The sequence below is a fragment of the Panthera onca genome, chromosome A1, assembly GCF_046562875.1.
Source record: "Panthera onca isolate mPanOnc1 chromosome A1, mPanOnc1 haplotype 2, whole genome shotgun sequence".
Taxonomy (NCBI): Eukaryota; Metazoa; Chordata; class Mammalia; order Carnivora; family Felidae; genus Panthera; species Panthera onca.
This window is the reverse complement of record NC_138339.1, coordinates 24,065,269-24,137,357: the sequence shown is the minus strand read 5'-3', so window position 1 is coordinate 24,137,357 and position 72,089 is coordinate 24,065,269. Positions and strand designations below refer to the sequence as shown.

Here is a 72,089-nt window from a genome sequence, read left to right as displayed (position 1 = left end):
TCATATACTTATTATTTATTTGCTTATTGTGCCTCTCATACATTTTACAAGCTCTATAAGGAGCTTGACACTTTTTGTTACTACTCTAATCCCAGTACCTAGAATGAGAAGTAGCAGCCAAGTATTTCTTGACTAGAAAAGTGGATGTATGATTCCCATAGCTTGTTCCATGATTCCTGTCAATATGCACAAATCCTGATATTCTTGTACAAATATCTCCTCCTGCTTCAAGAACATTCTACGTGCTATGTTCTCCGCCCTATCCCCGGTCCCATTGACCTTTTTCTCCTTCATGAAGTCTCCCCGTGGTGAGATTCTGCATATGTCAGCTTTTTAAGGTGACAATCAGTGAGAGTTCTTTCTCAATAGCCTCCTAACGCAGTAAAACCACTGTATTCTTTCTGTAGCCCTTGCAATCATTTTATTCACTTGTATGATTACTGTTTTTTTTTGTTTGCTTTATTTTTCTATGACATCAAAGGCTGTGGCTTGCTCTGTAAGCACTTATAATTGCATTGATTTTTCTCTATTTTTGCTTGTGTTCAATTTCCTTGATTTTTGGTCTTAATATATATTATATATTTATATGTGTTAATATGTATTATTAATATATATTACATATAATAATACATATATTACAATACATATAAATATATACATAATGCATATATTATAATACATAATACATATATAATACAATATAATATATGTAATATATTGTATTACATATAATCAATACATATATTAATATATACATTATTAACATGTTAAAGTGTATATAATATGTATTATATAGATTAATGCATACATATGTGTGTATATATATATATATATATACATATATATATATATATGCTTGATTTGGATTGAGTTTATTCTTCTTTTATTAGTTTCTTAAGGTGAAATCTTAGACCACTGATTTGAGAACTTTCTTCATTTCTAATATGGGAATTTACTGGTATGCAGTTTTATATTACCACCTTTTTAACCCAAAGTCCCACAAATTTTGGTATACAATTGATCCCTGAGTAACACAGGTTTGAACTGTGTGGTCCACTTATACACTGGTTTTCTTCAATAAATACAGTACAGTAATGTATTTTCTCTTCCCTATGATTTTCTTGCTAACATTTTCTTTTCTCTAGCTCACTTTATTGTAAGAACACAGTATATAATACATATACAGAAAATATGTGTTACTTGCTTGTTAATGTTATTGGTATGGCTTCCAGTCAACAGTAGGCTATTAGTACTAAATTTTTGGAAAGTCAAAAGTGATAAGTGGATTTTGTACTGCACAGGGGCTCAGTACCTCTAATCCCCATGTTCTTCAAGAGCTTCTTGTATCGTATTTTCATGTTATTTTAGTCAAACATATTTTCTAATATTTCTTGAGGATTAATCTTTTATCCATAGATTATTTAGAGGTACACTGATTAATCTCTAAATGTTTTGGTTTTCTAGATATCTTTGAAAACCTAATTTCTAGTTTAATTCTGTTGTTGTCAGGTGTACTTTGTATGCATTCTTTTAATAAAGTTTGTTTTATGGCCAAGGATATTGATCTTTTGAGCAGACTCGAGTGGTGGTTTATATGGCAGTCAACATGTTCAAAGCAGCCGACATGTTACTAGTGACCTGTTAAGTTCACATGCAGCTCAGGGGTAAGCTGGGGACTTGGGTCAGCTCAGGTGCAGATTTAGCATATCCCATTTTCCGGTTCCTTGCTCCTTCCTTTCCAGACTCTCCAGATCACAGAGGCCTCTTTTCCTGGCGCCTTTGGATGAAAAATTGATACAACTCAAGGTTTTAGCCCCTTGCACTATTGTGTACGTTCATGTAACCGATTTCCCTTTCGGAGGGAAAGAGCAAGAGAAAAATAGAAACAACAGGGATTTCCCCCTACGTGCTTCAGACCATAGGACCCTTTTTTTCTAGTTTTTCTTGCCAGACAGGATTAGGAGTCAGCATGGCTGCACTGCCATCATCCCTGAGGCAACAACAGTAAGATTTTTAACACTAGGGATTCTTTTAACACTAGGGATTCTTTTCTTTTAACACTAGGGATTTCTTATCTGTGCTGGGGCAGAGATATGAGGAAGACAAGGAATTCCTTCCTACCTTACCCTCAGTACCTCACAGAAGCCTTTGCCCGCCCCGACCCCTGACTTCTGGTTAGAAAGAGATTGTTTCTCTCAGAGTTTTACTGCCTGAGCCTGGGAATGGGATTCTGGGATTCAGCTACCTTCAAGTCAAAGCTGAGATCTGTATAGGAGAGAAAAACAGAATACTTATTGTGGTACTTATCATTTGTCGAGATTTGCCATCGCACCCCATTTTGCCTGCTATTATTCACTTTTCAGAGTCCTCCGGTAGCTTCACTATATATTTAGTGTAGAGTTTTTAGTTCTAATCAATGAAGGAAGTAGCATATACTGGGCTAACTCTATCTCCACTGAGATGTGAACCCAGTGTAGAAATTTAATTGATGGAATTCTCTTGATTCAAATATTATTCAGATTAGACCCAATAAAATCACTTAATTCTAGGGGAAAATACTATGGATAAGATGCTTCATTCTCATAATTCGGGGAGTCAAGTCTCATAAACGTAGGATTCAACAGATACCTATCAAAATTTAACAAAGAGTAAACCCATCTTAAAGGCACTGTACAAAAATTTCAATAGAGAGTATATATTTGAATTTTCAGTGCTACTAGCTGTATGACACATAATAAAATACTCCCGCCATAAATTTCCAATGTTACCATCCTATTGCTTCCTTTGCACTCATTCTTTATCCTTTCTACTTAGGCCATTTCTGAAAGGTGCCCTCTAGCCTAATAAAACAGCTTAGTCCTATATCAATAATTGGCAAATGCCACCACTTTCATACAAGAAAATAATTGTATGAATGATCATAATTATTTTAAAAATGGCAATCCAAATCATACCAAGCAAGTCTTAGGAAAATGGATACAACAGTGGAATTTAATTAAAGCAAGATCATGAGTTAGAATGAAGATAAATTAACTGGATGTTGTAATTATAATAAATGGTAGAATTATACCTAGGGAGTTTAGAAAAGAGTTTGAAGTGAGAGTCAGAGGTTGTATAATGAGAAAGATCAAATGAAGGAGGGACAGAGTAAGAGAGAGCAGCAATATTATTATGATAATTAATTTGCTTTTACAAAATACAAGACAATAGAAGTAAACAAATACTTTTCTTGGATATGTATGATTGATACCTGAATCCATGGGTGCAAAATTATGAATAAAAAATACAATACATCTCTAAACACTTTGTCGTATGCTCTTGGGTATACATTTAAGAAACTACAAACCACATTAAGGATTACAAGCATAAAGCCATAGCAAACTACGTAGTATAACTGAGATCTAAAATAAATGCTTTACTCTCCCAAGGCATCTAAAAAAACTCACATTGGTATATTCAAACTTCTCTGTTACATATGGTCTTCAATCTCAGGATTGAACACACACATACACGCACATATTTCTAATATGATTTTTATGAATTATTTACTTAGATACATATATATCTTATTATTTTAAAATTCTTTTATATCTTTATAAAAACTTGGCACCCCTATAAGTCAGCAGCAAAAGTATCATTAAAATGAATGTTTTACAAACGAACTTTCTGTTATACTGAGAAACATCACCACTTAAATCTTCAATAAAATATATATCTCAGATTAAAAATGTATGACAGAAATTCACTTTTTTATCTGAATTGAACATACATTTAAGTTCAATTTTTAAAAATGCCTATTTCAAAGTGAGAGTTAAATCTCATACATAATTTAATTACAGTTTTAATTATATTCCTCTCAATATTTGCGCTCTCATTGAAGCTGTTCTCCATCATCATCATTATCATCATCATGAGCTTATTTTGTATGTATACTATTTTCCAGGGTCTTTGATAAACACATCTTTCTCATTTAAGAATGGAAACATGATGAAATAATTTCCCCGTTTCACAAATCAGAAACTGGAGCTTAGAAGGAATGTACTTTTCCCCCATGTTCTGCAGCTTGTGTGTGACTTCCCGGAATACAGCTAAGCCACATCAGACACAGAGCCTAAACTCCTAAATAATAAGCTCTAATCTTTCCAACTAGGAGTCTCCTTTTTTTTTTTTTTTTGTCTTTTCTGGACTGCTTATGTGAAACATCGCTATAAATGTGGAATGGCTTTGTAAATAAGGCATATTTTCCAAGTAAATGTGAAATCATTAGTCTAAATAAAATGACACTTAGGATTTTAGAGCATGTGAACCTATTAGTTTGTCTTAGTTATTTCCATTTCTTTCAATATAACATGTCTGTGCCCATTCATTATTACTGGCAAGATCTACAGAGTGCTTGAGTCACTGCTTTCAGCATACATTTAATAGGGGTTTACAGGAAATACCAAGTAACTATATAGTGAGTAACTGTTTTTCACCTTGAACAAAAGTGAATTGGAACTCTTCCTACCATAGTGTTTTTAAAACATCCCTCTTAGGCTAATAAATAAGTGAAATAATTTGTAAACACTTAGCTATTAAACAAAGGTATCCTATATGTGTTGTCAAACAATAACATCAAATTGATGTCTTCATTAGTGTTAGCTACGAAAAGCTATACCTCTGTAGGCTTGATATACTTGATTACCTGTTGAAAAGAGACAGAATGGACTTATTGTCTATGTACCGATATAGAAATATCTTTAAGGTATTTTTATTAAGTGAAAAAAACCTAGGCATGTAAGAAGATCTACAGTTTCTAGTTGTGCGTAACAAAGGTTAATGTATAAAATATGTAACATAAATTTGCTCTTATCTGCAAAAGACCACTGAAAGTATCAGTAAGAGAACAATAGAAGTGGTTGTCCATAGGGTGTAAAAGGGGTTAAGGTTTGGACATATCTCCTCAATGTGTCCTCCTAATTAAGCAGTTTCACTAAATAAACACTTTTAGATTTAGGTCTTGCTATAAATTACAAATCTCCAGTTATTTCTTCCTTGGATTTACTTACCTAATGAATCATTAAAAGCAGTAACTCTGAGTAATTTTGTTAAATCTATATTAATCTTCTTAAACATAATATCATGCAAAGTCACATTCCCCAAAAATGAGAGGATAGAGTCATAGGTTAAGCAACAGAAAAAGTAAAAACTATTAAGCAGCGCTTGCTTAATCTTTCAAAAGTTATAATTATGACACAGAATATAGAAACAGCTCCTATGAAATAATCAAATTCGATAAATGATGCCTGGAAATGCATGTATATGTTTAAGGCTTCAGTGTACAAAGTATTCAATATCTATAGACTGACTATATGAGAGCCGGGACTGTGCTTCCCAAATTCCTGTCTTAGGAGAAGTGCCAGTCCATGATGAAGTTTCCACCAAAGCCAGAGAAACAAGGGTGATGATACATAGAAAGTGTTTTAAAAAAATTATATCATTATGATTTGAAAAATTGTGACTAATATTGAAATTGCTACTTCTAATTTTCTTTGATATTTATTTTATGACATATTGGTAACAAATCACTTTTGTTTTTGCTTTTAATGTATAAACCCAGAAAAAATGCAACTTCACGTGACTCTCTGGCTCCTCATTTTTCTAAATGTACAAAATCCCCAAAGTCTAGGAATCACTATCCTACAGAAATTGTAAAACACCAAACAATGGCAACCAGGAATTATATTCATAGTGTGAAAAAGTAATAACCATATTTATGTTCATGTGTAGGTTTGGTTTCAGCTAATTTCCTACTCGAAAATTATATTATTCCCCTGAAATGAAAGTAATTTGAAATCTGGCTCCCATTTTTGCATCAAGGCAAAAAGCACAGGCAGCAAGGACCGGCCTCAGAACCACAAGGTTGCAGGGCTGCACACAAAGCAAAAGAGATTTTCATTCCTGAGCGAATTGGAAGAAGTTTCACTCTAGCAACATCAGAGTAATTTCTGCATTTAAAATGAAAGTGTGAATGATTGCACAAAGAATGGAATGCTTTTGTTCAAAGAAATTATTTGATCACAGAATCACAGAAAAGTTAAGCAATTGCTTAAGGAAGGGAAAGAGGGAGGGAGGGAGGGAGGAGGGGAGGGAGGGAGAGAGGAAGGAAGGAAGGAAGGAAGGAAGGAAGGAAGGAAGGAAAGAAGGAAGGAATCTTAAACAGACTAAAGCAGATTATTCTCACCTCTTTTTTCCCTAAGTATTTAAATCAATCCTAAGTAGGAATTGTGATTTACTAACATAAGGGCACTTTATTTAGTTTATTGTTTATTATCGTCTTATCCTGGCTGCTACGAAGTACCCTAGTTGATCTTACCATAATAGTTGGTTCAAAGTACATACATGGGTGGAATTTGAAGAGACGCGTGGTCTTGTTGAGTTTCATGTCAAAGGCACCATGCCCTACCCTGCCAGCTGTCTAGCCCTCCTCTAGAGAAAGGCCAATTCATGTAGTCATCAGCTCATGTGTCAAGCTGTCCAGCTGGGATGTGAGCAGATTGACAGAAGGATACCTTGTAATTCCCCAGCTGGGAAGGAGGGACGACTCTTTAAGCTGCTGCATGTGACCCAAAAGTTTCTGGGCTTTCAGTTGATTTTATTGCCTCATTTTGTATAAGCTTTATGAATTTTATTAACATGGCTACACTGAATTCAAATGTTTGGTTCACAGTTTCACTCTGTGACAAAACCAGCTTTAATGAATGAAAAGACAGTGTGTTACAACATGACTGTGCGAAATACTGCATCACGACTTTTTCACTTATATAAACCTCTATTCCACAACCTTGACAATTACATTACTGTTAGTCACTGAAGATGTACAACACGTTCTGTGTGGGTTCCCAAGGCTGCATATTATGAGGTTAATTTACCAGTGTAATAAATTAATAAATTCTATATATATACCCACACATATATATATAAATAGTATTTTATTTATTGTTCTATTTAGTCAGTTGTTTGTCTCAAAAAGTCCAAATAAAAGACTACAGTCATCTTTATAGCTAATTCAGGGATTATAATGCAGACAAAATGTTTGTGTCTAGAGTTGGCATGCCAGGTTAGTACAAACAAAACAAAAACCTTTACAAAATGTTTCCTTAACCAGAGCTCTTCCTTTCCAGTTATATCTAATATCAAATTGGCATGATTTATTTGGTGAGATCAAGCATGTCAAATCAGTTATTTTAAAATTTTTGGAAGTTTTGTGACTAATTTTATAGAAAGGCTCTCTACTATATCTCATATACTGTGACCCTGAACAATGTTCAAGCATGATCTATGCCATAAAGTGTACTAATTAGTGGGCTCCTGGGTGGCTCAGTCGGTTGAGCGTCTGACTTCGGCTCAGGTCATGATCTCGCGGTTCGTGGGTTCAAGTCTCATGTCAGGCTCTCTGCTGTCAATGCAGAGCCTGATTCAGATCCTCTGTCTCCCTCACTCTACTCTTCCTCCATCCTGTCTCTCAGAAATAAATAAACATAAAAAAAAACTAAAAAAAAAATTATACTAATTAGCAACAACATTGGCATGAAGGGATATTGTGGGAAAGTTTAATGAAATATTTGGTGTGTATTGTTATTCTTTATTCTTTTCACTCTCTTTTCTTAGCAATGCATTTTCTCCTGATTTTTGTACATTCTGGTGTATGTTTTATTTTACTTTATTTTACTATTTTATTTTACTTTATTTTATTTTATTTTATTTTATTTTATTATTTTTTAGCTCTCTCTGGGTTTTGATGTATGCTGAAGATCCAGTGACTATTTCCCTGGGAATTTGAAAGCCACTCAAAGGTTATTATTCACAGTCCACAGGAGAATAACCCATCATTTGCAGTTATTCACACTAGTCTGGAAAGAGATCATGATTCACAAAGTTCCTTTGGGAGAGAACGCTCCCGCCAGCTCCCTTTTTTGAGTAGCCAACAATGTAGAGTCGATTGCTTTACTGTTACTTCTCATCCATTAGAATGTATTAAGTAAGCTTTTCTCAAGAAGGGGCCAAGCCTCATCTGGTCATGAAGAGAGCAGTGCTTTTTTCCATTAGTCTCTGTGAAATTCTTAATAACACATGGAGTCAGTCCCCTTTGCTTCAACAAGCAAAAAGTTTCACAGAATTGATTTGATAAAAAGGTTCACTGGGTTCATGAACTTTCTTCTTCTAAAGTGGTCTCACATGCTTATGTGCACAGCTCCACTATTTTATATTTTATTGTTGTACAAATACTTTTCCTGGACAACTTCAAATCCTTTATGGTGAATTTTTGAATGGATCAACATGTCTTAGACTTCAAAACATTTTAAGAGGACCATTAGAATATTTCACTGTGTTTGAAACCTGTTTTGTAAATGAGAGAAGAAAATTCTCAAACTAAGTTGTAGATGACAGTTGGATATGGCATTATCCTAATCCAAGTAATTTTTTCACACTATGTAATTGTCTGAAATATTTGTGATCTTTTGTAGACCACGGATATCTTTTATTAATTTAATTATTCAGCTGTTTATTCCTTCAACAAATAATTGAGAGTTTATTCCATGTCAATTCCTATGTGCTGCTATGGGAGAAAAGTTTCAAAGGCCATGTGCTCTATTCTCAATGTCCTTTATGCCCTTTGAGGATGAAATAAATAGGGAAACATCTACATATGGCATATTTTTCTTAGGCATCTTGTTCATTAATTTAAACAATAAACCTTGGGCCAAGCACTATACTGGTTACTGTGAACAAATGAATAACCAAGTTTAAATCTAAATAAGAAGAACAAATCTTTAAAAAAAGTGATTTTAAGCTATAAAATACAGTGGTTCCCTGACGAGAACATAACTAATTGTGCTCAGTTGTTCTTTTAACCATTTAAAGAAAATATAAACCAGACAGACCAAAGTAAAGGGTACAGGATCAAATGCGGCAGACTAGAACGTGAACTGACCTGAGGACAAGACACTGAGGTGCTATTTGATACTAGCTGCCAAACTTACTTTCTGGTGGTTTCACTACTTCCGCTATTAAGAACATAATAGCAGAAGAGCACATACGGGAACTCATCCAAATTCGATTAATGTTAGATTTGTGGTTGACCAAGCTCACTAGACATTCACTATATGAATATTACTGAATTTTAGTTTGTAGTATATAAGCCTAATTAAGATGAACATTATTCTGAGCCTGTATGGAAGATGGAGCGAAATGACATTCTTCATGATGCAAGGACTCAGCTACCAGTGACGGTAGCAGGTCAAAGAACAGAATCAAACTGAGTCTGTGGTTCCTTGGTTCCTATGTTCATTTAGTGTATATTAACTTGGGAATTTATGACATATAATGTTACTAGGAGTGTATGTAAAAATGCTATATCCAAAAGAAACAAAAAAGAAACCAAACAACAAAAAAAGGTAATTTCACTTAAATAGGTTCAATTCAAAGTTAGTGAGGACAACTATTCTTTAACCACTGTGCTAAATAATTTTTTAAATAATCGATGAAGAGACAACCCTAGTGACAGAACAGGAAATGAACACCATGGGAAAATGCTCTTTGATGATTTTTAGTCCTTTCCCATAGGAAATGGGCGCAAGACTTAAATTTGTTTGGAAACATTTGATTAAGAAAAAAATAACATACTCTGTTATTTATACATGTATGCAAAATTGCGTGATTATTTTTGCCAGGCAAGTCTTTATTACGCCTTGCTCCATGGGCTTGGATTTTAATGTGTGGAGAATTAACGGTAGCATCCTTATTATGGGAACTAAACTAAAGGGGGTTTAAATATTTGATCAGTTGGCCAACGGGTATCCTAACAACAATCGCTACTCACAATTGGACTTTAGCCTGGTGTCACTGGAGTTCTGGTCAGCCAGATCTAATTGGATTTTCTACATAAATCAATTATCAGAGCTTGTTAAGACTGTCAATAGCAGTTCTCCCGCTTACTCTCTTTATCCTGCTCTGGCATTTATGGCCCGTTAAGCTTGTGCTCAAGCAGAGCTGACTGACAGATTCTGATCTTACAGGAGAGATTCACTTATTCAGTCTGCAAAAAAGCAGGAATGGTCTAGTACCTGCAATCAAAACAGTTTAGTTTATTTTCTTTTTTCCCCAAAGAAAATTTCTGCCATAGTATTCAGCTACTGCACAAAAAATCAAGTGCTTTTGAATGAGTAGGGTTGGGCATGAGTTTTGGAGCTTTTGAGCCCTGATACGAATCCAGCTGGTTCTCTTAGATGCTCACTGCAGTTTCTGTTTGTCATCTGTAAAATAAAAGTTCCACATGCCTACCTTTCAGGATTATATTGTATGATTAAAAATATATATAATGCCCAACATTCTACCTTGTATAGTTCTTGCAAAATATATTGATTTCATTTTTATCCCTCTTCAAAGTCTCCAGTCCTCTCTAAATGTATACTCTCCATATTTTTAAGTGGGGGAAATGATATAGTATCATTAACAGAGAAATGTGGTAGTAATACAGGCCCTGTGATTTAGTCAACAACTTTTCTGACAAAAATCCAGAGCTTCTCCATGTCTTGGAATGGATGTTTTGTTCCCTAATTCCTAAAAGCTTTTCTGCAATGTACTCTTTTTTTGTTTTAAGTTTGTTTATTTATTTTGAGAGAGGGAGAGCAAAACCCGGGGAGGGGCAGAGAGAGGAGAGAGAGAACCCAAAGTAGACTCTACACTGTCAGTGTGGAGCCAGAGGCAGGGCTTGAACTCACAAACCTTGAGATCAGGACCTGAGCCTAACCCAAGAGTCAGACGCTTAACCAACTGAGCCACCCGGTGCCCTTGAATAATGTAGTCTTTATTAAAAATCAATTTTGATAGAAAAGGAAACAACAGGGAAACTATACACACACACACACACACACACACACACACACACACACACACACATATTATTTTCCTGCTTGGACCTTCACTATTTGTTGGATGAGTTAAAATTATTGAATATTTATGAAAACAATTAAATATATTCATTAGTAGTTGGAATATATTGGATCTTTATAATCTAACTTTTTAATTCTCTTTTTTCATCTAAAAAAAAAGACTACTCTAAAACTAACTTTTGAGTTAGATTCAAAAGTTTGAGTTGTTCAATAGAAGGATAATGAAAAAAAGTCAATGAAAAGTTAAGATAACACTGGAACAAAAATGATATTGTTAAGAACATTTTAATATATAAAATACACTCATCCTGCCACTCTAGTTTAACTTCTGGCCATGAAACTAACAAAAAGATGTAACTTAAAGTAAAAAATAGTAAGATTACTATTGTCAAACCTGAAATCATGTCAAGTACTTCACAAAAACTTGTAACACAAAGATTTTTCATTGAAAATGTATGACTTCAAAATTACTACTGACAGCAATAGGAGTTATATAATCATTAGCAAGAGAATAGATGCTGTCGTATTTGTATGATTCATTATGATTCCCAGTTTTGTCAAATACAGCTATCGCAGATATCAAGGTGCTATTAAACCAAAAGTCAGAATTCATTCTGAAATGCATGTTACATTTACATCCGAAACACTTATGTATTTCAGAGACTTGGATTCTCTTCCTTGAAAATGTATTGCTACCTCATACTAAAATGTACTTTAATACAATACAGTATGCTTGCTTGGACCTCTAATATTTATTTGCATGCAGGACCCCAGAATATATACCCGATCCAGCTTAAAATATCAAAATACCTAAATATTTTAAGATTTAGAGAGGCAGGATGATGGCTCATATCTGAATGACTTGAACATAATTATTGGTCTTGCTAAGCCTCTCGATTTTCATCTGTAAAATGGTGATATAATCTTACAATATGTGGTAAAAACATACATAAAATGTCTAGAATCATGACCGGTGCTTAGTAGTTGGTAAATAAATTTGTCATGTATTTCTCATATCACTAATAAATGGGAAAAGAAAATCATAGATGAGATTATTTCCATCAATTTTTGCATTAAAGATTTCTAATTCTCTAATTTTATCCCCAGCCATTTCAATTCTGATCTTCAACTAATGTTTTATTGAATGTAAGTGCTTTGGCAATTACCCTTGCCCTAGAACATTTGTATTTTCTTGGCAACCTATGCTTTCTAAAGGATGAAATTGATGTGCTAAATCTCCAGTATTTCTTTCAATATTGACTATACTAATTTTAATTTTTAAATGTTTCTCTTTTAAAGTTATTGGGGAGAAAGCTTCTGTGTTGATGCCCCCTCTTAAATGCTGCTTTTTTCCCCCAGATGTTTGGTGATGACTGGTTGTTCATATTTTAAAATTAATTTCACATTTTAAAGTTAATTTTGAGCAAAATTAATAAGTATTAATCTTTAGTCCAAATGGAAATATTGTTTCCTCCTGTATTTATTTTAAATTCAGTTCTGGTTCTAGGAAGTAACCCCTGATGGCTGTGTCTTCTAGATGTGATAGTTTACTGCCTCTTCTGTTGCTGTGCTGTTTCTGGAGTCACTACTTTACTGCTCTGGACCCAGGTCTGCTCTGCTCAGATAGTTGTAGGGCAGAAGGGTAGTGGCTCTGACATTTGTGTATTTCTCTTGCCTGCAGTGCTGCTGCTTCGGACTGTGGAATTGTTTGTGGATTCTGATGAACAAGCACTTTCTTATGATCTGTCATCTTTGTATGCCACTGTGGATTCCTTGGCCCTGATGTGCATTACCATCAACTGGTCCCACATGCGTTTACATATTCCAGAAATCATTCTCCGTCTTTACTTCTTGTAGCAGTGGTTTCTTATTTCCCAACTCTGATATCAAGTTCTTTTTATTTTTGTCCTTCTTCAGTGTGTAATTTTTCATGGCCTAATTGATATGGCAAGGTACAGTTTCTTTCCATAAGAGAAAAGCACAACTTAATATGATCAGGTATGTACATGGGGTCCAGAGGATGGGTGCAGAATTTTTGTTTGTCTGTTCGTATGTTTTTCATGTTTTCCCTCAGTGTACCTATTAACCCCTATCAGTCTACATTGAATTATCTATCTGTGACATCAAGAAGTTCCCTCTATCTGTGAGCAACCTTCATTCTTTCTTTAATTCAGAATAGTCTTCTCAAATTGTTTACATTTCTCCTGTCCTTCAGGTACCCCCTTTTCCTCTCAACTCTAACTCAATCTCCTTATCAATAAGGTTTAACTGATTTTTTTGTCTTTGAATAGTCAGAAGAGGAAACAGTTTCAGGTCTTTCAGGTCTGTTACTGGGGGTTTGAGGAGTGAGGGCAGGGAAGACAAACTGTCCAACCAAATTTGTAGCATTCTACACAGATAAATCAAGCATTTGGATTATCCATGTAAACTCTGCTTTCATTGTTAACGCTGATTTTATTTTGTTAATGATGACAGAATTCGTGTTGCATTTTTCATCTTAACAACGACTATCTTCTACTCTCCTTGCTTGGTGTGAACCAATGCCTTCTTAGGAGATGTTTAAAAAAACCTTGGCCTGGGAAGAAGGAGAAAAGCTTAGCAAAATCCATAATGACATATGTCATTTCAGTGACAACATGAGCACAAAACCATTAGCTCTATTAAGTCAGTTTTTTAAAGGATAATATTTTGGGGCACCTGGATGGCTCAGTTGGTTAAGTGACTGACTCTTGATTTCGGCTCGGGTCATGATCTCAGGGTCGTGAGATTGAGTTCTGTGTGGGGCTCCACACTGGGCATTGAGCCTGCTCAAGATTCTCTCTCTCCCTTTCCCTCTGTCCCTCCCCAGCTTGTGCACATGCATGCATGCTTCTCTCTCTTTCACACACACACAATAATAATAATAAATAAAAGATGGTATTTCATCTTGAACTAGAAGTTGTAAAAGAGAAAGATACCATGAAAATCACATGTATTTGAAATAAAACAATGATATTAACTTAATATAATAAACCTATTGTGACAGTCATAAATACTAGAACATGTTGAAAAGAATAAAACAGTTTTATAGTATGTCACATCAAAATTAAATGTCACCCAATTATTTGAAGTATTCTTTTGGCATGTCTCATTATCAATTCTAAATTTATTCAGCCAAATTAGAGATTTTTGAGCAAAAGAAAACTGAAAACACTTTTACACTTTTTTTTAAATAATCCTTGATGTCAACAGAAAGGGATCCACAATTTCTCATATCTTCCAATCCTTCCCTGTCTTAGACTATGTTTTCTTCCTCATCAATGATTCATTTAAATACCCTACTTCAGGGGCGCCTGGGTGGCTCAGTCAGTTAAGCGGCTGACTTTGGCTCAGGTCATGATTTTGCGGTCCTTGAGTTCAAGCCCCACGTCGGGCTCTGTGCTGACAGCTCAGAGCCTGGAGCCTGTTTCAGATTCTGTGTCTCCCTCTCTCTGACCCTCCCCTGTTCATGCTCTGTCTCTCTCTGTCTCAAAAATAAATACACGTTAAAAAAAAATTAAAAAAAAAATAGCCTACTTCACTTGGATTCAGGGACATAGTTGAGAGGCCAAAGGATCAGAGAACATCTTACTGACAGATTTTCCAACTGAAAAAATTTATAGAGACTTTTCCCACTTAGGGGATGTTATTTGTTACTTACTTATCGGTAGTATAATGATTCCTAGTTAGGAACAGCTCATGGAGCACTTCTAATCCCCATATCTTCATCCGGTAAATGGGCATCCCCTCTTACATCAAGATACGATCATCAAGTTTCTCAGTTTGTGTGGTAGTATTGGAGACTTTCACCCCATTATACAGTAACTGAGAGGTTAAGTTTGTGTTTGCTTATAGGAAATTTTTTCTCTATTAAAAAATTGCCGATATGTACTATTTATTTATTTATTTATTACTACTGAGTCATTTTCTATCTGTTTTGTAATCCCTCAAAAGATTGCTGAGATTTACTATATTGTTGACATTTGGAGACAAATATTTGGTGTAGTCTCATTCTATGTACTACTGCTGAGATAAGGAAATCACAATTTGCTCATATTTACCGTCACACAACTATCATCCATTTGAATTTTGTAAGACTGCTACTTATTTTGAAACCCTCATTATTGTTTGAAAGTATGTAAGTGGCATACTAAGCAGTTCAATATTCCATCTTTTAATTTTATAATTAGAATGCATTCAAGCTGTGCTTCTAAGTTTTCTTAATGCCCTAAACACTAAATTGGAGTGTATTCTGAAATCATACATTAAACAGAAAATCTTTGAATTAGCAACTTAAAGTTTAGCTTTATACACCAAGGAGTTTTACTCATTAGCAGGTAATTTAAATTCTTTCTTCTTCCCACCCCTTTTGCCCCAGGGAATGCTAAGCTTGTTTTTCAAACCCTCCTTCTGAAATATGAGGGGCAAAAATAGTACTAAAAGTCAGGATTTGAAGACACACAGCGATCCGTTAGCAGGCTTTAATCCTCTATTTGAACTCTTTATATCAATCTTCTATGTGAGGACAACTGGGTTGTCACTGGCAAGGCAGAAAGAGAGTCTGGAAAACTGAATCTGCAAAGAGCTTACTAGTATGTATATTAGGGGGTGTTTCTCTTTTACCTGGTGTGTTCAAGCTGCCATAATAAAGTATGACAGACATGGTCATAAACAACAGAAACTTATTTTCTCACAATTCTGGAGGCTGGAAGTGTGAGATCAAGGCATGGTGGGTTTGGTTTCTTCTGAGGCCTCACTTCTTGGCTTATCTTTTCTCTGTCTTCACTTAATCTTCCCTCTATTCATGTGTGTCCCAATTTTCTCTTCAGATAAGGACATCCATCAAAAGTCCTGTTGGGTTAGAACCCGCCCTAATGATCTCATTTTAACTTAATTACCCCTTTAAAGACCCTATCCTAAATATGTACTGTCACACTCTGACATCCTGGGAATTAGGATTTCAACATATGAACTACGGAGAGGGGCACGTAGTTCAGGAAATAACCCACTCAATAAACTTTCTCAATACTGTAGAAATGATTCCAACATAACCTTACCCCAGGGCTGACTGCGACAAAGCAGTAGGGCTAAATGTCACCTGGTGCTATGGCTCACACAGCGAATAGCAGGACTAGAGTTTTCCCTTAGAGAACTGTGGGTAATCATGACAATTCTAAACATACAAAGTTTGCCCAGTTGTGTGGATGGGCTCCTGACCTTTAGCGTCTCTTACAGCCTTGAGAATCCTTACTCTTTGCTTTCAAAATATATGATGATTCAGAAATGGTAATGTTTTCTATAAATTCAGTGTGGATGGGGGCTGACATAGATGATATAAAAAAAATGAAGATGAAATTTGCCTTGTGTGGTATTCATAGGCTTTACCATCCAGCATAAAAATGCATGACTAAGTGCTTTTTCAAATTTTTGCTAAGCCAGATATCTGAAGAATGTTCGAAGATGTTTTACTGATCTATAAATGCTATGAGTTTTGCTGATGGAATAGCATATTTTGCTCAACTTAAGTTCTTGCACACAAATATATAATATACAATCACTCTATTCTCATTTTTTTTCCCACCTAGTAGATTTTCCCATCCAATAAATAGCGGCATGGGCTTTTGTGTTCTAATTTATGTATGTTGGCTGTAGATATTAAGTTGCTGAGATGAGCATTATCCCAAATTTAAATTTAGACACTGAAAAATAAACCATGATAAAATTCTAAAAATGTTTTAAATAGAATGGCTAAGAGTTCTATACTAGGATTCTTACACTATGAACCATTCCTCAGAAATTCTTTGAAGTGGAGAAAGTTTTCTTTGGGATCAGCCCAGGAAATCATGCTTGTGTGAGTCCCACAGCTTATACAAGACCCCTGTGGGGTCTGTCCTTTCCCACTGATGTTTTAGCCTTTTTAATTTTTTTAGTGTTTATTTTTGAGAGAGAGACAGAGACAGAGTGCAGGGGAAGGGCAGAGAGAGAGGGAGACACAGAATCTGAAGGAGGCTCTGGTCTCTGAGCTGTCAGCACAGAGCCTGATGCGGGGCTTGAACCCACAAACCGCCAGATCATGACCTGAGCCAAAGTCTGACGCTTAACCAACTTAGCCACCCAGATGCCCCTAGCCTTTGTAGTTTGTCACCTAGCCTTTATCTTAAGACAGCCCCCAAACTGTAGTGATAGTACAAACAACAATGAATATTTCTCTCTAAATTACCAAGGGGCTGGGTAAGGCAGTGGGGATCAAAATGCCAAATCATTAATCATTATTCCTCCACCTTCAAGCAAAAATATTTTCCCTCCAGCCTTGTGACATCTTGCTAGACTATCGTCTACTAGAAAAATGGATTTCAGTACGGTCTTTGGTAACTTGATTTTCATCGGAAGGCATGTTATATTCTTAGAGGATTGTGGCACCAATTCGTGAACATTTCATTATAAAGCCTAAGTCCATTACATCTTTGACACTTAAAAACCTTCTGTAGTTTGCTTTTGAAACTCACTCCCCAGCCACACGCTGAAAACTGCCTCGACCTAAAGCTTCCTTCAACCAGCCGTTTATTAGTAATTCCCAAATCTTAGCAATGAACTCTGATTCTTCTAATATTGTCTATTAGAAATCTGCATTATGAATGCCATACAGACATCCAAAACTTGGTGCAACCAAACGAAAGTCATTTTGTCTCTCTCCCACCCCCCATTCTTTTCCTGTATGCTTGGGTTTGAAAGCAGTATCATTAGGGGTGGAGCAGACAGAATTTAACAATCCCGGTGGCGGGAGAAGACAGCCTGGGTTCCCATCCCGGGACCTGCAGCTGAGCCATGTAGCCTGTCTCAGTCTCCATTTCGTCTTGTGTAAAATGGACACCATGAATGATATCACCAAATTTACTCGCCAATTCAGAGAATTAGGTGGCATAATTCAGGGAATGTGCTTAGCACGCCACCTGGCGTGTAATTTGTTGTCAAGAAAAAGAATGTTTATTTACTATCATAAGAATAAACCAAAGAGTTTACATACAACTAAAAATAAGCAGTCATCTATGTCAAAGAGCTGGGACACACGTCAGACTTCATCCTCTCTTGGAGGCTCTTGTCCCATCGGTCACTTAGGACTTATCTAGTTCTTCCTCCATGAGGCCATCTTTATCTTTTTCTCGTCTGTATTTGCTCTGCTAATATTGTAGGTCAGTCACTCACACCTCGCTTGAGCTGCTGCTGCCAGAGTATCCCAGTTGGTCTTGGCATCTGGAACATATCCTGGCTCTCTACTTTCTACTGCATAATTTGGCAAAGTAATCTTTATAAAAGAAGTGCATTTAAATATATTACTCTCCCACTTAAAAATCCGTTATATTCAAGATAAATTACAAAATTCATAGTATAAGCATATTGACCCGGTATAATTTGTCTTTTCTTTGTCAACCTGTTCTGTTTCTTGCTATGCTCCCAGAGTAATTTATATTTTCAGTGCTGCAGTCTCTTCTTTCTTTCTTTCTTTCTTTCTTTCTTTCTTTCTTTCTTCTTGGTTAGTTATCTTTCTGAGGCTTACACTTTCCTTTTCCTTAATTTTCATTTAGAAAGTTTATTTAACATACAATTGGCTGATACGTGGAACTGCTTCTTTTCTACCTACACTATGTTTACCTAATCTTTTCTTTAAATTGTCTCATTCTTTTTTTAATATAATAAGTTTATTCTTCTAAAAGAAAACTTCTACAATGCTATAAATTTAAGATCATTACATTTGCAGTAAGTAGGAGGTAATCATTAGCGTTAATGCAATGAGAACAAAATAATTTTATTACATTCTAGTTAGATCTCATGACCTAGCAAAGAGGCAGTAGACTGAGATATTATATTCTTTTTCCAAGTGAAGAAAAATGTTGTATAGTAGAAGTAATTTTCATAAGCCCTAAAAGCTGGGAGGTGAGGTTTGATTACAAAGCCTTTCATATGCAGAAGACAATCTATCCTATTTTTGGATTTCAACAAATAAATATTTTTAATGCTGCTGTTTATTTCCTTTTTTAATGCAACATTTTTTTCTTCATATTGCTCATAAGTTCCCTTATCTGTTTTAGTGTATTTATTAGTAGTCTCACCATAAGTCAATTTACATGTGGCTGTCCAATTTTATCCCTACCTGTTGTGCCAGTGTAATGATTAATAGTAATAGTAATATTTAACTCTCCAAAGTGTACCAATACAAATGATAGAGTATATGGTTGCATTTTTTTTTTCTAATCTGTGTGCTTCTGATAGGGGCTATGATCAGTATTATTATTATTACTTTTTCTTTTGAAGTAACTGTGCTTCTTATTTGGGCCCATGAGTTCATAATCCCTTGGCATCACTGGCTATGCATTATTACCCATCAGTCAGTGCATCTGGGAAAAGGCCAGACTGCCATACCTGTTGCCCCTGACTTTCATACTGAAGCTGAATGTGCTCAGCTGAAAAAGCCTCAAGCACCAAAATCACCTTCAGTCATTTCTCACTCTTGCTTCTCAAATCAAGGTTTCACCCTTTGCTTCCAGTAGAGAAGTGGCTTTAGGAAGGACTACGCTTTTGATCTTAATCCAAGTCATAATAGTTTGGAGGATAGCAATAAGCAAATTTGCCTAGAGTTACCTGAGCCCCATCCATTTCTCTCAGCAATTTAAATCACACACATTTGGTGATGTCCTAATTTTACTGATGAGGACACACATGGACCAGAGCATCAGTCATTGCTGTGGACTGCGGTTGGCACTGTTTGTTCAAAGGCAATGGTGAGGTAGGGCTGGGATGGCAGAGACGGCAGAGGGGGGTGGGAGGTGAATGATCATGGCCCAGTGGAGGTGGCCCATGTGAGAGCAGCACTCCATAATTTACTGCCTTATGTTATCCTGCCATAGTGGTGCCTGGATGCCTCCTGCTCCAGTCTGAAGCCACCACTCAAGCCATACCAGTTCAACACTGACTTCTGTCACTTCACGGTCTTCACATCATTTTCTCTGTTTCTCATTTTCCTTCTGTCATTCTTCCAGGCATTGATCCTTGAGAAGAGAACAAAGAGTGATACTAAGTTCTGTATCTTCGTAGGAAGTAGAATCCAGTCAGAATCGAGTCAGGGCCTGTTTTAATTTCTTTTATGTCCTAAAAGGCACCTATTAAAGCTCGGATGGTGACCAGCAAGACTCTCTCAGAGGAAGGATGTTCTGCCTTTGGTGGGAACTTGCTGCTATTGCTGCTAAAATTGTGCACGATTTGCCACATGGCACTCCTCATACCATCCCTTTCTGAATATTTCAAAGTTTCACCAAGACTTAAATAATGGGAGCTTGCACACAAATAAGAGGGCTGTGTTTGTTTTCTATCATAGAGAGACACGTGACTGTTTATTTTGCAGCTCTTATTACCTCACAGTTCTATCAGTTGGAATTCTGAGCACTCTGTGGTGGCAGAGTTCTCTGCTCAGGGTATCACATACTGAAATCAAAGCGTCAGCCCAGTCTTCTATCTCACCTGAGGCTTGGGGATCTCTTCTAAGCTCACTAGTTGTGGCAGAATTTATTTCCTTGCAGTGACAGGGCTGAATAACTGTGGTTACCTTGCTGGCTGTCAAAAGGGGCTGTTATTAGCTGCTAGTGGCTGTCTGCCATTCTCTGCCATGTGATCTCCAAAACATGGCATCTTGCTTCTCCAAGGCTATCGTCACAATCTATCTCACTCCTTTTAAGGATTTTGCCAACCCAGCGTACTATCCTTTTCAATCAACTCAAAGTCAACTCATTAGAGACCATAATTCCTTCTGCCATAAACCATAACATAATCATCAGATTATGATGACAGTCCTATCATATTCACAAATCCCCCTGGCATTAAGGCTAGGAAATTACAGAGGGCATAGGCCAGGGGGCCTTATTAGAATGCTAAGAATCTGCAGTAGCATAAAATAAATTCAAATATATATTACATTAATTATAAGGTCAATACCTTGGTCAATAAAGAATAAATCGCAATTTCTATACCACCCAAAAACAATTTAAGATGTATACCATTACGAGTCAAGTCCTTCCAAAATCTAAACTAAAGTGCACAGAAATTAAAGACCACTGAATAATTTAAGACGGTCTTTTGCCAGGATTTGGTCCTAGGGAAAATACTAGCACCTTAAAAATAGTTCATAAATGAGCAATAATGTATTTTCTTCTTTTGAATTCAGAGTAGGTGGCTTTATGAAACTCTATAATTTAATTATAAAGGATCAATAGACTACAAATAATAAGTCCCTAATATTAACTTAATTATACCTCCACATGGTAGACTCCACTCCTTTTTGTTACATTCTTCTCAGAAATCTCAAGTCTACCTTTCCAACCCTCTTAATAATTGTTTAAATATATGTAAATTTGCTAAATCATCAGGCAATATAGTTTAAATTGATCTTTCATATCTGAACATAAAAGAACAAATCTAAGACTGATAATTTCAGGAGAGTCCTATAAAAATCCCAGCTATTGAACCAAGCATAAAGTAAGGATACTTTAGTTAAAGAAAAGGCTACCAAATCATACAACTTCTTCTTTAATCTCTAACAGTTTATGATAATCTGATGCACAACAATTTTTATTTTATAGGTCCTGTTTCATAACACTGTATGAAAGTTGATAACTTTTAGAGATGGTCAGTTTGAACGAGGCTGAAAAAGAAAAAAATAAGGCATCATTTTCACATGAAAAGCAGCAAGTTGAGTACTGAGGGAGCCATTTTTCTGAAACAAATGTTAAGTGGTTCTGAAAACTTTGTAAAAGTCACAAGGAAATGTACATTGCAGTCTTTCTCCTATATATAGGCTGCAATAGAAATTTTATCTGTTTTGAAGTTCTGTCATAATGCATTACACTGACATTAAACTGGGACATGGAATTTTGACAAAAATTAAGCTTTTAAAAATATTTCAGTTGCATAAGTCATAAAATTCAAATAGTAACAAACTATTGAGCTTAAGGAATAATTAAAATATTGGCAAAAATGAACTGCTGTGATAGTTAATAGTGGTCATATACTACATAGAAAACTGTGTACGTTTGAATGCAATTAATGTAATCTTCCACTTTATATTGTGATCCCTTGTGTCAATAATAAGTTAATCCACCTGAAAATAGAGGCATTGCTAATGGTAAATTGCAGTAGGTTATATGTGCTGAATGGGGGTCTAATGGCAATCACTCCTTCATGAGATTTATCTCTGTGCTTAAAAATGATCACAAATACCAGTGAACATTCTTTCAGGGATTGCATATTCTGTATTGATCTATGATTCAGGTTATACTTTGGGAAGTAACAGAGCACAGTGGGAAAGACAGGAGATATGGGAATCAGGGAGAGAGGGTTCAATTGTATTCCCACTTTGGCTATCTTGGTCAAATTGCTTCACCACTGAGAATTTGATTTCACGTCTACAAACTGAAATAATAAAAAGACATTGCTCATAAAATGATATGATGATTAAAGAATCAAATAAGATATATGAAGTGCTTAACTGAGTGCCTGGCATGTAATATATATTCAATAAATGGTGGTACTTTTAATTCCCTAAAAAATTAGTTACATAATCCAGTGAGTTTGGGAATACAGGTTTTCCCCTCTCTGTGAAAGTTTGCTTTACACCACTTAGCTTTTATGAAAGACCTACATTAGCACCTGTTTTTTTTTTTTTTTTTTTTTTTCCTAACTAAAAGAAATCCAAAGAGGATTTTCACTTTAATGAAGTGGTAATTGCTTCTTCACCTTACATGAGTCCCACTTACAGAAGGTTTCATAAGAATGCTCTACTTTCTGATAGAGGGGGAAGCCTGTGTCCCACCCTTCAACTATTTTTTGACAACTCACAGTGCACAATGGTTAATGAAATGCTCTGGGGGGGAACTTGTGGTCTCTTTATATATTTATTTAAGACTAATATTATGGTAATTATTTGATAGGGAGTGTGTGTGTGTGTGTGTGTGTGTGTGAGAGAGAGAGAGAGAGAGATGTTTCATTTTACTTTCATTCTGAAATAAACTACACCAATGCTGTATTTCTACTTTATCTTTTCATCATCAGAAATAAGGCTCTTTCTGTTATATTAGGCCTATAATATAATTTAAGTTGACAAAGCTAAAATTGCATGTGAAAGCATTTTCTGTTGATTTGAACAGTTCTTGAAATTCTAGACAGAAATTTTTATTTTACTTTTTCCTTCATAGTGGAGGTGTGGTGTCTTTTTAGTTTGGCTAATGAGATATATTGGTTTGGAAAAAAAAATTAGAGTCCTAGAGATTTCTTTACTAACTTATCTGGAAGCAATTCAAGTTCTGTTAGTGTAAACTCACATCGTTTTAGATCTCCCTATTTGATAATTAAATTTCCCATAGACATTTCTGTGCACATACCAAATAGTGAAGTTTTTATACTGGGAATTGTGTCACACTTTCCACCATTATAAATATCCTCCATTCTGTAACATGGGGTCAGTTAATTACTTAATGCTAAAAGAAAGCACTATGAGAATTTATCAAAATGATTTGTTTTGGGATTAAATACTTTTTAATACGTGTGAATTGCAAATCAAACACACTTCAGACAAATTCTAAATTTAGGAAAAATGCTGCTATGTTTAAGGCATTTTTTTTTCTTTTTTTTTAGTTATAAGCTGGGGACTGAGGAAGAGGGAGGGGAAAGCTATAAGGAAAGATGTGCATTTGCACCTAAATGGCAATGATTTAATCAATTGGGGAACTCTCTTTCCAGATGTTACCCTTGGAGCATATTTGTAGCAGCTGTGCACATTTTCTAATATTACAGGAGCAGGAAAATGTCCTTCTTTTAACTTGCCTCTTTTCCCAGAGACAACATTGGCAGGTAGAAATGGCTCTCTGAACACAGTTGAATGCACAGCTTTTAAAAAGAAGTGTGGAGGAGGGGGGGGAAGCAGAGGGTAGTCTTATGGGTTAGTGGCAGCTTTCCGGAAATCAAAATCAGAGAGTTAAGTATATTCACTTTCTTTTAACTATTATTGCCTTTATTCCCTTCTCAGGGTTCAAATATATGAAGGTTTATTGAAAACAACGTTTCGTTTTGTCTTGCTTTCTGTTATTGTTATTTTCCTAAAGATCCTAATGTCATGTCAGGACAAAATTCAGGATGGACTGTCACCCAAGAATAATAGCCATGCGGGACGTTTCTATTCCTCATCTTCCATAGTCCCCTCATCTTTCCTTTGCCCCCGTTCGCTCCCTCCTTTACATGCCATGTGGCACATAATCATAATTCCCTAAACAAATCTGCTCACAAAAAGATTTTATATTTTTTTCATGAATATACACCCAAATGTTATCTCTCTAAAGTTTATTTGCATTTTAAACCTTATCTCAGTCTGTGGAAGCAAAGAATTTAACACCCTGTAAAGGGGATTTTAAGCATCACTTGGCAGGCAGAGGTATGTTTTCTGTGAGCAAATCCTTTCTCTGCTTCTCAGAAATTGTATTCTCTGTAGTCGCTCCTCCAGGTGGGAAGGCAAAATAGCTTAGAAATAAAATCACAGGGTTTAGGGGCAGGCAGACATGAATTTGGATCCTTGCTTCTGTCAGTTACCTCTTGAATGATCTGGAAAAAAGTCACTTGACCTCTCATTTTCCATTTCCAGTTAAGTAAGCTAAGAAGTCAACTCTACCTGTGGCTATGTGAGAATTGAATAGGGTATTGACAAAAATATGTAGTTAATAAATGGTAACTATTATTATTGCATTAACCTGGTTTTCGTTGAACAGAGTAATCGATTGACCTTTCATTATTATTTTTTTAAATAGAATGATGTGAATCTTACCTGCTCTTGTATGAAATGTTAAAAACTCTTAAAATATTTATCAGCTTAGATGGCTGCCTATGTCCAGTCCAGCATCGTTGGAATTCTCCTCGATGTTTCCACTTGAGTGCCTGCCTGCCACCTCATATCTAGAATTTTCTCAGTTCTTCTTTGCGCTAGGATCAATACTTACCTATAGCTGCCTGGCCTCCTTCTGACAAGATATAATGCCTGAGAACAGGAATGCCTCAGGCTCAGCAAGAATAAAACAGATTAGAGAGCAAGGAAAGTCAACTATAAACTCACAGATTAACATAGCATCACCAGCACAGAAATTCAAATTCATACCTTCTTACCACTCAGGGTTGACATTCTATCTCCATAAACTAAGACCTGACTTAACTGGTTTTCTGGACATGAAAAAACTAGTGGTGATATCCAGTGATGTTTTTAAGACTTTCTTTTCTCAATATAATAATGTTCAGTTATCTGATAACACCTCCTTATTCATCCTATCCTATGGCCTACTGCTTTTATTCATTAAGCAATTTACATTCATTCAGCAAGCGTTTACTGGATGCCAGTGATAAGTTTCTGGCGAGTCAAAGCACTAATGTGTTCACCCAGGATCTGGGCCTTTTTAAAATAACCTGTTGTAATGTGGTCAGAGATAAATCCTTTATTATCACTTCAGCCAAATTCTTCTCTTTGTTTTACATTTTAGTCTAACATGACCCCCATTAGGTAATAATGCAATAACAAAATTTACTGGCTATAATGTCTGGCTAATTCTTCCTGAGTAATGGTTCCTGTATCTCCCACACTACTGTTTTAAAATTCTGATTGCCATCAAATTAATTCAGATTCTTACCATTTTATGCTAATACACATTCTTTGATTCCCTCTTTACGTTAGACCCAAAACATTGAGTGAAAGATCTATTTAAGTCACCTTCCACCTTGCCATTCATATACAAATAAGCAAATAAGGAAACAGCCTAAATGTATCTTCCAGTCTCACATCACACACAAATATAAATTCCTAGTGGAGTAAAGATCTGAATGTAAAAGATCTAAATGTAAAAGATTTAAAAACGATGCTGAGGGGCACCTGGGTGGCTCAGTTGTTTGAGCATCGGCTTTGGCTCAGGTCATGATCTCACAGGTCATGAGTTTGAGCCCTGATTTGGGCTCTATGCTGACACCTCAGAACCTGGAGCCTGCTTCAGATTCTGTCTCACTCTCTCTCTGCCCCTCCCCTGCTCGATCGCTCTTTCTCTCTCTCTCTCTCAAAAATAAATAAACATTAATTTTTTTAAATGAAGCTGAAAAATACTGAAGCCTATCTTAATGATATCTGGTTAGGAAAAGATTTCTTAAACATTATATAAAAAGAAAATATCAGGAAGGAAAACTAATTAATTTGAACACTTTGTTATAAAAAGTTCTGTTTACCAAGTAGCATCATAAAACAGTGCAAGTAGATACCTTAGACTCTAAGAAAATATTTGATTTGCAAAGTGCAGACAATGCCTGTGGAATTCAGAATATATTAGAAATCCCACGGGGAAAATGTGGCAAATTTCTATTTTAATCAAGAGAATGCAAATACTGTTTCACACTGTCACATGGGTAAAGTTAGAACCTCTAAAAATAGCCACTGTTAAAGTATAAGGATCCTTCTATACTGCTACTAAGAGTATTTTAAGTAATGGGGCTATTTTAAATAGGATACATGTTCTGTAACATGAGTATAAAATTAGAAAATAATTTTATTTATCTGTCATGAAGAAGTCCAAACTCTGGTACCTCTTTGTAACTTGGAAATCTTCAAAGAATTCAAACTCTATTTAATTGTTTTACATTTTGGTGGATCCAAGATGACCCACTACCATTTGTTAATCAACAGCAATGAAGAATGTACTGAAAAATCAAGATGAAAAAGGGTACAGAGATGTTTATTATCTAGAGAGAAAATCATATTTAAGAGATAGTTTGTTTATTCAATGGTATATTCAGTAAGTACTGAACAACCATTATGTGACAGGCACTGGCCTGGAATCTTTCTTTATATGGCATTCTATACAGAGAAGTTACCACCACTGGAGCTGGACACTTAGATAAAACATTTTCATCATCTATATATATCGATAAATCAAGCTACATGTTATGAAATATAATGCCAATGCTATATATAATATCAATGTGCCAGTTATCCACCTGAAAACTTGGAGCAGGGAAATGTTTTATGTTTTGTTTTTTCATAACATCTAATATGGTTCCCAAACCAAAGCAAATAGTTAAATACATGCTAATGAAATTAATTTATTGGTTTATATATTTATGTATTCCTCATATACATTTGGAACCTTGACATATTTCAGGTACAATGACAGACTCAAAGTATAATAAGAATATTTGACAAATATTTGTTCCCAAAACATTTCTACATTTTTGTGGGAAAAGACATATAAATAAGTAATTGTAAAAGAATAGATTAAATATAATGATAAAGCTACATCTAGAAATTTATTGGATTATGAAGGAAGATTGGCTATATGATGCAGTTAAGAAGCTAAGCAAATCTTTGTAGAGAATATGATGCCTGAACTGAAGATGAAATGGAACTGGTCAAAGACAAAGAAAAAAAAAAAGGTAGGACATTTCTAGCAGACAGAAGAGCATAAACATGATTTGAGATAAAAAAGGATATTGACTGTAATCAAAATTAAGAATATTCAGCATAAATATTTCCATTTCAACACACTGGTATGCATTTTTTTGGAGAAAAGTGTTAGATTATCAAATGCTTTTATTTTTGGCCCATGTTATAATTTATCACAGTGCTGAGATTATGAAAGAAGAAAGAGGTGGGGAAGGAGGATAAAGATGAGAGGGTGGCGGGCAGGAAGAAGATCAGGGCAATGGGTACAAAGATCTTCAGCAACCAGTTGTGGTAATTACGTTATTATAGGAGACTCATTAATGTATCAATTTACTAATTATTCTTTCCTTATATTCTTAATATTTTCTCACCTATATTTGATTATAATTTTCAAAAATAAAAAGAAGCAGATACTAATCATTAGTTCAGACATCTGCTAGTACAAAGATATTATGCATTCATGTTTGTTTCTGTTGTAAGAAAGCCTTCATGATGGTCTGCCCTGAGTACTCCACAATGCCCAATAATTGCTCAGCTAAGAGATTGTTAATGGTGTATTATTTATATGTATTAATGGTGCATTATTTATAATGTCTTTTGAAAGCCAGATTTACATGACAGAATTTTAATCAACAGGTAAGGCAAATGGTAATTCTGGTCATGATGTTACAAAAGCAAAGCTGTAAGAGGTTTACCAAAAAGAAGAAGAAGAAGAAGAAGAAGAAGAAGAAGAAGAAGAAGAAGAAAAGAAAAAGAAAATTCTCTGTGTCCCAAGTTATTTTTATAAAAATTTATTTAACTAATAATGTAGGTGACTTTTGATGATGAAAAAGCACAATGCAGACTACTTAAACTCAAAACCTTTTATTTACTTATGGTTATTTTGTCTGTATTCTTTAATTACTAACAAATATGTACAGACGACTTTTTCTGATAACCCCATGACTCCAGACCAAAAAAAAAAAAAAAATTTCATGTGGAGTCTAATGTTTTATCTGTTATTCACATTTTTCATTTTATCCACATTTACCCCTCATGAGAAGGTGTTTTCTTCATGTGTTGCTGCTGGATCCTATCCGTTGTGTTTCATGCCTTGATACTATGAACACATGTAAAGTACAAATGTCTCAGTCTTTATGGGCAATATCTGCCTCCTCTAACTTCTCAACGAACGTAAAAGGATGTTTGTTGGCTCCGGTTATTGTGATTCTGGCTGATTGTGTGTTGATGGCAAGTACATTTTTATCACTTCATCTGAATAATTGAACTAATAAATTCAAAGAGAAAAGTATTGTTTATTGACATATCTAGGGAAAATACCACATATTGTGTGGATAATTTGTTCTTAATTTAGAAACTCTGCAAATGAAAACTATCATATATATGCTTATTTATGTTTATGGAAGTGGAGTTTTAAAAAATGAACTTATTTCCTCATCTAGTATATTTCATAAATTATCCTAATATGTCTTTGTCTCCCTTTTTTTAAAAATTTGGGTGGAGGAGAGGAGTACAAGATGATAAGTTATAGTCAAATTGATTAATAAGGTGATTCAGTTCTCCAACAAATGTTTGTACTCTACTATTAACAAAACTGAAAGATAAATTATTTTGTTACTGGTTTCTTTCTGCTAGCTTGGGATTCATTTCTCAATTGCATAGGTTAATAAATTCATATTAATATACTCTTCAGTGAATCAGAAAAAAAATACTTAAAAGGATACCACATTAGAATAGAACCCTTGATTTTCTATGGGTGATATCTAATTCAATGAATACATTTATTTCCCTAGATGTTTGATTTTAAAACATGTATTTTATATGATAAGAACAATTATCATAGGGATGTTTGGCTGGCTTGCTTGGGAGAGTATGCAACTCTTGATCTCAAGGTTATAAGTTGGAGCCCCACATTGGCTATAGAGTTTACTTAAAAATAAAATCTTAATAAAAAGAATAATTAGTATATAATTTAATTTATATTTTAAGAATTCTAGCATTAAAATTTTAATTTTTAAAATAATAACAAAAGAAAAAACATGATATGCTATCTTTCCCAATTACATCGTATTTTTTTTGGTCTTCCAGACCCAATTTAATAAGTTTGACTAGGATACACAACCTTAATAACCACCACAAAGTGACATTTTTAGCACAGTTTTATGAGTGTGTGTGTGTGTGTGTGTGTGTGTGTGTATGTAATATAGGGATTATTTTACTCTAGGTATCTAACATTTTTCTAAGTTTTTAAATTTAAAGTAGATTGAATCACTTATCTCATAATACCCTCATCTCATTTTATATTTTGCAATGTTGTAACTTGCTCCCTGTGAGAAGTGCATTCATAGAGTTGCAAAAATCTGTCATTTAGTCAAACATATTAAGTTGAACAATTATAATACTTTCAGCACACATTTTATATATTGTCATCTACTTTATAAATACTTTAGTTAGCAGTAGCTAGATACTGAGTGAGATCATTTATGCTTGCCCAGAGTTGTCACAAAATTTACAGTTAATTTAAAATTTACAGTTAAGACATCCAAGTCTCCTTACCTCTTTTTTGAAATGTTTATTTATTTTTTGAGAGAAAGAGGGCACAAGCTGGGGAGGGGCAGACAGAGGAAGAGAGAGAGAATCTAAAGCAGGCTCTGTGCTGTCAGCACAGAGCCCAGTGTGGGGCTCAATCTCACAAACTGTGAGATCATGACCTGAGCCAAAATCGAGACTAGGACGCTTAACCGACTGAGCCACCCAGGTGCCCCCAAGTCTCCTTACTTCTAAATTCAGAAAGATTCTATCAGTTGAGGCCAACCACATTCCTAGGGGTCCTCTAATAATTGGTAAAAGCCACTCTTCCAATATCTGCCCTCATGCCTTCTACTGCACATAACTTGAAAATAAATCTGGGGAGAAAGCAGAATCACCTTTCAGGGAGTGCAGTGTTTGAAGAGAATGGTACTTCCCAAAAGAATAACTACATGTGGGCTAGAATGACATTTCTTCCCCTGTATGGCCACATGCTCACTCAGGAGGAAGGGGTGGAAGAGAGAGCTGTGATTACCCAATGAAGCTGAGGACTACCCTTCATGTGTGTGTTCATCGGTGTGAAAGAGTGGAGACATCCCACAGACAAATGGCCTAGAATAAGAGGGACGACCCACATGGAGAGTACTGTGAGCTTATGAGTCAGTAAGGAGTCTGCCTTGTGCCAGTTCCCCCAAGCTGCCTGTGGACTAAGCACTTGGAGCGAGGAAGAAAAGTTGCTATGGAAAAGCAGACCACACGACCCCATCCACTCCAAGTCTCAAGAGGAACAGGCCTAGCCTTAGCTGGTGGAGAGAAGAGCTCTGAACTGAATAAGAGACTGAGATTTGCATAAAGTCCTAAGTAATAGAAGTGAGTTTTTAATAATGAAGAATTGCTGAGAAACTGTAGAAGTAAACTGCAATATTGTTAAGGAGTGGACACCCCCAGTGATAAGATGGAGACAGGTTGGGGTGGGGGTGGTGTTCAATGTATCATAGATGGGACAGTTTTTGAAAGGCAAACAAACTTCTCATTCCATTTTCCTGAATTGATCTTCAATAAAATAATTACATGCACATATCATATTAATTACATTTATACTATTAATATGATGTCCAGTAAGTGTCATGTTGCCCTTTTGTGGCTCTAGACTCTGCTTATCTCTGTCATTTCACAGACCATGTATTTACACTATAATCCCAAATGCTAATTTTTAAATCCTATCATGGTTAGAGGTATTATTTGTTTTCGTATAAATTATCTTAGTAGCAGCATTTTATAAAGTATTCATAAGAACCTTGAATAATCCTTACAAAAAAAAAAGATCTCTTCTTCCTTATAGTTAAGCATTTATAGCTTCCTTAACTGTGGAATGGACACAGTGATAATAGTTTCCCTCTATCATAGAAAATCTGAGGTAATTAGATGTACTCTAACATATTTCTCATCATCATTATTAGTATATCATTATCTGAGAGAACACTAATAGGCCAATAAGAATATGTCTTCTTAGTAGATGTCAAGAAAGCACTCCTTAGAGATAATTGCTGTAGGACTTGTAAAAGATATTTCCTCTCCATTCTCCAGCCTGTCTCTGAGGCAGATTCTTCTCCTCAAATATAATCTGGTTCTTTATTTTCTACAAAATCTGGTCATTGAGATGAGAATTTTGGATCTTGAGGCAGAACAGATTGTGTAGCCCGGTCTCCTTATTTCATCAGTGTGACATCTAAAGAATCAGGATGGCCTTCACGGTATTTTGTAAAAGCTATAGCTCAGGACACAAGCCAGCCTTTGTCCTCCTATGCATGCATATTCTATTGGTCTTCCTTCTTTTCTAAGCCATTTGAGCTTAAAGACCCATTTAGTACCCAGTAGATCATTCCTAGAAGACCAGGCACAAAATCCTGACTTTAAAACTTGATATTTGTGGAGGTAAATAAAGTACAACCAAATGAGACAAGCAAAGGCTATTTATTCAGAGCTTGTCACAGCAAGGTTGTCAGCCACCATTACATGCGTTTTGGCAGAGAATCAAAAGCAGGCAGAGTAGACTGGACACAAGGAAAGGCTTCAGCTGAGCCCTGATTGTAGGCTGTTGGCATGAAAAAGCTGTAGGCATGATGTTTAAAAGCTGAAGCATAGGAACAAGGTGAAGATATATGATTAGTTAGGATTTTGAGAAGTCTTTTTGCCAGGTTAGAAAGTGTAGAGAATATCATTGAACAATGTATGCAGGAAAGTGATAATCAAGTTTGCATTGTGCCAAAATCACTCTGATGTGGTGATGAAGCACGCAATGGGAGGCAGAAAGCCTCCAGAAAGCGGCCCAAGAGTGACCCAGGTATATAATTTGTATTTTATCCACCCCTTCTCCCTTTCTAAATCATCCAGTTAGAACCGTGAATATATTTATTAAGGTGATAGAATTTAAATAAATGATACAAGTATTACATAATTTAAACTTACTTCGTTATTAAACCAAGAAGACAATAGATACATCTTAAATGGAAAAAAAGCTTCATATTTTCTGCCCTATCATACTTTTTCCATTTCCATTTTCCCCTTCCTTGTTCTTGTCTATTTTGCATCTGTTTTTTTTTTTTAATAAATATATCTCCTCCTGTGTATCTCCTCCTTGAAATCCAGAGGGGCATCACTTTTCCATAAGCCAAAGGAACAAGATCATCATTACTTGATGCCCTTAAATAAATGCATTAGTCAAAATGACAACCACATTGGCAATCAATAAAGACATAGAAAAAATGGCTGAAGCAAGTAGTGAGTTCAGAAAAGCAGTCTAGTTAAACAATTGCTCACCTAACTGAACAAGATTAATAGTGATTGATTTCAAGTACACGTTACAGAGCATATTTGTCTAACTATTCATCCATTCCTATCTCCTTCCCACCTTTCCCCTTTCTCCCAGTGTCACATTTACTGATGACTTACAGATTTAGTGAAAGAGCTAATTATGAAGTCTTACTTTCTCAATACAAATTGAAGGTTGGAAATATGTTAATATCAGTGATTTATCTGTACTGAAGAATTTTATACTTTATAAGAATGATATTAATACTTGTTTGTGCTGAAAATACTATAATTCTATAAATTTCCTATGTGTACATGGTTGAAATTTCTAGAAGAAAATGAAAATGACCCTTCCCTACCATCTCTTCATACCCCAATTCAATTCAGTTTTGTGCACATCTAAAAAGCCAACTTTTCTGATAATACCTTTCTTTACTTAATTAAATTTTTTTTTATTCTTTATTTATTTTTGAGAGAGAGGTAGAGTATGAGCAGGGGAGGAACAGACAGAGGGAGATAAAGAATCCAAAGTAGGCTCCAGGTTCTGAGCTGTCAGCACAAAGCCCAACACGGGACTCCAACTCACAAACCGCGAGTTCATGACCTGAGCCGAAGTCAGACGCTTAACCAGCTGAGCCCCCCAGGCGCCACTCTAATAATACCTTTCTGATCTTGGTCATCCTCTGCCTCTTTCTTTTTCTTTCTTTCTTTCTTTTTTTTTTTTTATACTTACATTTATTTTCGGAATGAGTTATATATGAGAGGAGAGGGTCAGTGATGACAGCCAGGTTTTTAGTTTGGGCAACTGAACAAATTTGAGGTTGTTTTCTTGTAGCAAAATCTGATGAAAGCTGACTAATTTGAGTGTGACAGACACCATTCTCTCAGATAAATTGCACAGGAAAAGTAAAATATTTCTTTCACAGGTATTGAGTTCAGTCACTGCTGTTTTGAGTTTGAGGCACCTATAAAATGTCTAAGAAGTGTTATGAAATCAACTTGGCTGGAGCTAAAGATGTAAGAGTATCAGAAAATCTTTGGTAGTCTTGTTTGTGGAAATTGTATACAGAAAGAAGACAAAGAAGACAAAAGACTGAGCCTGATATTTAAGGTCCCCTAATCAGAAGAAAAGCAAATGGGAAAAACAAACAACGACAACAACTTCACAGGAAAAAAGAAAATAAAATAACCAAATGGGAATTGATAGATAGAAAGCAAACCAGGATAAAACGGGGCTAAGGGGAGAAAAAGGATATTTCAAGAAATGAGGGAGAAACAGCTTTTGTTTTAAGATAAAGAACCAAAAAAGTTACCTTCAGTTACAAATTACTGTCTTAGGGCAATTCTACCGACACTTATAGTATAGTCCTGACTATTGACCAGGATTTTACAATAAGCCTGAATGTTGTTAGTGGAATTATCCTGCTTGCCCATAAATCTGGTTGTTTTTTTTTATTCATTAAATACAACTGTTATTATAAAAATACTCTGTGCCTTTGACATACATGACTAGACTCTCTGGGTGTGTGTCAACATGCCATAGAGACAAAACTATTTGCCCTTGAGAAAGACAGGAGTGACAAATTGGAGTGTGCGTGTGTGTGTGTGTGTGTGTGTGTAGTATGTGTGTATGTGTGAATTTAATACCTATGAACATGTTTTACAACATTCACAGAATGGAACTTATTTACAGTTACATATATAGTTATGGAAAATGTAGGAAGAAGGTAAATTTTGAAATTTTGGGGAGTAAACAACCATGTGAGGAAGAAGAAAATATCTATGTATGAGGCTATCTAGGGATAGAAAGATGGAATCAACTATTTAAAAGCTATAATTTTATCCTTATTCATGAAGTTAACTCATATAGGACAAAACAGACCGGTTCCTATGGCACCCATAAACACAACATTGTGTGAAACTTTCATTTACATCAGGTTAAAACACAATTTTATATTCCATAAGAAATTAAGGGGCATCGCAGAATTATTTACCCCATGTTTGCCACACTACATTAATATTTCTGTTAATCTAATTTATAAATCAAAATACTAACCACTTGAAAAAATATATATTGTAGTTTATGTATGCAAAGTGGTTTCTATTTAAATGAGTCATCAGAAGAGAAAGAGTTTTGTTTACCTTGCAGTTTCCATAAATATACTGTTACTTTCCAAAACCCTGATGTAGAAAACGCCACTGTATTCAAGTTGATCTCGGCTGGCTTAGTGACATTAAGGGAACAAACCAATTTCTGCAGTGACAAGGACAAAAGAAATAAAGAGTAAAATATATATGTGGAAAAAAAAACAAAGCAAAACAAAACAAAACCCCAAACTCGTTTTCATTGTCTTTGAGTCAATATGAAATTGCAAGAATGAACTTGCCGTGTGTTTGGAGAATATCTTTTAATGCTTCTTGCTGTACCAGATAAAATAGAAGAAATAAAGAGAATAAGGAGAACTATGTAATAATGCTAGTAGCTTCTCCTGTGACCTTGGGCAAGTGGCTTAACCTTCTGGTGACTCAGCTTTTCCATCTGTAAAACTGAATGGTAATTACCTCATTTATTCTGCACTCAATAGGTTGCAATTTGTATAAGCCTTGTTCAGCATCAAGGACATTTCTTCAAGGCTTCCTTCTTTTCATTGCCTGATGTCTATTTTTCACAATTTTAATAACGATTAATGTGATCACTATAACAAAATGGGGAGGGGGACGCATAATTTATCTACTTTTGCTGAGCAATAGCTCATAGTTAAGCCATATCTTATACATTTTCCTGTGGGTAAAAAATGGCAAATGAAAGGCAGGAGCCAAAGACTAGAACAAACTACATTTAAGTAGATAATTACCTACCAGTTATTTCTTAGTGATTTCTGTATTTTAATTCAGCTCCTAAAATTTGATAAACAACCTCAAATCAGAATCAAAGCCATCCATGGAGGGGACACCATCTGTCGTTCATGCCCATTTTTACTGAACTCTTTTTCAGTGTTTATTCATGAGGTCAACTACTTACCTCACTCTTCTACTTTGGAAAAATGCAAACAGATGTTCTGTTTTTCTCTTGCATATCATCAGTTCTGACTAATGATGGTACAGTTCACGTTGGTGAATTTTCCCTGGCCCGCATTATATCTTCCAAATAACTTTGAGTCTCACCAGCTTCTTGACATCGCTTTTATCATTCAGTAAACACATTGATTACTTGACAAAGAAGACTTCAGCTAAATTGAACATTTTTAAGATCGATTTAGACACTGTCTCACTATTAGAAGAGCTAATACAATTTTAAGCACATTTATTTTTCTCACATCTGGGTTGCTGGCCTCCAAACGCACTTTAAACCAGTGTATAAAAATCTTCAGTGATTCTTACAACCCAGAATCCACAGTTATATTACAATTAACATCCATAATCACTAACTCTAGAATTGCATATAAGTAATAGAGGAATGCAATGTTTAGATTTAATGCATAATTAAAAACTCTGATAATTGTGGTTGTAAGTTTGTACATCCAAGTATCATAAAGAAGTGCTTAACTAGAAAATAATTTAAAAGGAGAAGGTGAGGATTAACATACAGTAAAAGTGGTGTTTCAAGTCACAGAAGCTTAGTGTTGCCCAAATCAACTATAAACCAACCGTGAAACATTCTTATTGGACTAATAAAATACCATCGTGATACGCATTCCCAGTTTTTTTTTTAATTCACATGTGTGTATTTTTATTATAAAATACTTATTATAGTAAAATTTCACAACAAACAATGTTATTGATTTCAGTGTGCCTCCTATTGCAACAAACATACACTGTCAAAAGCTTTCTTGAACACATGGTATAAAGAACATCTGTCCATTGTTCTAGTTTTCCATAAGTCCAGTGTCATCAAATCTTTCACCATGTAATAGACGTCCCCTTTTCTCCAGGTTGCAATAACATTTTCCTTATTGTCTTTAAAACCCTTACCAACTCTTCTGGAAGCTTTTCCAGCTTTTGCTAATAGCCCCTTTAAGTCCCATAGCATCTGCCCTCTGTTCCATCCCCAAAGAAATGTCATATGTTGAGGATATCTGGGGAAAACCCCTCTTTTAAGTACTAGATTCTTCTTTGGTTTCCTATTTCTGCATAGCAAACTATCCAGCACTAACCATCCAGCACTAACTGCTTTAAACAGCAACTTTAAAAATTAGTTAGCATGCTTTCCTAGGTCAGGCATTTGGGTAGAGCTTGGCTAGTTAAGTCTTCTGCACCATGTGACATCACATGAGAACATTCACTTGGCATTGGGGCTCAAATGGGAGATACACAATGTCTTCACTCACATGTCCAGTAGCTTCGGAAGGATGACTGGAAGGCTGGGCTGAGCTGGAACTGACAGAGGCGCCCGTAAGCTTTTGGTGGAAACAGGGTACAGCTCAGAGACCCAAAGGGAGGGTTATGAACTAACAACCTGTGGCTATTCCCTATGGACGTGGCAGCAGCGTGCCACGTGACTATGGACGTGGCAGCAGCTAATTCTCTCGTGGCAAGCAGGCATGAGGAAGTAATGCAATAAAATGGAATTATTTGGAATTGTAGTCAGTTGTAAAGGAAAAACAAGCAAATAAATCTTTGTCACATTTTGGAGGATTTCAAAGAAACGAGGGTGCTAAAGAAGAACAATACCTATCAACAAATAATTTCTCCAATAAGGTATTAGAGTACAACAAAGGTGTATTTTTAAAGCAGTTGGTTCTGCCTTAGTGTCAAGAGAAGTTAGATCTGAGTCAATCATGTACCAATTGGGGTTCCAGTAGAAAAAGATGTTATGGCTTCATTAGGATGAATCAACGGATGTTTAATAAAAGGACTGTTTACAAAGGTGTGTGTGAGGGGTGGAGAAATTGCGAGGGGTAATACAGTAATCTAGGAACAGGAAGAATAAAGATACAATTACTTTTAATCCCAGAAGTGACAAGGAGAGGAATGGCTACAAGAACTTGAGAACTGTAGATCGAGACGCCCTCAGTGGAGTTATGCTCTGTGTTCAAGGGATACAGTCAGCCCAAGATGTAAACATGGAGAGAGTCATGGAAATATAAAATATAACCATATCCCTCTCTGATTTTCTACTCGGGTTCTTTATTAGCCAAAGCCAACTGAAAGCCAGAGACTATGGCCTAATCAATCTGATCATTAAAATATCAGACAAATCCCAGCTGAGGGACATTCTACCTGAATAATACTGCCCCCCGCCCCCGAATGTCAAGGTTATCAAAGGAAAAAAAAAAGAAAAAGAAAATGTAGGAGACTATCACAGCCAAGAAGAACCTAAAAAGACATGACAACTAAATGTGATAGGGTATTCTTGGTGGGATCATGAAACAGAAAAAGGACATTAGGTAAAAAATGGGCAAATGTGCCTCAAATATGGGTTTGAGTTAAAAAAATGTATCAATATTAGTTTACTAATTGTAAAATATGTACCATATCAAAGATATTAAACACTATGGGAAAGTTTCTTTTCCTACATTTTGCAATTTTCTGTAAATTAAGAACTGTTCTAAAGTTAAAGTTTATTAAAAAAAACAAACTTTAAACATCTTTTTAGTGTTTTTCACCTTATTGTCACCCAGCTTTGACTGAAATATATCTCCCATTTCATTTATAAAGAGGAAACCACCTTAAAGGACAGAAAATGCCTCTGAATCTCAAAAACTCTAAGGAATATCAGTTGCTTCAGGTATTTGTGGTTCTTTTCCCATCACCTAGTAGACGGCCTGTTATATTGATGGAACTCAAATTTAAAAGTAACTTTTTAAGTTCATAAATGTTAAAGATGTATCCACAGTTTGAATTAAGTCATTTTGCAGAGATTTATAACATTTATGATATTCAAGAATGAAAAGATTTTAGCATTAAATAATTTTCTTATTGATTTAATAGTAATTATGAAATGTTGAACTACATACATGACTTCACCTAAAAGTTGAAATGTATATAAATAAGGTATAACTTGTAAAAACAAAAGAAAAAGAAAAAGAAAGAAAACAACAACAACAACAAACAACGAAGAAGTCACCAGTGTGTATCAGCATACGCAAATATTAATATTTGGCTGTGTTGTATAATTAATTTTCATTGGCAGCATGCCTCCTTGTGTGTTTAGATTTGCTAATGCAACAACTAAATGCACTTTGCCAGTTCTTGTGAAAGTTGACAGACATCAGCTAAATTAAACTGTGCTACAGACAAAGCTTAAATAAATACTGTACTGTGTTAAAAATAATGACTGTAATGGTTATTCCAATAACCCTGTGTAAAGTCGCTTCTCATCATCTTTTGGAATCTTAAAGTAACCGTATGAGCTATGGAAAGAATCCATTTCAGAGGGACACGGAAAAAAGGCAATGTATTTGAACATATTAACTCGCAAAACAATCTGTTAACCTATGTATGGGATTGTGCAACTGGTTGTTAGAGCTCTCTTGCTGGTATTCTGACATGAGAATTGTTTAACAAGCATCCTGGGAATTAGAGGCTCTTCCTCAGTAGTCGCATATGGCCTTCTCTGCTGCATACATAGCAGTGCTTCTGCGCCTCCCAGACTGACCTAGCATTAACTAAATTGAATGTCAAGAGTGTCAACATGCTTTAACTGCCAGTGACATTGTTCCGTGGGCTTCTCAGATGAAAGACAAAAGAGCCTGAAAGGAACAGAACACAGGATTTAAAAAAGCAGGGTGGAATGCAGAGGATTTCTTTTATTTTTGGATTTATTATCTTCTGATACTTTAGTGCTTTACTGAAACAACTGCCATAAACTTTCCATCAAACATGGAATTAGAGGCATGCTTGCATCCATAGATGCACCTAGACTCACAGAGCAGCGCCATTAAAACCGTGTGCTGAAACCTGCAGGCCTCAGTTCCTCTTAGATCTTATTTCATAGCATGAACCTACCTCTTACTGGCACCTAACGAAATTTTGAAAGGTATTATCGTAGAAGTGATTTTTTCTTTATTTGCATTTTCCTAAATATTGGTAACATTTAAAAACATGGCCACAGATATAACTACTCAGGTTTCTAATAGAATGAAATTTAGTGCAACCGTGTTATCACCATAAAATAAATAAAACATTTACAAACTCAACTCACTTCCTGTGATAGAAATGCTACTTCTTTATAAAAACTGGTCAATGGTCTCATCTAGATTTGATTTCACTCTGTTTCTGAACTATGAATTCATAATACCAAATGAAGAAATTCTTGTTTTAATCCACTCTTTAATACCCAGCTGAAAGTATATCCACTTCAGTCAGCTTCTCTGAATTTCTCCAGATTTTAATGGTGTTATATTTATAGTTCTGTTAATGTTTCCGGCCTAGGCCATGGAATTTGTATTGCTTATTTATTATATTGATTGTTTCCCTTCAAGGGAGCACATTATCTAATATGGAAGGAGAAACAATATATATAATAAAGTGAAAAAAATAAATCGACAAATAATTGTAGCAATCGCTGTTGGACATTTATCAGTAACCATCACCCCCCATCTTTTGTAGTCACTAAAGTCCAAATTTTTATCCCGCACAGTTGTCCAGAATAAAAGATCACATTTCCCAGCATCTTTTACAGGCCAGTGAGATTATGTGTTAATGTCTCAACAGTGAAATACCAGAACGATTTATGTGAAGGGCTTTCAGGAAATCTTTATATTAGGACATTATTCTTCTACTCTGCTGCCTAGAAGGTCTGTGGTGATTGCTGTTGCTCTAGCTACTGTTCTGAAGCAACAGGCGTAATTGAGGATTTTAGAGCAGGAGAGCAGTACCTGAAGATGTATCAGCAAGTTTCTATAATGTCCAAGACACCCAACTTCAGATTTACTTTTTGTGGGGTGCCTGGGTGGCTCAGTTGGTTAAGCATCTGACTTTGGCTCAGGTCATGATCTCATGGTTTGTGAGTTCGAGCCCCACATCAGGCTCTGTGTTGATTGGTCAGAGCCTGGAGCCTGCTTCAGATTCTGTGTCTCCCTCTCTCTCTGTCCCTCCCCAACTCGCGCTCTGTCTCTCTCTCTCTCAGAAGTGAATAACATTAAAAAAATTAACGAAAAAACAAATTTATTTTTTGAGATAAGGTCATATTTTCTTTTAGCCACACTAATATGGTATGTTTTCTTCTAGGATCAAACCTGATCCTAACTAACAGGGAAGAAGAGAGAGGGATGATAACACCTTAGCGCAATTATAAATGCAGATTTTAACACTCTACTTTCAGTAATTGAAAATAAATTTTGAGAGAAAACCAATAAGGAATTAGAAGGTCTGAACAGCACAATCACACTTGACCTAACTGCTTTTTTCTAGAACATGACATTTAAGAATGGCAGGAAGCACGTTCATTTTAAGTATAAATAGTAGATTCCCAATATTAATTGCATACTGAATCATAAAACATGTCTCATTACTTTGAGAGACACATTCAAATATTCAAATATTTCTAAGTGAATAAAAAAATAAATCACAACATATTTAAGGTAGTGGGAAGGAGATAAGCAAGGCTTAGAGTGAAATTAGTAGACTTAAATGCTTATTTTTGAAAATAATAACAGTCTACATTAATGATATAAAGTAAATTTTATCCCACATAAGCAGAAAGAAGAAAATAGCAATTATATATGTAGAAATCAATGAAGAAAATATAAGATAAGAAATCAAAGATTTGAGAACACAAACAAATCCGTGAATTTTTTAGTTGATTGAAAAATTTACTAGAATCAATAAAATTCTAGCAAAAGAGATCAAGAAAAAAGAGAAATACATATCACAAATATCATATGTGAAAGAGGGGACACAACCAGAAATCATATAGATATTAAAACATAGTGAGAAAATAATATGAATAAGATTAGATCAATAAATTGAAAATTGAGATGAAATGAACAGATTTACTTAAAGATATATATTACTGAATCTGACTCAAATAGAGAAAATCAGCCTATCCCTCTTTACACTAAAGAAATTGAATTCATAGTTATAAAACAGATACACACACACACACACACACACATCACATATGCACGCATGCACGCACATCTGGTCTCCATGACATGATTGCATAATCCTATCAAATTCTTAAGGAAGAAATTATATCACTCATAAGTAAAATCCTTTCTAAAAGTAGACTATAAAGGGGGAAATTCTTTCCAGCTCACTTTATTAGGCCAACATTACCCTGAAAGGAAAACTAATCAAAATCATTGTGATAAGAGGGTTCCTGTTTCTCCACATCCTCTCCAGCATCTATAGTCTCCTGATTTCTTCATTTTGGCCACTCTGACTGGCGTGAGGTGATATCTGAGTGTGGTTTTGATTTGTATTTCCCTGATAAGGAGCGACGTTGAACATCTTTTCATGTGCCTGTTGGCCATCCGGATGTCTTCTTTAGCAACATGGATGGAACTGGAGAGTGTGATGCTAAGTGAAATAAGCCATACAGAGAAAGACAGATACCATATGGTTTCACTCTTATGTGGATCCTGAGAAACATAACAGAAACCCATGGGGGAGGGGAAGGAAAAAAAAAAAAAAAAAAAAGAGGCTAGAGTGGGAGAGAGCCAAAGCATAAGAGACTGTTAAAAACTGAGAACAAACTGAGGGTTGATGGGGGGTGGGAGGGAGGGCAGGGTGGGTGATGGGTATTGAGGAGGGCACCTTTTGGGATGAGCACTGGGTGTTGTATGGAAACCAATTTGACAGTAAATTTCATATATTAAAAAAAAAAATCATTGTGATAAAATAAAAATATAGACAAGCACCATTTATGACGACAGATATTTTGTCCTTAACAAAATATTAGCAAATTGAGTCCAGCAATTTGGGAATGCACCATGACCAATTGGTGTTCTTTCCAGGAATATAACATTGGTTTAACAACCAAAAAATAATTAATTCAAGTTGCCATATAAATGAAATAAAGGAGGGAAAATAAACAACTTATTAGATTCACAGAAAACATTTAACAAAATTAAGCTATTAAGATAAAATATCTCAATAAATTAAGAAGAGCAAGGATTTTCTCAATTTATAAAGATTATCTATAGATAACCTGCAGCTAACATCAACTTACTGGTAAAAATTTGAATTCTCTCCCTATAAGATTGAGAATAAAACAAGAATATCTGCTCTGATCATTTCCATTTAACATTAAACTAGAAGTCTTAGTGAAATATGGCAAAAAGAAAAGAAGGAGCTTTTATATAAATTGAAAAGGTAAAACTGTCTCTTTGCAGATGACAATAGTGTGTATAGAGAAAATCTGAAGAGATATATACAAAGTCACTAAAACTCATGAATAAACTTACTGAGTCAGTATACAGAAATAAATTATATGTCTGTATATTTCCTTTAAGTAAATAACAAAATACAGCAGATCATTTATAGTAACATCAGAAAAGATTAAATATCTAAGGATATATTCGATAAAATATGTGCAAGACTGGTACAGTGAAAGTATAAAATATTGCTGACAGAGATTAAACAATATCTATGTGTACGTATGTGGTTAGGAAGACACAATATTGATACAATGTTCATTGTCTCAAAAATGATATATTGGTTCAATATAATTTCATAACAGAACGTTTTGGGTGCAAGTTGATTGTAAAATTTATATGGAAAGGCAGAGACCTAAAATAGCCAAAATATTTTTTATCATTTGATTGATCGATCGAATGATTGATTTTTTCATCATGAGAAGTGTACTCGTGAATCCCCATCCCCTATTTCACCAATCTTCCCACCCAACTAACCTCAGGTAATCATCAGTTTGTTTCTTGTGTGTGTGTGTGTGTGTGTGTGTGTGTGTGCTTTCTCTCTTTTCTTTCTTGTTTGTTTTGTTTCTTAAATTCCACATATGAGTGAGATCATATGGTATTTGTCTTTCTCTGACTAACTTATTCTGCTTAGCATCATATTCTCTAGCTCTATCCATGTTGCAAATGGCAAGATTTCATTCCTTTTCATGGCCAAATAACATTCCATTGTGTGTGTGTGTGTGTGTGTGTGTGTGTGTGTGTGTGTGTATCACATCTTCTTTATCCACTCATCAATTGATGATGGACACTTGGGCTGTTTCTATAGCTTGACTATTGTAAAAAAATGCTGCAACAAACATAGGGGTGCATGTATCCCTTTGAGTTAGTGTTTTTTGTATTTTTGGTGTAAATACCCAATAGAGTGATTCCTGGGTCATAGGGTAGTTCTATTTTTAAATTTTAAGGAACCTCCATACTGTTTTCCACACTGCCTGCTCCAGGTTGCACTCCTACCAACAGTGCATGAAGATTTCTTTCTCTCCACATTCTCCTCAACACTTGGTGTTTCTTACACTGTTGATTTTAGCCAATTTGACGCATGTGAGGTGGTAACTCCTTGTAGTTTTGATTTGCATTTCCCTGATGAGTGATGTTGAACAACTTTTCATATGTCTGTAGCCATCTGTATGTCTTCTTTGGAGAAATGTCTGTTCATGTTTTCTGCCCATTAAAATTTTTTTTAATGTTTGTTTATTTGTGTGTGTGTGAGAGAGAGAGAGAGAGAGAGACAGAGAGGGGTAGAGAGGGAGAGAGAGAGCATAAGTGGGGGAAGATATCTTCTGCCCATTTTTAATGGGATTATTTGTTTTGGGGGTATCGAGTTATATCAGTTCTTTATATATTTTGGACACTAACCCTTTATTGGATATGTCATTTGCAAATATCCTTTCACATTCATTAGGTTGCATTAGTTTTGTTGATTGTTTCCTTCACTGTACAGAAACTTTTTAATTTTGATGTACTCCCAATAGTTTATTTTTACCTTTATATCCCTTGCCTCAGGAAACATATCTAGAAAAAATGTTGCTATGGTTACCGTCAGAGAGATTACTTCCTTTGCTCTCTTCAAGTATTTTTGTGGTTTCAGATCTCACATTTAGGTCTTTAATCCATTTTTAGTTTATTTTTCTGTATGGTGAAAGAAAGTGGTCCAGTTTCATTCTTTTGAATGTGACTATCCAGTTTTCCCAACACCATTTGTTGAAGAGATTCTTTTCCCATTGTATAATCTTTCTTCCTTTGTCAGAGTAATTAATCATATAATGTGGGTTTATTTCTGGGTTTTCTGCTCTTCTATTGATCTATGTGTATATTTTTATTCCAGTACCATACTGTTTTACTTACTACTGCTTTGTAGTATAACTTGAAATCTGAAATTGTGATAACACCATTTTGTTTTTCTTTTTCAACCAAAACAACTTTCTAAATGCTTATTTATTTTGAGAAAGAGAGCATGCACTAGTGGGGGAGGGGTAGAGAGAGAGGGAGAGAGAGAATCCCAAGTAGTCTCTGTGCTGTCAGCACAGAGCCTGATGCAGGGCTTGATCCCACCAACCATGAGATCATAACCTGAGCCAAAACCCAAGAGTCAGACACCCAACCAACTGAGCCACCAGGTGCCCCCAGCCAAAATAATTTTTGAGGTGAACAACAAAGTTGGAGAACTTACAGTGCTTTATTTTAAGATATACTATAAAGCTACAGGAATTGAGACAATGTAATATTGGTATGACCTGTAAATCAAAGGAACAAAATAGGGGCTAGAAACAGAGATATATGTGTGTGTGTGTATATATATATATATATATTTATATATATATATATATATATATAAATATATATATAAATCTATTGGTTTGTGAGCATAATTGGTTCTGGAAACATGCTTGTAATCCAAAGCACTTGTATATCAAAGCAAATTTATCCATAAGAAATAATGAAAACTCAGATGATTTGTTCCACAACCCAAAAATATTCATATGAAAATGATTAAAATACTGTAATGTAACATAAAATAATAAATAAAAATACAAAATATAAATAAAAATAAACTAACCTGCATTTAACTTTGAAAACCTTCGTGGCTAATGTGAGGGAGACAAGAGATAGGAGGGTTATTGTGTAGGACGACTTTCACTATCACTAATGGAATCACTGCTGTCTATTGTCTCAATGGAATATCTTTCTTTTCTTGCAACTTTAACAAGGAACCTATCCAATGACACTTGCTTTTGCCTCCTTTTGAGGATTTTGCAGAAATGTGACATTGCATTGTTAAACATATTCATTGCTCCCACTGCTTTAGACTAATTCAGGTGGTGTTTTTCTACAAAATTTTGCACTGTTTCCCACATTTTACACATCTCCTTAATCTAATTTGAAGTGAGGGATCCTCACCTTTTTCTCTTCCTCCTCTGCAGATGAGATGCAAAGACGTCTTATAAAATCTTGCAAATTTGGCCACTCACATATCTCGTTCATACTTCTTCATGATTTCCTTCTTAACTTCCACCATAATCATCTTCTTACCACCTTTCTTTGCAACTTTTTTCTGCATGGGGGCCATTGTATATGCTTGCATGGATGTTGACTACAGTACAGCATTAATAAACCCTTGTCATATACTGTAATGTAACTGGCAATAAGGCAGCAGAGCCAAGGGTCTGAATCTGCAGGCAGCCTGACCTAGAATGAAGCAAAGCATTCCTAAGTCACTCTTGTGTGGAAAAGCAAAGGACTGTCCATAGGTGCTTTGAAGTGACAAAAACTATACTAGTGCCAGTTGTGGGCACCTTCCAACTTTCTGAAAAATCATTGATTTATGCAAAGCACTGTGGCCTGAGACCAAGCATCCAAGCATGGGAGATGAACACCCACAATCACTCAGTGAGAGAGAGAGAGAGAAGAACCGTCGGTTCAGTTGTGATCATGTGACATTGTAAGACTCGTATTGCAAGACATCGCTCGTTTATCTTGCAGAACAAGTTACTTGCAATCCAAGGTTTTACTGTGTAATTTTTTTGTTTGTTTTTACAGGAAAGATAATCCACTAGGGAAAATGAGAGTTGTTGTTTTTTTTTTAATTTGGTGCTGGATGGTGCTGGGTAATTTGATATGAATATAGAAAAAATATAAACCTCTACCTTTTATCTTAAATTTACAAAATTTTTCTTTGGAACATAACATAAACCTAAACTTAAAACCTCAATCCTTAAAGTTTCTTTCCAAAAAATGTATAAGAAAAAAAGTTTGTGACCTTGGGATTGGCTATGATTTCTTAGGTAGGACTAAGAAGTACAAATTGTAAAATAAGAAAATTGGTTAAATGGATGATATAAAAATTAAGAAAATTAAGAGGTAATTCAAAGACTAGGAGAAATTCATATACATATGAATATAATTATATATATATATATACATATATATATATATATATAACATATCTATATGAATGGTTAATATGCACATAAAAATTGGTCATTGGGGAAATATTAGTTGATACCACAATGAGATACCACTACAGACTTACATAGCTAAAATAAAATAAATTCATAAAACCATGTGGTACAATGAATTTTGAAGTATAGGTATGCTTTGCTTGTAAAATGCTAATTTGACCACCACTTTAAAAAGTTTGGCATTTTAGTATAACATGCAGATATCATATGGTCGACCAATTCAATTCTTAATTATTTATCTAAAAGAAATGAAAACATATGTTCATGAATGTTTATTGCAGCTTATTTCTCATAATAGCTTTGCGTTCAAATGAATCTAATGTCCATCAACAGTGAATTAACAAATAAATTGCACCCCATAAATACAATGATATATTACTCGTCAAAAGTCAGCACAAGCTACTGATACACCCAAAATGTGTACATTATCTCCAAATGTTATTGAGGGAAAAGGAAGTCAGAGAGAAAACAAAGTGTGACTCCATTTATGTTAAATTATAGGAGAACCCCAAAATCACCTAAACAAAAATCAGACCCCAGATTGCCTTAAGTTAGGGGATATTGAGGAACTTACTACAAAGAGTCAAGAGCGTTATTTGGAGATGTAAGAAATATTCTGTCTTAATTATGGTTTAAGTTATATAGGTGTATACTTTGCCCAAAGGCACCGCACTATATTTTATATATGGATATATTTTACTCTATATAAATTATGCTCCCCAAACTGATGAAAGGTCAGTGATACCTTGATTTAATCATGTATTCTCTGCCTATTTGCATATTGTGCTTGTGGGACAACACCCTACTACTGGCTTCAACATTATTCACAAATCTTTGCCATATTTTAAGAGCACATTCTTTATATTTATATGACCTTTTTCAGTTTTTTTTTTTTTTTTTGCAGTTCAACACCCATTCTTTAATGCAGTTGTTTTTTCTTCATGTGGCTGTTTGAATAAATTATCAAATACAATTGACCCTTGAACGACGTTGGTTTGAACTGTGAAGTTCCACTTATAGACATTTTTTTTTTTCCTTGGAGAAAGATTTATTGTTTCCATTTGCTCCATGGCTTGGGAGAGGGGGCCAGGGTGGTTATAAAGCTACCTAGTGCCTTTCAGGAGAGGCTCAGATAGAAGCCCTGATACCAGGAGGGTGACCAAGGAGCCGTTTAAGAGCAGCTGGGCTTAGGAAGCTCCTAGTAATGCTTGGAGGTGAGCCTTTCTAAGATATACTCTCCTCGCCCAGCCTGGAGGCCAGCCAGCTGGTGGAGTTGAGTCAGGTGGTCACCACATTCTTAATAAGTTTCACCTCTTCATCTAGGAAGTGGTTCTCCAGGAAGTCACAGAGATGAGGGTCTGCTCAGGCCGAACCCAGGGTATGCAGACCCCAAGGGCCTGGTTCAGATTTTTCTCTAGAACTGTGGCAGTTTCAGTTTCGTTCTGGGTTTTACCCTCACGCATCCTGGGACAATTTCCGAATGTTCTGGGTGAGGGAGTGGTTGCTGTGCTGGTTTTGCGTTTTCAGAAGATGCTTGGCACCGTTGTGCTTCTCCTCTGCTGACTCATGAAAGAAGTGGCCTATGCGCTCCATCATCGAAATAGAAGCCCAGAGAAAGGTAGGTGTAAATGGCCCATAGATGCATGTTAAGCAGGTGCTTGATTGTGCCCCCAACTTGGGGGAATAAGTCTGACAGAATCTGTGAGCTTATGGTTGATTGCAAATAAGGAGTAAACTAAAAAAAAAAATTGTGTCTGGTGTGTGGTCTGGAGGCAGAGGGCAACTGAGAAAAATGGTTTGTAGGCTTGGAACGGAAAAGAGGTTGGAAGATGGTTGAAGGCTGGAAGAAGGGGCATCCCGGGGCCACACTGTTGAAGGAAGGGTAGGTCTGCAGGACCCTGGACTCACGGATAGGCTGACTTTTTACAGTACCTTACTGCAAATGTATTTTTCTCCTAGGATTTTCTTTTCTCTAGCTTGCTTACTTTATCATAAGAACACAATGTATGATACGTATACAAAATATGTTAATCAACCATTTATGTTATTTGTAAGGCTTTAGGTCAATAGTAGGTTATCAGTAGTTAAGTTTTATGGGAGTCAAAAGTTATAAGTAGCTTTTTGACTGCACAGAGGTCACTGCCCCTGACCCCTGAGCATTGTTGAAGAGTCAACTGTAATTGAATGCTTCACCGTGTGTTTGGCTTTCGGCTTTGTCCAGCAAAGCCAAGCTGAGGACAGCAGAAAGAATATCTCAAGACTCCATGCAAGTCAAGAGAGGTGAGAGTGAGGCTCAGGGAAGTCTCCCCAAGCTGCTCTCAAGCTCCCAGGTTTATTAAGCATACATTTAGGGAAACATCGCACAATATGTCAGTGAGCAAAGTCCCAGTAAGAAGATATAGAGAAACAATGCCTTCCCAGGGCGCCTGGGTGGCTCAGTCGGTTAGGCATCCCACTTCAGCTCGGGTCATGGTCTCACGGTCCGTGAGTTCGAGCCCTGCGTTGGGCTCTGTGCTGACCGCTTAGAGCCTGGAGCCTGCTTCAGATTCTCTGTCTCCCTCTCTCTTCTGCCCCTCCCCTGCTCATGCACTGTCTCTCTGTCTCAAAAATAAATAAAAACATTAAAAAAAAGAGAAACGATGCCTTCCCAAGACTACAAAAGAGCAGATTCAGAAAGCAGGGTGGGGAACAAGATAAGATATTCCATAGATAGCATGGTGTAAGGAATTCTTGAGGACAGGCAAAACCAACCCCTAATACGCATTAATTAACTAGATACTGGCCCACTGTTCTCAACAAGCCCAGAAAGCAGTGTTCTCCTTTGCAATGTGTTCCCTATAATCTCCTAACCCAGGACAGAGCTACTTGATTTCCCACACTTCATGTTTGTAACTGTGACAAATAGCACTGAGGCTGGGAGAGAAGTGAAATAATAAAAGACAGCCCCCCATACTTAGAAATGATTGTGTTGCTTTCTTTCTGTCTGTAACCTACAACTAGATTTTAGTTACGCATTCCAGGTGGAATTGAGGTGAAGCCATCAGTAAGCAAGCCGAGTTTCACAATCTTGTACTCACCTATTACTGAAAGGCAAAACACCTGGAAGAAATGGTCACAGCCTTGAGTATCATTTTTCTTTAATTAAGTGACTTCATGAGGAAAAGCTAAACCTTCTACCTACTTTCGACTCCCCACCCCTCTTGATTTCAAACTCCATTACTGATAAGACTGGTTAACCTATTGGACTGTTTTTATTTGGCTAAATTTTCTAGGTAATTGATTTCCTTGTGAACAGACTATAATTAGAAGCGTAAACTATTAGAGTAATATTAATCTGTGGTGTATTTTATATGCATAGGTTTGCAGTTTAGAAATTGCTTTGTTTCTTCTCTTTTCTTTTTTCCCTTAGTGTGAAGTAAAGTACCATGAATTAGTTTGCTTGTGAAAAGAGCAAAGGGACTTGGGGCATATATTTGTGTGTGTGTTTGCCTAAGTTCATTGTTTCTGGAGAAGAAAGCCCTCTAGTGACTTTGTTAGTTCTATAAGTTATGTCCTAAAAATGATTGAGTAGATAATACCTCAATTATCATTTTTTACAAGATTGTAAACAGAACGTCAGATAAACTTTGTGGACATTGTATTTACGCATACATATGCATTTTATGGATTTACACTTACGTTGAAAGAAAGTTGTGGCATATAGAAGAGGTCACATTGCAAGTGTAACAAATAGGAAAAGTCACAAAATGCAGAACTAATTTGAAGAAAATAAATGATTGATGGTGCAGTCACTGTGCAAATAGCTAAGGAGAAACTTGGGAAGCAAAAGGGCATCAGGACAATGGAACATATTAAATAAGAGTGGTGGGTGAATAAGTGTCAGTATGGTAGACGCTCATAGAGGAGAAACAAATGATTAGAATGCACACTTTCAATGAGGACCATAAAGTATTTCCTGTGCGTAAATTTGTAATGTGCATCCACAATATCGTAGGAAGTGTTTACTTTCACATATTTTATTGTTACATGTTTACAAAATAATGAAATCCTTAAAGGTTAGATTTTTGGGTATTGAAAATAACTCGGTTGACAGTATATACCAGTTAGTTAACAGTATTGATATTGACAGTTCTACAAAGTAGTATACTAGCACATCAAATAACCCAAATTTCCAAAAGATAGGTTCATAAGTTAAATTTGAATTATAATCTTAGATAGAAACAGTTTTTTCTTTAGTTCGACCACAAGGTAACCAAACCAGTGGTAGTTTTCTGTTGGGCATAAATCTATTTAAAAACCAGCTTCCCATCATCAAATTTCATATAACTAGAAAATCCTCCAAAGAGAATGAATCCAAAGAGAAACACAAACATACCAAAATGTCTCTTTAGTGTCTTGGCATATAATTTGCATAATAATGGCATCTGAAGTAAGTCAGCACATGTTTAGTAATAATGAAGTAAATTATTCATCAAGTACCCATATGTGGAACAGCAAAAATCAATAGGGTATCAAACTAATAGGGTCTGTATAGATGCATTTGCTTTTTTCTCTATATGTATAAGCCATTTTCATCATGGTTTGTTAATGGGAGGTATAAATGCCTGCATTAAAAGCTTTAAGTTATCTGCCTGTGATTTATGTTTGCTGTTCTGCAGTCTAGTTTAATGTAATGCTTCTGATGCTAATTGCAGCTTCACAGCGCTATTTGGTGAACAGAAGTTCTCATTTTTGTCAACATGCAGACCAGTTCCTTTTTTGGACAGTCCAACTGGCTTATTCTGCTCGGTCTGTATCTCAGAGGTCAGGGAGAGCTCAAGGGGCTGTGCAGCTGGGGCAAACATTACTCTGCTCTCAGAGATTTGTGGTTCCTGAAAAGACCATAGTTTTAAATTTGCTGTCTTTTATATAGTTGGAGAAGGAAGCAAATACCATTTAACGTGCAAATACTACCTTCTAGGTGCATCATACAGGTACACTTCCTTATCCCTCACACTCTGAGAATGGTAAAGTTCTCATTTTATTGATGATGAAACCCTTCGATTAAGGAACTATATGCCATATCCGTACAACGGTCGAAAACGGTATTCCTTCATACTTACCAGTGGTATGAAGATAAATGAGAAACTACTTGTAAAATTCTTGGAAGAGCGACATTTTAAAAGAATTGATTTAAGGGATGCCCGGGTGGCTCTGTCAGTTAAGCATCCAACTCTCGATTCAGCTCAGGTCGTGATCTCAGGTTGGTGAGATGGAGTCCGGCATTGACAGCCCCGCGCTGATAGCAGGGGGCCTACTTGGGATTCTCTCTCTCTGCCCCTCCCTCCTTCTCTCTCTTTCTCTCTTTCCCTCCCTCTCTCAAAATAAATAAACATAAATAAATAGTTAATTTTAAAAAAACATTTAAATAACTTATGTCTTTATATGGGAGACCATGTTCTTTGCCTTCTAATAGGTGTCACAGAAAATTATATAGACAGGCCCTTGGAAATACAGGATTCCTTGTATAATCAACGTTCTAAAACATTCTGTGATGGAGCTAGCTCATCTGAACACTTTGAGTTAAAGAGTTTTTGAGTTTGTGGAATGCCTCACCACCAAACATTACTGTAGTAATCATCAGTGTTGGAAGATACCAGACACATAACACATGTGACCTATAGGGTGGGCAGCCACGGCTGTAACTTTTTCCTGGTAGAATCTTATGTCAGTGCTAATGAAATCAAGGCAATAAATACCAGGAAAAAAAAAAAGAATATTCCTATCCTGAAACAGTGAAATGTTCAATTTTTTCTTTATCAATTAATTGACATCTAAAGTACAGATTTGTTAACATGTGTGATTGATAGACCGATATTAAATTAATCCTGTCTCTAGAGATCATTGAATCATTTCCATCACTTCCTGTGCCGTTCTTATGTTCTCACTTTCTGTTACAACAGTTGATGGCAAAGGAAAGCAGAATATTAAATCATTTGTTTTTCATTACAGTTAAGACTTTTAAAACTCCTATGTTCAAAAGTTCAAATTGTTTTCTCTGGATGCTTAAAAATGGAAATATGTTTAATAACTAATAGTTCATTAATCTCACTCAGTAATATTAAAATCACAAACTGACATTTTTTATTATAAATTATCCTCTGTTAAAAGCTGTTGCTTGATAATATATTTCCTTCTCCCTGTGAAACTAGCTATTTAACAGCCATTAGGTTTGTTTTTGTTTGTTTTCAGTGCGATTCCAAATGGCTAACTTCAGGCATTGTAACTCCTCCGCTGAGCTCAACCTCCTGAATTCAATCTCCATTAACTTCCCCAAAATGTTAGCGTTGACACTGATTAGTATATCAACTTGAGAGTTAAATGTTTCTTCTTCCTTTCATCAAAGGGACATTTCTGGATACATGATATGTCCCTTATGAAACACTTATTACTTCTTCAAAGATCCATACTTATTTTGTAAGATTTAATTATCTTTAATTTATCATTTACTCCATGACTTTTGAAAATTCTTTTAAAAAATAATCTACAAAGGTCTGCAGGTAAGGAAGTATATCCATGCCACCGTTCATCTGTTCATCTCAGAAAAGTCTGTCTTTTCTAAAAACATATTTAATCTCACAACATATAGAACTTTTGGGGGGTTTAGGTGAATAGAATTGGCAATGTGTCATTAAAGTAACAGTAAATGGTGCATTAGTTGGCAAGGGATAACAACCTTGTTTTCTTGAGTTATTTTCTTTGTTTTATTTTGATCTCCTGAGAGATTTCATGTTATAAAGATGCAAAATATGTGTTCTAGGTTTCAGAGAGAAGTCACCCATGGCCTTATGATTTGTTAATAAATTAGAAAATACTTCTTTCCCATTGTTTTATTTTGGACAAAAAAAAATTCCCCAAAGGTATCTAACTTAGCCAGATTTCTTCAGGTGTGCTTTTAATGTAACTGTGTAATATTTACCTTCGTTTACATATAACAATGGATTCTTCAAACAAATATTGAATGGCATCTATGTCAGGCTCTGTTCTACACACTTGGGGGATAATTGTGAACACTTTCTCTCCCTTTGGAACTTATTCCATAGGAGAAGACACATTAGTAAACCGGAAAAATCAACACATAATAATTTACAGTGGCAAATAAAATTAAACAGGTGATATGATAGAAATTGCAGGTGGATTGTTCCTTAGAGTGATTGAGAAAGTTCCTTCAGAGGAAACATTGAAATTGAACAGTGAAAGAGGATGATACTAAGCATTATGAAGAGAAGTCTTAGAGGGAATAGCAAGTGCAACATTCTTGTTAGAACAAATTTGTCATGTTTAAGGGAAAAATATATCAGCATATCTGAGGATTATGAGGGAGGAAGACAGATTGAAAGCCTAGTGGGAAGCTATTGGGTGGCAATTGCAGGGGAGCAATAGTGTGATTTAAAAATTTTAAATCACTCTGACTGCTTAGTGGAAAAGAAATTTGGGGTAGCAAGGCAAAACCAAGGAGAATGCTGCAGTTGTGCAAGTGAGAAATGATTAAGGGTGTTGAAGAATGAATGCAAGATGGGAAGACATCTTCAAACAAACCTTCAGAGAAATAATACGAAGAAGGACTACAGAGATGGAAAAGAAATTTAGGGTTAAGAAAAGAACACCTAGGGGTGCCTGGCTGGTTCAGTCAGTAGAGACTGTTGATTTCAGGGTGGTGAGTTCAAGCCCCACTTTGGGCATGGAGCCTGGGAGGAAGGAAGGAAGGAGGATGGAAGGAAAGAGGAAAGGAAGGAAAAAAATCTTTCTTTGTTTCAAATAACGAGAAACACTAGAAGAGGTTATAGTTGTATGCCAAAGTGTATTTTCCAGTTGGCAGAACTAAATTGATGTGGGAGAGAAAAATGAAAACTTTGAAAGCATGCTGTTGAAAGTTACTGAAGTATACAAATCCTTGTCGTGAGAGGTGTGGGATATTCCTTTCATTTAAATAAGAGAGGGAAGACTGAATGTGGGTGAATGAACACAGTTCATGGCAGTTGTTGTTAATGGCACATGGAATGGATGGCGTTGGAGACAGCCTGCTGATCCAATGCTGTGCATGGCAACTGAAGGGAAAGGTTGTCTCAACAAGTCACCTGCCATGCTGTGTCCCTCTGCCAAGGATATGCTAGCGGTTAGTAAAATGGGTTTGAAGTTTCCATAGATAATCATTTGAAGACAGGCTGTTGCATACATACCAGATGATTTTGTCTTCAAAGGCTATTTTATAAATTCATTGCTGGCCGTCTCTGAATGATCTGAGATGTTTCACTCCATCTTCTCAGCCAGTCAGTGTCCTGTAGTTAGTATTCACCCAACTAGCTAAGAGTCCTGGTATGATAATTCACTACTCCAAGCATGGCAAGTTAACAGAGCAACTTTAAGTATCTATTCTGAAATAAATAATAGAGAAATGTAACAGGAAGACCAAATGCATATGTCTTCATAAACATCTTCTACCAAATTCACAATGAGGGCCAAAACTAATTCAACTGAGACAGTATTAGCAGGAGGTACATATGAGTAGTTGGAGGGATCAGGCTTTCTTAATTATTCCAGCCCCTGCCTTATCCATGTTACCATTTCCTAAAAGCACATTAATTTTAAGTATCAGAAATTTCGGATTCTTCAGTTTGCCAAGGTTCATGATAATTCTGATCATGATCCTCAGCATGTCAATAGCTACTGGCAGAGAGGGCACTGAGCTGTGACAGAAAGCCGCCTATGAGCTTTCAGACTGGACAGATTTTCTCTTTCATAATCTTACTTTAGACCCCATAAGTAAATGATTCCATTCTTTATGTTAACATTTCTAAACCTTATAATATCTTCCGTGGAAGGCACATGATCTAAATTAGGTACAGCCTCTAGAAGTAATCCTTATTTCCAAAAATGTTTTTGATTAGGAAGGCAAACCAAAAATGGTCTCTATCCCAGATAAAGAAAATGAAGCTGAGAAATTATGAGTGAAATGGTCAGTACAGTTGACCCTTGAGTAACACAAGGTTAGGAGCACCTAACCTGCCCTCGGATGCAATAAAAAATCCATGAATACCTTCTGACTCCTCAAAAATTTAACTACTAATACCCTACTATCGATCAGAAGACTTACTGATAGCATGAACAGTTGATTAACACATATTTTATATGTTATATGTATTATACTGTATCCTTACCATAATGTAAGCTAAAGAAAATCTTAAGAAAAATATAATGAAGAGAAAATGCATTTACAGTACTACACTGTACTTATTAAAAAAAAATCCGCGTATAAGTGGACCTCCGCAGTTCAAACTCATGTTTGCAAGAATCAACTCTAATTCCCAGTGTTCCTGGGATTTTCTTGGCCTCTTCCTGTTCTTATGATGTAGTTAATAATAATTATTGGGCTTACATTAAAAAGAATCCGTATTTTAGACTATAAGATAAATAGTCTAACTTTTCCCATGTCATTTAGCTAATAGATGGCAGAGTGGGTTTCAAGCTTACATCTAGCTTAAAACTCTGCTCATTGTTCTACAACCCAATAAATATGCATCTCAGCTCATTAATTTAACCTTTCTATCCAAAAATTCTGTAATTACAAGATAAAAAGGTTAAGATATATTAATTTCAATGTCAATTTGTCTTTTAGACCTTGACCATTTCTATATACCATATTAGCCATATAAGTTAAACAGAAATTAACTTCAGTCGCTTTTGTTTATTGAGAATTTTTTTCCTAGAAAAATATCTCTCTGATAGTTAATTTTTAGATGGATGATCTGTCAATGGATACTTGTTTTACAGTGAACTTTGAATTCAGTCTCAATTCTGTAGGACTAACTATGTGACTGCATGTTTCAGTTCAGATTTAATAGGAAATGATTTAAAAATATATTCAACACAATTTTATTGAGTATCTACTGGCAGGAAAAACTGATAGTCTGTTTTGGGGTGTTAATTATTCCTAGTTTGTTCTTAATAATCATTTTCAATTTTCCATATGTCTCTTCTCTAAGGTAAATGTTGGGGTGAGGCTTTATTTCTAACTGCGTATAAGTCACCCTTGTTTTGTTAGCTTATCTAATTTATAAGCATGAGCATAAGCCTGTAGTCTTATGTGTCAAAATATGATTTTTGAATATTATACCTCTTTTTAAATCATGAAAAGAACAAACAAATTCAAATTCCACCTATGGAAGTAGCTAGAACTTTTATAATAATAAAGGATTGGACTGAAGTTAGTATCATACCTCTTAAACACATAATTAAAGTGTGATATCTTATCTGACACAATTAGCTTTCTGCATTTCAGTTTATCCTAATTAACTTGGTTGAGTTTGACAGGTATCAGCATCTCTTGTCTTTGTGCCCTTGTTATATTCTGGCACATTAAATTTAGTCTTAGAACATAAAAAAATATGCCACCACATCCCTGGTAAACTCAAGCCTCTCTGGAGCACTGAAATGACAGTCATAATTTCCTTCATTAAGAGGAAGAGATTTAGAGGATAAAAGTATGGAAATTTAACCAATTTTTCACTGAATATTTTTGCATGAAGTATCCAGTAACTTTCAAGAAAACGTTTTCCTGATGATTTCAATATGATGCTGATATAGCTTATGATTGATTACTCAAGATAAAAGGGAGAAAAAATAGTGACAAAACCCAGTTCTATGCATTTCTTCTGCATAAAGGATGACTACAATAGCTTGAGATTGAAAAATTATCTTAAATAATTTTACTATTTCTGTATCATCATGCTAAATAATTACAATTAATTAGTTTTTCAAAATTTAAATACATTTTTATATACAATGAACAATATTTTTTGTCAGTGATATGGAAATTAACCAAAGAAACCATTACATAGAATCACCCCTAAAAGTTGATCAGGCTCTGTTATTATTTGTCTCAAAAATTTCCACATATTTTAGTGAAAACGCTCATATAGCAGTGAATCTCAAGAAGAAAAACTGAAGAAACCAATTGAAGCTCTTTATCAAGTGTGTTTTCCAATATGGTACCCTATTTATATATTTTTTTCTTTCTTTAACTTTTTTGGTGCATATAATCACAATCCAACATTAGGGAAATATAATTATCACATCCTCACATCCTGGGGGGAGGGGGGAGGGGTTTGCAAAGTGCCAGATTCCCGAATTCCTAAAATAATCTTGAGAAGGTAGCTTGCCAATTATTTTTCAACGTTTATTTATTTATTTTTGAGATAGGGAGAGAAGGAGAGAGGGGCAGAGAGAGATAGAGGATCCAAAGCTGCCTCTGCTCTGACAACAGCAAGCCTGATGTGGGACTCGAACTCATGAACTGTGAGATCATGACCTGAGTTGAAGTCAGACGCTTAACCACCCAGGCACCCCAATAGCTTGCTAACTTTGTTGATGCTACTCTGTGGGTACTACACTCTTGGAATATCTGCTAAATAGATGAAAACATGAAATAGGATTGACTCCATCACTGATGAGATTAAAATGATACAACTTTCTAAAAATTAGAATTAGAGAGTAGACTTTGGTAATGTTTTCTGCTTATTAACTGATATTAGAAACATAGCTGCTGTGGATCAGGGTACTTTTTACTTGTTTTAATTTCTAGAGATTTTTGTTGACTTAACATTGAAGTTTGAAACTGATAATAATTTTGTTTGTAATTTGAGCCATACTATATGAGTAAAAGTATTCACTCCTTGATCCAAATGTTATGGTGCTTAAGAAAGGCATGTATTTCTTTTAAATTTAATTCTTTTTAACTTGCTCATGGGAATTTAATTCAGAAAAATATTGGATTCTTAATAAATTTTCCTACATTAAAAGGAGAAAAAATATTGTTTTATGCAGATGTCCTGTTTAAGAAATGAGTAAGTTTAGATAGCTATTGAGATATCTAATAACCTAGATGTTCTGATGTACCCTACAACAAAATTTGTCAATTCATATAACCATAAAATATCTTGAATTGCTACTTTACTATAAGTAATAAGAGTATCTACTAATTTATACTGCATAGGGCTAGCTTTACTTTTCAGAACATAAGACAGTCATTTTTCTAGACATTAGTCTTTATGTTCAACTAAATAGCTCCATTTAAGCAATTAATTTGTTCTTGTTTCTTTTTATTTAAAATTTTTTTTTTCAACGTTTTTTATTTATTTTTGGGACAGAGAGAGACAGAGCATGAACGGGGGAGGGGCAGAGAGAGAGGGAGACACAGAATCGGAAGCAGGCTCCAGGCTCTGAGCCATCAGCCCAGAGCCTGACGCGGGGCTCAAACTCACGGACCGCGAGATCGTGACCTGGCTGAAGTCGGACGCTTAACCGACTGCGCCACCCAGGCGCCCCTGTTTCTTTTTATTTTAAAAAGAGTATTTTCCATGAACCTAGAAGAATGGAAAAAAAGTTCATTAAAATGGAAATTACAAATTCTGGCACAGAACATGGACCAACTGGGACTCTCATACCTTTCTGGTAGCACAGTCACTTTGGAAAACAGATTCTCAGTTTCTTAGCTACATTTATATTAACCACCTATACCATTCACAGTATCTACCTAAAGAGTTGAAAGCTATTTTCACACAAAAACCTGTGTATGAATGTTTATAGGTAGCTTTAATCCTAATAACCAAAACTGGAGGCATTACTTTATCTGGTAAATGGATAAACTGTGGCATAACAGTATAATCTTACAGTGGAATACTACTGAAGAATGAAAATGAATGAATTGCTGACAGCTGACAATGTGCAGTAGCATGGATGAATCTCAAATGAAAAAAGCCTTATTCAAAAGCTACATTCTCCATAATTCCATTTGCATGACATTCTAGAAAAGACAAATGTATATAGATAGGAGAGTCATCAGTGGTGGCATGGGGATAGAAGGGAATGACTGCAAAATGGTAGCATGAGGGAATCTTTTTTGGGTAATGGGTCTTTTCTGTATCTTGATCATTGTGATAAATTTTTAAGTTTATTTATTTTGAGAGAGAGAGAAAGAGTGCAAGCTGAGCAGGGGCAGAGAGAGAGGGAGAGAGAGAGAATCCTGAGCAGACTCCATGCTGTCAGTGCAATGCCTGATGTGGAGCTCGAACTTACAAACTAAGTGATCATGACCTGAACGAAAATCAAGAGCTGGTGACCCAACTGACTGACCCACCCAGGCACCCCAGATTATGGTGAGAATTTCATGGTTGCATGTAATTTCGAAACACAAAACTATATCAAAGAAAGTGAATTTTACTACATCAGATTATAGCTCAATAAAACCTAATTATATATATCATATATATATATATATGTTATCATATATATTTATCTTTAATCACATCTAATTTAATTATAAATTATCATCCTCTTTTAATTCCGTATTATTTCCCTTATAGGAGAGGTTTCTATTGCTTTCATCAAGTTGCCAGATAAATAACTATTTTGTAAGAATTACCGGTAATTATTTTGGAACAAATGCCACTTAAACACTATGTCAATTACTATCAAAAGTTAACTTTTGAATGATTAACAGCAAAATGTTGGAAATAATGGTTTGTTTTATTACATTAATGAAATAAGCAAGTTTTCCCTATAGAACAAGAACAAGGAGAAATAACTTTCTTGTGTGGGAACAAGAATTTGCAATTTACTAACAATGCTAGTTACCATTGTAAAAGCTTGTTTTATTTTTAGATTATTATTTTAAAAATGAAGCATAAAGACATTTCCTAAAAGGAAGGCAAAAAAGTGGAAATTATTCTCACACTACTCAATGTCATTCATTTCATTAGACTTTGTTTTGTATTCATTAAAATAACTGACTTTTTCTAGGCTTGAGTATATTACATGTGGGGGCTTTGTCTCTTTTTTAAATAGTTTTGTTTGAAGTGATTTCATTTCTGTGAAAGAAGGACAAAGCAGAGATAATTACAGCAATATGCTCTACAAGCTCATGGGGTTTCAACTTTTCCATAGTTACTTCTTGAATTAGTTCTATTATAAAAATAAAACCCTTCACAGCTCATTGTCACTGCTGTTCTTGCCTTAAAATGAATCACTTTTCATCTTCTCTTCTTAATATTTGACAAGGCACAACTATTTTTTTAAAGCTTCTCACATCAAACTTTAAAATACTCTCTCAAAAAAAAAAAAAAAAAAGGAAAAAAAAAACCTGTCTAGGCAGAAGAAAGGTAAGAAACTGGGCAAGTGAAAATGAATTATCAGCCTCACAAGAAAAGTTTTGATGATTAGTTAATTTATTTTTATGTGTCATACTGTCTTAATTATCTCAATAAATCTAAGCAGAGAAATTCCTAATGAATAACCTATTACCTTTTGAAAATTTATAAATTTTAAATTAATAAGTACATACTGGTTTTCAATATGGAGCATATCGAATACATGAAGTATGAGAAATGTTTCCAGAGTCCAAGTTTCAATAAGTAAAATACAATTATCATTTTATTACTAGATTATGGGCTAAGTATCACAACATATTTAAAGAAGACTTGATTATTTTGCCTCACTCATTATTAACTGTATCTTTTCTATCTTCCAAAACTTGAGATCTGTTTATAATTAAAAAAAAAAACATAGTTAATAATTGCAGGTTATTTTCTCTTAAGGCCCAGGCAGATGAGAGGAGATAGAGGGATTATTAACTATTGGCTTATCTAATTTATCTTATGAATACAAGTTTATTAAGGCACACCATTTTCATACCTGGATCTTATTGACCAGCAAAATTTTAATTGTTGGTTCTTTTTTTAAATTTTTTTTTTACATTTACTTATTCATTTTTGAGAGAGAGACAGAGCCACAAGTGGGGGATGGGCAGAGAGAGAAGGAGACACAGAATCCGAAGCAGGCTCCAGGCTCTGAGCTGTCAGCAGAGACCGACGCAGGGCTCGAACTCACAAACTGCAAGATCATGACCTGAGCCGAAGTCGGATGCTCAACCGACTGAGCCACCCAGGTGCCCCAATTGTTGATTCTTGATTCATATTTGTCATCTATATTCTAAATCCTAGCAGTAGCTTAGTCCCCATTATGTAAAGAAACGATTAAAATTCCAAGAGAAAAGTTTCTATTCTGAGACTTAAATCAGCTTCATTTAGTTTGCAGTTCTAATCCAAAAGATCTTTTGATCAAAAGCAGAACTTTAGGAAATATTTAAAATTATACTGAAAAGAGACAGATCTTAGCACTGAGACCTGAATCCAGAATTCACTCAAAAATAACAGAAACTTCGACAAAGTATTTAATTTTTTAGACCCTCAGTTTTTGCAGTCCTAAAATAGAAAATTCACACCTATTAACACAGATCATGTTAAAAATTAAATGAGATATGGATTATAAAATGCCTAGTATATAGTGGTTGCTCCACTCATGTTAATTCCTCAGCCAACTAATGTTAACGTTTATGTTAGACCATGACTTCTCTCTCAATGAGAAAGCATAATTGAGAAGAATCTACATTTATGTAATGATTTATCATTCTGGTGTTTCTCATGGCTTCTGCTTACTTAATATTGGGAACATCATTACCATTCATTGATTACTTTTATCAGTGAATTTATGATCTTTTATCCCAGTACTTTATAATTATCAAATATAATATCAAAAAGATCTAATTGGTGGCAATGTTACACAATTAAAATGAATAATATCTTTCATGATCTTGTCCAATTCAATTATTTGAAATTTCTTTCCAGCAGCTATAATCAGTGCTCTTATCCAAATTATCTATGATCCCCTTGCCAACTAGGCCATCTGGGTGGCTTAGTCCATTAAGCATCCTACCCTTGATTTTGGCTTAGGTCATGATCTCACAGTAGTGAGATCGAGCCCCCTTGGGCTTGTGATGGGCGTGGAGCCCATTTGGGATTCTTTCTCTCCCTCTCTCTCTGCCTGTCCCCCACATATGTGCATGCTTTCTCTCTGAAAATAAACATTAAAAAAAAGAATATCCAATTCACCTGTGATCCCCTTAATGGTTCTGTGTACCAAATGTCCAGATGTTTAGACGTTCCAAGAGATAACTGTGCCTGGAGTTAGGCCCTCTCTCCACCAGCAATTGACGAGCGGAGGATTATGAAAATCCAGCTCCCTGCCCTAAATGGAGAACAAACTCTGCAGTGATTTTTATGGTCTTGATCCCTGTTTTATGAATGCAGCTAGCACTTCACTGGACTGAACTGGCTTCTTCCTGCTTGTTTATCCTGCTTTTCTTTTCTCCAGTTTCTTACCAGATTCTTCTTGGGCCGTCTTCTTAAAAATCTTAATAAGTCACTTCTGTAGGAATCCTTTCCTCAGATTCTGCTCCATGACATCATTAGCCATTATTCATGATGTTATAATACTGTGATCTAACACATGCTTAAAGAGAAATGTCCTCTCTACATTATAAACAATAACCAAACACTCTGATTGACATATTTTTCTGCAAAGATCTCAGAGATTCCACATCATCCACCAAAAACAAAAATGTGAGAACATTTATACAAAATGTTTATAAATGTGTGCTTAGTATAGATGATGTGATTTTACTTCACAAGGAGGTAACTTGTTAGCCACTGGCAAAGGCAACACACATTAGATCCACCTCAAAATTACACAATATACTCATTTAACCCGACTAAAAGTTCCTGGAGGACTTGCTTATATTTATTTACTTACTACTTTTACAAATGGATAGCTCCACCTTCTTTTTTATTTTTAATTTTTATATTACTCTTTTCACCTATGTAAATGTTCATTGTATTCAGGGTAGACAAAAAGCACTAACATAAGAGTTGTGTATGTGGGTTCATTCATAAATATAAAATGAATATGAGTCCTCCAGTAAAAGAATTTCTTAATATAAAAACATAAAAATTATCCATACAAATTTTAAATTAATTTTTCTCCCTTTTTCATATTTTACAAACGGTGTCTGTATAATGGGACAAAAGACATAAACTACTAGATGTTCAAAACAAAACTCTGTTTCACTAAAATTGTGTAATTTTTCATCTTTCTATTTTACAGTACACAGTTCAAAAAAGAATAAATCAAAATACATCTGAACATATATTTGTGTATATTTCATATAGCACATTAGTAAACCTGTTGCTTAAAGCTCAGAATTCTATGGGTGTGTTATTTATTTTCTTCTATTTTACTAATAAATCCAGTGTTTTATCAAGACCCTTTTTTAACTCATCCATCTTAAATTTTCATAGTAGAATATTGGAAAAAATATTTCTGTTTAAATTTTTTTTAATGTTTATTTATTTTTGAGACAGAGACAGAGTGTGAGCAGGGGAGGGGCAGAGAGAGAGGGAGACACAGAATGTGAAGCAGGCTCCAGTCTCTGAGCTGTCAGCACAGAGCCGGACGCAGGGCTTGAACCCACAAACTGTGAGATCATGACCTGAGCCGAAGTCAAACGCTTAACTGACTGAGCCACCCAGGAACCCCAAAATATTCCTGTTTAAATCACGTAAAATTTCACTTCCAACACCCATTTTAAGTATATGTAAGCAACATTTTAAAATACTTTTATTGTGAATTCTGGTATAGAATTGTAGGTTTGCATTCATTACTAAATCTTTTTTAGGAAGTAAGAAGCTAATGTTCTCTGTGATAAATTTATCCAGATCGCACAAGTGGCAAATCGTGGAAGAGGGTCTGGAACATAGGCAGAGTCATATGACTTCAAAGTTCATGCTTATTTCCACTCACGTTGCCTTCCTCATGAGAAAGAAAATAAAAGGATGTTAATGTTAATGTGCAACTCCATTATAAAAGGGTAATTCTGGGGTGCCTGGTTTGCTCAGTCAAGTGGCTGACTCTTGATTTTGGCTCCTCATCAGCTCATGGTTCTTGAGTTCGAGCTCCACATCAGGCTCTGCACTCACAGTACAGAGTCTGCTTCAGATCTTCCTCTTCCCTTCCCCTGCTCTCTTTGCTCTAAAAAAATAAATTTTTAAAAAAGTTAAAAAAATTAAGGGTAATTAAAGTTTTAAATATAAGAAAATTGCAAGGGAATCTCACAGATAATTAGAATGAGGTAAATGAGGCCCTAGGTGGTCTAAGGGGAACATGACATTAATGTTGGCCTTAAAGGGTGAGTTGAATTCAGAAGTCAAGAAAGAATATGAATTTATCCAAACTTTCTGTAGGACCTATTTTAAAAGGTTTTACATAATTTTAAAATGTGCATACCCCTTTAATTATTATTTCTAATTCTAGATATATGTGCTAGATATACTCATATGCCCAAATATGTACTGAGTATTATCATTATGCCCCTAATATATAAAAATATAGTGTCTGAAATTATATAAATGTCCATCAAGAAAAGAATGGATAAAGTTGTAAGTACATAATGGAACAAATAAATTGGAGGTACAGTTTGAAATAGGACATATATACTTGAGACATTATCAAAAAGGAACTTTCTGAACAATATGCATAGTTTGATTCCATGTATGTAAAACCCATTAAATCGATTTACCTGTTTATGTATAGATTACTAAAAATGTATTTTCAAACTCTGGGAGGATATACCAGAATTTGTGTTGCTAGCTTTAAAGGGGAGTAGGATTATCATGGGACAGTACAGGTTGGCATTGTGAGTATAACAACTAATGCATTTGTTTAGTTCTTATTCTAAATAATTTTTAGGCATCAAATTTTTGTTCATTACATGTATTCAAATATTATTTAAGTATTAAAATATTCTATATTGATCTAGAGGAATAGGCTCCTTGCCCAGGTTGGTTTCCTACTGTCATTTAGAAAGCAAAGAATTAACCCTTCCCAAACCATTAGCACAAAAGTATATGAAACAATAGTCAATCTTTATTAACCTCTCTGCAACTGGTCTAGATACAGTCAGGAAACTTCAGGCAATTCTGGTGTTATAATAAGTTGTACGATAAGTTGTAACGATACTGGAGACTAGTATCTTATTATCTCTCATTCTTATATGCTCTGATGGCTGGGAGGAGTAAGCATTTCTCAATCTCCATTTGCACAATTGTACATTGTCTTTTGAATTTCCATTCCATTAAATATGCTCTTCATTATCTGATGTATTATCTAATTTTTCTCCTTTACCTTTCAACATATTTTTACTTTCCTTTCTGAAATCACTTTGACAATATTCATTAAATATTTTGGGGTCTGTTTCATATCCTTCGGTCTCTTCCAAGTCTTGACAAAATCCAAAGTAAATATTAAAATTTAAAAAAGATCTCCAGCAATTTCACTTCAAATTACTGGGCATTATCCAATACAGAAAAGTAAGAAAAGGAAATGAATGGTAAATATTCTAAAGGAAGATGTTATTTACAATGGTTTGTATAGGAAGTTTAAAAGAATCAAATAATTATAAATAAGTAAGATAATACAGTAAGGGGACCTCAGTGTGCAATGCTTCTGGGATATGACAACAAAATCACAGGCATCAAAAAAAAAATCAATTAAAAATATCAACAGAATAAAAAGGCAACCCTCAGAATAAAAGAAAATATTTACAAATCATCTATCTGATAAGATATTGATGTCTAGAATATATAAAAAACCTTCTACAACTCAAGAAAACAATCCAATCAAAAATGGGCAGAGGGCCCGAACAGACATTTCTTCAAGGAAGATACACAAAGGGTCAATAAGCACATGAAAACATTCTCAACATTCCACTGATAATTAGAGAAATGCAAATCAAAACCACAATAAGATACTGCTTCACATCCATTAGGATGACTATTACCACTTCATACCTATTAGGAAGGCTATTATAAAAAAGAAAAGAAAAGAAAAACAGATTTGGAGAGAATGAAGAAATTGGAAACGTGTGTAATGCTGATAGGAATGTAAAATGGTGTAGTCACTGTTGAAAATGGTATGCTGATTCTTCAAACAAAACAAAACAAAAACAGAATTACCATAATCATATGATCCAACAATTCCACTTCTGGGCCTATTCCCAAAAGAATTAAAATCAGAGACTTGAACAGATATTGGTGCACCCATGTTCATAGTAGTGGTATTTATTATAGCCAAAATGAGGAAGCAACCCAAGTGTCCACTGAAGGATGAATAGATAAACAAAATGTATATAACAATGGAATATTATTCAACCTTAAGAAGGAAGAAAATCCTGATACATGGGACAAGGTGGATAAGGCTTAACATAATGCTAAGTGAAAAAATGAGCCTGTCACAGGACAGGTATTGCATGATAGCACTTATGTGAGATTCCTAGGATAATCAAATTCATAGCCAGAAAGTAGAATTGTGGTTGTTAGGGACAGTGGGAGGGAACAATGTGGAATTAGTGTTTAATGGATACAAAATTTCATTTGGGAAAGATGAAATTCTTAAAATGGATGACGGCGATGGTTGCATAATAATATGACTGTATTTAGTGTCACAAAAATGCACTACCAATGCGTTCCATTGGCTGGAGCATTTTATAAAGAATTTCTCCCATGTTCCTATTAGCATGGATGTACAAAATTCTCCATGCTGTTTTTGTAGTATCCAAAATTTCAAACAACGTAATTTTCTATCACTAGTTATATTTCCTACTGTAAATCTGGTACTAACTCACCTCTCTTAAAATCACCTTTGTTTTGCTAAGGAGAAGTTTCTTGTTTTCTTTTCCTTTATGGTCTAGGATAGTTTTTGGTAACTGGAGTGATTCTGGAAGTATTTGGAAGGCAGAAGAAGGCAGGGTCCTTTATTCTCATGAGTTGGTTGTAACCAGATGCCTGGGGAAAATGAGAGATTTACAACAATTTCTTGGTGAGTGCCTGAGAGCCACCTGTTGGGCTATTGCCACCTGAGATAATTAGTGGAAAGTTTCAGAGAGCCTCTTGAACATAGGGGAAGTTCCACATCAGAGCCACAGGCTGGGATTTTCAGTGTCTCCTCCAAAACCTCCTACCACCCTGATTTCTCTGGCTTCCCATGACAACATGCTGTTACTCTAGATCTTTTTTTAAAACTCTGTATCTGGATTACAGAGTACTTCTGTTTCACTGACTGAATATAGATTGATGTAATTAGACAAGCAGTTAACTTATGGTATGCACAAGATACACTCCAGTACTTAAAAAATATGAAGTAGCCCAGTGAATTCTAATTAAGAAAAAAATAATAAAGTTGTAGGGAAACACCAACAGTACTGTCCCACTTAAGACTGTGTTTATAAAATTGTTAACAGGAGTTGTCTCCAGAGAGACTATTGGAGGGCTGGGTGGGATGAATGAAGATGAACATTCACATTATTCTCTTTAAACTTCTGGTTCCCATTTGCATCTTTTGATAAAAACCTTAATGATACTCTTGAAATTAGAAATAACAACAAAAAGAACAACCAGAAAGGCTAAAAAATGCCTGACCCTTGGTAATCCCCAATGATTTTTGTCTCCTACGTAGTAACTTCTGATAGTTATGTCGAAGACTACAACTTGTATTTTTATCATTGCTTATATATTATAAATATTATATACACACACACCTCCTGCAGAAAATGTATACCTCACAAAAGCATTCTCCTAACATACAATCCTAACTTTACATTTTGTCATGAACACTAAACCACATTTCAATATCACAGAGACCTATTAGCAATTTCTTCAATTTTTCTTCAATCATTAGACTCCTTGTTCAGTTGTTTCTTTTTATTTATTTCAACTTTACCGAGAAAACCCTAACTCTCTAAGATACTTATATTTCTTTGCCATTCTCCTATGAAAATTCAAGCCCCATATCACTATTTCAATCCCATTCCTCCACTTCTAGATAAGGAAACATGCATTCTGTTGAAGAATATGATACAACTTTTAGACTTGTTATTTGAAGATAATAAACTACAACCATAGATGTTTTCTCAATGTTCAGTCACTATTTTAATTCCATAGTCCTCTCTTTTTTAAATTTCTGTCCAATAGGATTCCAAATTTATTTTCTCAAGATTTAGCATGAGACTCTTATTTCATAAATGTCTGTCCACCAAATAAATTTCTCGTGTTTTCACCTTTTTGCCAAAAATATGTTTATATAAATTCAGAATTGTTGTCCTAACATATCAGAGGGTCATTATTTCCTGCTGCACCGGTATGACTTCTCCATTCGACTTGGTTTTCCTCAGTACTTGCTCTACAGCTTGTATATATGGAAAAAAGACACACACACACACACACACGTATATATACACATATACATACATATGTATGTATATATACACATATACATACATATGTATGTATATATACACATATACATACATATGTATGTATATATACACATATACATACATATGTATGTATATATACACATATACATACATATGTATGTATATATACACATATACATACATATGTATGTATATATACACATATACATACATATGTATGTATATATACACATATACATACATATGTATGTATATATACACATATACATACATATGTATGTATATATACACATATACATACATATGTATGTATATATACACATATACATACATATGTATGTATATATACACATATACATACATATGTATGTATATATACACATATACATAGATATGTATATGTGTATATATACACATATACATAGATATGTATGTATATATGTGTGTGTATGTATGTATATATGTATGTACGTGTGTGTGTGTAGTGATTTGGTAATGGAATTGGTGATTTTCCATAAGCACATTCTGACTGCTCTCATTATAAAAGTTTGACTTTAGGCAATCTTTTAAATAATCTCTAATGGATCCATTGCCCTTGGCCAAAACCTCTTAAAGGATACTAATTGTTTTCTCTATTTCCTTCTTGCTAAGAGTTAGCATTGTTATTAAATCTAAGAATAATAATAATGGTAATAAGTAATATTTACTGAGTACTTACTATATTCTAGGAATCTTTTAAATACATTAAATTTTTAAAATTTTCATATGTTTTCAACAGCCCTAACAGGTAAGTACTATTATAATTCAAATGTTAAGATTTGTAAACTGAACTATAGAGAATTTGGATAACTTGCCTGAGGTCACACAGTCAATAAGTGATTAAACAGTATTTTAAGCCAAAGTGGCCAACTCCAAAAACTAGCACCTTAATCATTATGTTGTCCTGCATTTCAACTGTACACATTAGTGAAATAATTTGCTCCTTTAAATAGGGAGAAGATTGTGTTTGGTTGATGATTCACAGGAATGGGTAGTACTCTATTTTTATGATGTGTATTATCTAAACTGTGCATATATGTAAACATTTTTTACATATGATAAAATTTTTAAAAATAACCTTACCACAGTGGTCAACTTTGGGATCATTGCCAAGATTGTAACTGATTGCTTTTGCCTTCAGTTTATATCTTGTCTGAACAGGAACTTATTAAAATTTTCCACAAGGCTTATGAAAGGGTTATGAAGCTCTTGCTTTATTTTTCTAGGAGTAATGTCACTTCCAGAACTTTTACATTTTACAATTAGTGTAATTTATACATTTTGCATCTTTCTGGAATCATGTCTCAGTGGACATCATTAGGATAAACATTGGCCCTCAGAAAAATACCACATTCCAAAGAAGTTTCTAGGTAAGGAACATTCGAACACAATTAGTATCTAGGCATTGCCCGTATTACCTCTTGCCCTTTATCTAAAGATGGAAAGCTTTATCATCTGAAGGTAGTAGGACTCTTCCACAGACTAAACGGGGTAGCGCACTAGGCATTTAGCGTCTATTGACAAACACACTTAACAGATAATGAGTGACTTTCAGCGAACGGTCAGGTACAGAGAAAGATAATTATGGATCAATGTTGAAATCCAATTAGAATTTCATTTTGTCTCATTTGGCTAAACAGATACAACCTATCTATGGAGACACATAAATTAACCACAAGTAAAGAGGATTCCTCATCAGGGGATTTTAAGCTTTGGTTTTCTGATAATACACCTGTGAACCATCTTGTAAAGAGGGTGCTGTAACCTTAGCACGATCTGCTTAAGAAAAAATAGCAATAATGTTCTATCTGTTCCATAGTGTAGGGGAAATGACTGTATGCTAGTACCAGATGCCTTAAGCAGTATTTGGACATTTTCTTCAAGTTCTACCAGGAGAATGTTATTCAAAGGAGAAGTACCACTTTGATTCACCAGAAAAGAGTGGACTGAGCTCTCTGTTTGAAATTACAGCCCTACAAACACTTTCCATATTTCTCTGCTGTGATTCACTCTTTCTTGGTGTTACTGTAAGTTTCAAAACTCATTATGTAGTTTTGGGTTTTGCTGTTCTAACATCAGTATCCAGAAGTCAATACAGAGTTTCTCAGTCTGGAATTCTGTTCTTTTAAATATTCGTATAATCAACAGTTTTTTGTCATATGCTTTCGGCCTAGTGATTATGTCCTTAAAAGGGCCTTCTTTTATCCACATTTCTGAATTTTGTTTCTTCATTAGAATTTAAGTTCCATGAGAACAGGAAATTTTTCATCTTCCTATAATACCTTGACCAATATGTAATACATATGATTCAGTGACTGTCTACTATAATGTTTGGCATAAAATATGTGTTCAACATTGATTTGGTTAATGTATGAGTCAACTATACCACATTTCTTAAAGCATGGAGTTGAAATCTGAATTTCACCAAAAGTTCATAAACTAGTGAAAATATATTGATCAATTTGCCTTTTTCAACAAATATTGATTAAGTAAATAAAACGTTACAAACAGTATTTCCTGAAAAGATTGAGAAAGTACTCTGGCAACCACATGTGATAATGCTGGATGCCAGAATTCTAAAAATAACCAAAAAAATATTGTACAAGTTTTCATCCCAAGTCCTCAAATATTTCGGTTAAGGAGGGCTTTTCTTTCTAATTTTGTGCCTTAAAATATACATTACTAACACCACATTAAAAATTCAAATCTAAATCTTTATAGCCCAAAATACAAAAT

The 72,089-nt window shown here is 35.0% G+C and overlaps 1 long non-coding RNA gene across 1 annotated transcript; it reads right to left on the bottom strand.

The window, feature by feature from the left end:
- Positions 1–31,937: 31,937 nt before the first annotated feature.
- LOC132680106 (uncharacterized) lies at positions 31,938–63,405 on the bottom strand. Its single transcript, XR_009610516.3, has 6 exons — positions 63,100–63,405; positions 55,336–55,530; positions 46,056–46,343; positions 35,816–36,023; positions 34,936–35,047; positions 31,938–32,116 (listed from the first exon to the last, which is right to left on the bottom strand). It is a non-coding gene; the product is annotated as an uncharacterized LOC132680106 (long non-coding RNA).
- Positions 63,406–72,089: the final 8,684 nt, after the last annotated feature.